This window comes from Patagioenas fasciata, chromosome Z (genome assembly GCF_037038585.1).
Source record: "Patagioenas fasciata isolate bPatFas1 chromosome Z, bPatFas1.hap1, whole genome shotgun sequence".
NCBI classification, from domain to species: Eukaryota; Metazoa; Chordata; class Aves; order Columbiformes; family Columbidae; genus Patagioenas; species Patagioenas fasciata.
In genome coordinates, this window is record NC_092560.1 from 11,027,755 (window position 1) to 11,094,524 (window position 66,770).

General features: G+C 42.5%; 1 protein-coding gene across 1 annotated transcript; it reads right to left on the reverse strand.

The window, feature by feature from the left end:
- Nucleotides 1-13,970: 13,970 nt before the first annotated feature.
- UGCG (UDP-glucose ceramide glucosyltransferase) lies at nt 13,971-55,693 on the reverse strand. Its single transcript, XM_065861425.2, has 9 exons — nt 55,282-55,693; nt 35,572-35,713; nt 22,252-22,354; nt 21,257-21,358; nt 20,765-20,877; nt 18,740-18,918; nt 18,267-18,353; nt 17,659-17,848; nt 13,971-16,635 (listed from the first exon to the last, which is right to left on the reverse strand). Exons 1-9 carry the CDS (start codon nt 55,377-55,379, stop codon nt 16,465-16,467), a joined length of 1,185 nt encoding a protein of 394 aa, XP_065717497.1. The 5' UTR covers nt 55,380-55,693; the 3' UTR covers nt 13,971-16,464.
- Nucleotides 55,694-66,770: the final 11,077 nt, after the last annotated feature.

A 66,770-nucleotide genomic window follows, 5' to 3' on the forward strand; every position in this document is an offset into this window, starting at 1 on the left:
TGGAGAAGAGAAGGCTCCAGAGAGACCTTATTGCAGCCTTTCAGTACTTAAAAGGGACCTATATGAAAGAAGGAGACAGACATTTAGCAGGGGCTGTTGTGATAGGACAAGTGGTGATGGTTTTAAACTGAAGGAGGGGAGATTCAGGCTGGACATGAGGAAGAAATTTTTTACACTGAGGGTGGTGAAACACTGGCCCAGGTTGCCCAGAGAGGTGGTGGATGAACCATCCCTGGGGACATCCCAGGCCAGGCTGGATGGGTCTCTGAGCAACCTGATCTGGGTGAAGATGTCCCTGCTCATGGCAGGGGGTTTGTACTAGATTAGCTTTGAAGGTCCCTTCCAACCCAAACCATTCTATGATTCTTTGATTCTATGAAGTGATCTTGCCTGTGGCAGGCTGTCAAAAGAAAATGAGCCTTCATCACCATTTGCAGCACAAAATAAAGCACCACTTTCCCTGTGGCTGATACAGCAGCTAAAACTGCCAACAGTAGGACTATTAACAGTTCAGGAGAGATGGGAGGAAGAAGCCCCAAGATCCGCCTGCAGTATGCTCTGGTTTTCCCCATAGTAAATGCTTAACAAAAGCATGTCCGCATGTCATCAGAGCTAGCAACAGGGTAGCTAAGGGCACAGAATAAGGAAGAGGGTACACGCTGATACAAGGGTACAGGTGGCTCCCAACGTTTAGTCCCAGGATCCTGCCCCTTGCATGAGTACAAGGCTGCTGCCTCTGTCTGCAGCCCTGACTTAGCAAAATTTTCAGGCAGCAGCTGATCTTGCAATTGTTGCCCACAACTCCAGCAGGCTGCTGCAAACCTCCTGAAGGTGACACGTGTTGCCAACAGAGACAAGTGGGACTCCTGGAGGTATCTCCCATCCCCATTGCCCAGGCTGTGGGGACCTGGTGCTGTGCTGGCAGCTCTTGGGTGGCAAATTGACTCTCAGGGCAGCATCTTCTTGGAGAAATGAAAACCTAATTAAGAAGTCCTGCCCCTGGGGGTCCAGAGGGCGCAAACAGGGGTGGCAGCACCTCCTACACAGGCAGGAGCAGCTGCACAGGGGGACCATGCCAACCCTGTCACTTTCTTCTGTCTCTTTGTACTCTCTCCTCCAGTATGAGAGTTCAGCAGCAAAATCCTCACCATGTGCCACAGCAGAGGCTCCACTTGTGCAGCACTGCGAGGCAAAATGGGCTGTGCTGACTGCTTGCTTTCAGTTGCATCGCTGAGGGACAGGGGCGACGTGGGGAGCCATCCACTTCCATTTCCCTGTGCAGTGAAAACTCAGGCAGGGTTTAGCGAGGACTCATCAGGACACCCCTCAAATTACCTCCTCCCAGCCTCAGGAAGGGGAAGAGGCACATGCGATTTACAGGTGAGAAAATGTCCCTCCCGGCTCCATCCACCTCCCTGGTTTCTGCCTGCAGATGCTCCCTGGCTGTCACAGGAGGACGTTTGCAGCTTGCTGCATGAAGTTGTGCCGTCCATCCTGGCTCACACAGAAGTGGGACAAATAGTTACACCACCTCAAAGTGAAGGCATTATTTCCACAGTTACCTCCAGATCCCAGCGCCCAGCCAAGCCCATTCGTTGGCAGTGGGAGCCGCACTCACGGACAGCAGCCACATTTTCTCCAAAATCAGGCAGGTTGAATAACTTCAAACAGCACAAGGCATCCTCACACCTTTTTTTGCTGGCTCAGTCTAACAGGCACAGTTGACAAGTTTGTACAACCTGTCCCTGTCATTTCTCATTTCCCAGGTTTTTGAGGCTCACATTACAGTGGGGTGTCCAAGCAGCACATCTCGAGGGATGGCTGTTTGCCTTGGGATGCCAAAGCCACGCGCCCTGTCACCAGTGCCCACGTCTCCAGCACCGCACTGACCACGGCACCGTGTGTCCCCACAGACTCCACTCCCCTGGGTCACCTCTCGCCCCCCCAGACTCAGCTCTCAGCAGAACCGCAGGCCCAACGACAGGGCTGTGCTCTCGGCTGAACAGGAAAAGGGCTGTTAATGAGAAAAACAATGGTATGCAGTTGTTTAGTAATACAGCGGGCTTTCAGAAAAGCTTCTCTTATTAAATAGCTGTTCAGCTATCTAAGAAACGGTGTAAGAAACTGGCAACGGAACAGTGCTATCTGCAAAGCTCATTGAAGTCCAAAAGCTAATTCAAAATCCTTTCATGGGGATTACCAGTAAACACCTAGAATAAATACAATACTAAAGACAGCCTAGGAGAAGAAACAACATGGTATGTGGCTCTGGTTGGCAGTGCTCTGTTTCAGTCTGCCTCTGCTCAGGTCACAGCTCGGAGGCTGAGAAGAGCAAGTTACACCACATGGGTCACCATGACGTGCGGCTGTGGCCGCTCATGGCATTTACTTGCACGTCAATGATGCCTTTCGCACGGTGCAGCCACCTCTGTGAACACACAGCAAATGCCACAGCTCGCTTTCCTCACCATCCCATGTACTAGGTGTGAGTGCAGTGCCGTGGTAGATGTGCAAGCATTTGCCATGTGTTTCCAAGAAAAAAAAACAAACCCACACATTCATCTTCCCCTGTGGTAGTGTCCAGGGGTTTTGTCTGACTTCATCAACATACGGCACTTTCTGTGCATCGTTTTCATGGGAGGGCAGCGATAAAACTTTGTACTCCTTTCTGAGCTTGTAACGTGGCCCAAAAGAGCAAGTCCAAGGACTTACATCTGGAGGAGACATTTGCAAACACAGACACGTGAGAAATGCTAGTTTTAATAAAGGCAATGGTTAGAAAATAGCAATTAGAGATAAAAAAGATTAATTTGAAATAACACTGCGGGCAAATACAAGTGTAACCCCTCACATGAGACATAAGAAGGACACGTCCACTGCCTTATGAGTCATTATGTCAATCAAACCAGAATAAAGAGGACGGAGGATACTAGATTTCAAACTGGTAGCATTTCATATTTTTCTCCTTTCTTTTGCATTGGAACAAATGAACACAGGGAGGAATCCAGCCCTGTGGCTGCTAGATAAATACTGAAGCTTCTCAGGAATAGGATGTACCACCTTGTGGAACAATTCAAGGCTAAGTTCTCAGTTTGCTTCTGTTTCTGTAACATCTGTTACCCTGCTGAAAGAGTAATGTGTTTGAACAAAACGTGTTTCTGCTAGGTAAGAATGCAAAACCTCCAGACAGTAGAAAGGCAAGAATGCAAATCAAAAACTTCTTTCACTTACTAATATAGAAATGTTATGTATATATTGGAAAATAAAGGGGAAGAGGTTTATAAACAGCAAGGTTTCTGTTGTGGTTTTTTTAATTTGTTTCCTACTTACATGCCCAAACAAGCATGCCTTATCTTTATCTAAGATTACATGAAATATATCCTCCTAAAGAAATAATTAGGAGTCAATATGAAAGTCAATATACTTAGTTTGACAGTGAAGATACTGCAAATAAATACAATATGCACATGGTTAATGTTGCTTAGCTAGCTTGACGCTAAAGCTAATCCAATGTGAAACTCAAATTCCCACAGCTTAATGCATTTTATGAATAAGCTCCATGCTTTAATGGCCAGTCATAAAACCAAAATCCCTTAGCCCAACATCCAAAAGCCAGCATATGCACTGAAACTTAGGCTAAGCCACAATAAGCATCTCTGTCTGAAGGTGTGAGCCCAGTGCAGTTTGTACCAGTGTTGGTGCGGGCTGTTGTGGTGCCCCTCCTCCTGCCAGCCACCCAGCCCTTCACTGAGCTCTTCCACCCCTAAAGCAACAAACAAACAAAAAAATCCACCCCCAAATCCCGCAAACCCAATCCCGACTACTTTCTCTGCTTTGCAACTGGGTTTAGTTCACTGGAACAGCTTTGCAAAGGGTTTGGCAATCACTGCAGCCAAGCGCCAAAGAGGAGCATTTGGAAACCATACGACTCCCACGGCCTCTGCCCAGCTGTGCTCGTGTGTTGCAGCTGGCAGGTGCCCAAGTTTCTGCTGCTGAGGTTCTGTTTCAAGGAATGCTTACAACTTGTACCATCCTGTCAAGCCCAGGAGCCCATGCCCAGTGCCTCAGCTTGCTGGAGGACCAGTGGCACATTTGTCTAAAACAAGAGAGTTGCATTTCTAAGGAACACACAGCAACTCTTTGCACCAGGTTTCTGAATGCCAGAATAGTCAGACAAAAGCACGAGGCAGTAGACACACAGACAGCACCTGGGCCCTATGTTTTATTCCCTAACTTGCCTTTCTCACTGCTCTGAAGCACCTCCAGAGTATCCAGAATCCTATTCCTGCAGCCCCTAGTCCTGCTTATAGGTTTCAGGTGGTGGGCTCTGGCACAGAGGTTGGACATACCGTGAACCCAGCAGAAAGACATGCTGCACCCATCACACATGGTGCCTGTTCCCAACATGCATGGGACCAGCAGGACCAGCTGGTGGTCAGTGTGATGGTGGCCATCAAGACACCATGGCTGCCTCTCCATTTGTATTCCAGCAAGCAGCAGGCTCTTCCCACATGCAGGTCCTTCAGGAGGGTGCACACCAGCAGCATATGCATTGTTGGCTTCTGCATGAGCTGGTACCTCCTGGAAACCAGAGAGAAGAGCAAATGGAGAGAGCAACGTCAGTCCCTGCGCCAGGCACACAGAAAAGGACATCCACCTCATTCCCACAGATGTGCCCTTGGGCAGGGAGCAGCAGCCTGAATGTGCACTTGGCTTGGAGGGAAGAAATGGGAAGCAAAATGGGAGAAAGCAAACCTAGAGGTAAGATGATGGTGGTGGGAACATTGAGCAGGGGAAGGGGGAAGCCTGGCAGAGGGACAGGGGGCACAGGGCAAAAAGGAATGCTTGAGATGAAGGACAGTTTGTTGATTCCCTCACACAGAAAAGATCATTCTTATTTAAAATGCAATGAATGCACACAGAATCTGTGCCCAGATGCACGCATCAGAGATATTAAAAAAACCACTTATTTTCTTTTTTCACCTAGTTATTTCATGAATGAGTGATGGAGCCAGCAGTCACAGCCAATTATTACAATCAGTAATCCATTTGTATTGTTTCCGTTTCAGACTGCGAAGGAAATAATTTCCTTTTGGTTCAGGTAACAGAATGTTTTTTCTCTATTTATACTGAAGTAAAATAATTTCAGATTCATAATCTGAATGCTTTGAGAGGGACTCAAATTCTGCTCCCTGGCTAAATGCATCTATTTGTTCATCAACACATAATGCAGACATGAAGATTTGGCAGCCGCAACTGCATTACACTTGTGAAATGAACATTTTCTTTACTTGCAGTCTGGCTGTAGGCAGGAGAGCCTCATTAAGGTAGCCAAGTGATGCCCAGAGTACTTTGAGATCCAGTTCACATCAACAGAAGTTCTAAGTCTGAAAAACCCAAGTCCAGTCAGACCCTCAAGCTGTACACAATAGCCAGAAACAAAGCATGTGAAATACAGACTTGGAGTTCTTAAACTCAGAGAAGGGCAACGAAGCTGGTGAGGGGTCTGGAGCACAAGTCTGATGAGGAGCAGCTGAGGGAACTGGGGCTGTTCAGCCTGGAGAAAAGGAGGCTGAGGGGAGACCTTATCACTGTCTGCAACTGCCTGAAAGTAGGCTGGAGCATGGAGGGTGTTGGTCTCCCCTCCCAGTGACAGGTGGTAAGACAAGAGGAAATGGCCTTTGGTTGAACCAGGGGAGGTTTAGATTGGGTATTATCACAGTATCACAGTATCACAGTATGTTTGGGATTGGAAGGGACCTCAAAAGATCATCTAGTCCAATCCCCCTGCTGGAGCAGGAACGCCTAGGTGAGGTCGCACAGGAACGTGTCCAGGCGGGCTTTGAATGTCTCCAGGGAAGGAGACTCCACAACCTCCCTGGGCAGCCTGTTCCAGTGCTCTGTTACCCTCACTGAGAAGAAGTTCTTTCTCAAATTTAAGTGGAACCTCTTGTGTTCCAGCTTGATCCCATTGCCCCTTGTCCTATCATTGTTTGCCACTGAGAAGAGCCTGACTCCATCCTCGTGGCACTCACCCTTTATATATTTATAAACATTAATAAGGTCACCCCTCAGTCTCCTCTTCTCCAAACTAAAGAGCCCCAGCTCCCTCAGCCTTTCTTCATAAGGGAGATGCTCCACTCCCTTAATCATCTTTGTTGCCCTACGCTGGACCCTCTCCAGCAGTTCCTGGCCACAAGGGCACAGTGCTGGCTCATGGTCATCCTGTTGTCCACCAGGACCCCCAGCTCCCTTTCCCCTACACTGCTCTCTAATAGGTCATGCCCCAACCTGTACTGGAACTTGGGATTGTTCCTGCCCAGATGCAGGACTCTACACTTCCCTTGTTAAATTCCATCAGGTTATCCCCCGCCCAACTCTCCAGCCTGTCCAGGTCCCGCTGGATGGCAGCACTGGAAAGGGTTGTCAGGCACAGGAACAGGCTGCCCAGGACCGTGGTGGAGTCACCAACCCTCGAGGTGATAAAAGGCATTTAGATGATGTTCTTAGGGACATGGTTTAGTGTTAAGAGTTAGGTTATGGTTGGACTCAATGATCTTGAGGGTGTCTTCAAACCAAAATGATTCTATGATTCGCTGATGAAGGAATGGGAGAATCTCACATATGAGGAGAAGCTGGGAGAGCTGGGACTGCTCCACCTGAAGAAGAGAAATCTTGAGGGGATCTTATCCATGTGTACGAATACCTGACGAGGGTGCAGAAAAGGAGATGGATTCAAACTTTTCCCAGTGGTGTCCAGCAGCAATGGGCACAAACTGAAACACTAGAGGTTGCCTCTGATCAGGAAACACTTTTGCTATGAGGGTGACTGAACAGATTCCCCACAGAGTTCATGGAGTCTCCATCCTTGGAGATGCAGTCCTGAGCAGCCTGCTCTTGCTGAGCCTGCTTTGAGCAGAGGGGCGGGACTAGGTCTCCAGAGGTCCCTTCCAACCTCGCTGTGCAAGTCTGAGATTCACACTTAACTCTTTGTGGGGAGAACTGCACTGCAGCTCCCTGGCAGCAGCACATACATCTAAAATTGGATGGACATGGGAGGAAGAAGACCCCGCACTACAAGGATACTCATGGTGGCTATTTAGTGCTGTTTGCAGCAGCAATTGTCTATCTTCCAGTGAAGAATCCAATTCCCAGTTTTACCAGGAGGATATCTAAGGCAGCGTGGACCCTCTCTGGTGGGGAGCAGAAATTTCTTCGTCACACAAAGTTTTCTTAGACTGGTGTCTTCTGATTCATTGCCTTGTGGACACATGTAGAGTACTTCTCAAGGACGCAGAGACAGTAACTAAGCAAAGTGAACCTGTCACAGAAAGCTTTCAACAGACCACACATGACAAAAATGTTAAAGGGTCTACCAGTTGGGTGGACAGCAGGAAAAAGACTGCTGGTTTAGTCAATCTGATTGAACTCAAGTGGGCAATGATATACTTTTCTCCCCACCAAAACAACAGGTTTCAGCTAAGTATGAAGGAAAGTTTGGGAAACTGAAACATTGCTAAGGAGCGGGGTGGCAAGGACTGTTGTCTTTCACAGGAATGCTACAGTGAGACTCCCCAGACAACCTGTTTACCTCTGAGTAAATGCTAAGTGAAGGTTTACCTTTTTTTTTCTCTTCCTTTTTTTTCTCTTCCCTTTTTTTTTTTTTTTAATTTAATTTCTCTTCCTATTACCACCTTGTCAGGAACCTGTTCCCAGCAAGTGACTGCGAGGCATCAGCTGTGTCAGACTCACACCACCTGCACACTGTGGTACACGGAGACAACACCCATCGGCCAGGACTCAAGTGTGCCCTTTAGTGCTCTCAGATTTCCATCCCTTCCTAACAGCAGGGAGAGGGTCGTAATTTTCCTTTGCTTAGGTGGAACACATTAATTCTCCAGTTGAGGTGTTGCAGTGGGGGCAAATGGCTGTCACAGGTGCAGCAGACATCAGAAGTAGCTGCAGTGCAAACTCATTGAAGGCAACACAGCAGGGAAATTCTTGTGGACAGCGATGGAACAGCAGAGCTGCAGTCCCTCCAGACACCTTGCCATCTCCGGCAACCTGGAAAAATGTGTCCAGCAAATTTATGATCATAACAACTTCCCGGAGAGTGAGAAGCTCAAAACAATTCACAGCCAAGAGTGGGGGGGAAACAACAATGTGCTGTAATAAATTAGCTGATTCCACAAAGCTTTTTAGAGGGGAAAAGCTACTGGGTTTTGGAGATGGAAGAAAGAGGTTAGTAAAAAGGACCACCTTTAGTTTGTAAAGTACTTCCCTTTAGGACATGATCTGTGTTCAGATTTAGAGCAACATCAGGAAATGCTACTCTTGCAATGTAAAATGGCATGATTTTGTGGCCAGCAAACTGGCCTCTGTGGTCCTGCAGAACACCAGACACCACCATCCCCTGGAGGTGTTTTAAAGACATATAGTTGAGTTTCTTAGAGACATTGTTTAGTGCTAGAGTAAGGTTATGGTTGGAGTCTATGATCTTAAGAGTCTCTTCCAACCAAAATGATTCTATGATTCCAACAGATGTCACCACCCATGCCACTGAAGGGTCATTTCTCCCAGGACAGCTGTAGCAATTTTACTTTGAGCTGCTCTGTGGTACACGGCCTCTGGGCACAACTCTGCTGCTGGGCTCAGGCTGCTTCACTGGCACCGCGAAACCAGCCTGGAGACAGACCCTACGCATAAGTGCAGTCTGTTGTGGTTTTTGGACTTGGTTTTATTGCTTTTGTCCTGGCTTTGTTCAAAACAAGACCAGTCCTCTTTTAGTGAATTTTCCTTTCAGCTAAGTTCTTCTAAGTAACTGCACTTTCCTGAAGTTAGCTGCCTATTTTTTGAGAAGTTGTTTGCTCTGAGACTGATAAGATGACCTGCGCTAATCCAGGACATTAAAGATTGGCTTTGTATATTTTGTATCATTTTCTCTATTTATTAGCAGCATTAGTAAAGCCTTTAAAACCTTTCCAACTTGAAGTCTCTTTTCCTTCCTCGTCACTTAGGTAACAGAGAGCATCTGCCACAGTTTATTGTCACGTTCCAATTAAACCCTGACAGATTTAATTAGTGGCCCGTACAGGGAAAGAGAAACTGTACAGGGAGAGAAGAGAAACCGTGACAACTTTATGCATCAATAAAGAATGGGTCCACTGTTCAACAGCAGCAGCAGACTGACAGGCAGAAATGCACCAGCTTCTCTGTTCATCATAGCGCAGAGGGATGGAAACGCCAAATTTCACTTCCGGTGCTCATTTCAACTACGGCTTTAGGCAAAATGAAATCACCTCTTGAGCCATCACCTGCTGCATACAAAAGCAACCTGCTCGACAGAAAAAACATGAAAATATTATGCAGTTGTATTCTGGCTGCACAAAGAAAGCACCACTGGATGTCAAACATGACTGTTCACTCCTAGCACAGTTTGCATATTGCTGACGCATCATGATGAGATCATTGTTTGTATCAGTCCGCATATAGACAAGATACACTTTATATTCACATGCAGTCATCATTGGCCATGTGCTACACAACTCAGTTTGTCGTCATAATTGTGGGGCATGCCTGAAACACACCGACATGTTAAGTCTGTGCTGCTCTAGTATCTGAAAAAAAGGAGGCTTGTAGTCCACACCACCAGGGATACAGATTGAACTCACAGGACAACACTCCTAACATCTGCTGGCACCCTTCTCCCTCCCTGCTACACCATCTGCTTTAGACAGAGTCCTCAGGTCCCAGGTCATCAGCAGGGACCCTTCACAGTAGGGAAATTCACCAGTAGCAATTTCAAGAGTAACCCATTGGCATCTCAAAAACAGCCTGTGGCTGCAGACACTCCCAGACTTGGAGAATATCCGGGTTTGGCCAACAGTGACAAGCCATCCTTATCCTACAAGTCATTTGCAGGAGCTGGCATGTGACTGAATGCTCCAAGACGTGGGGAGCCAAACCGAGAAGGTCTCAGAGTGATCTGTAAGCAGGAGAAAACAGCTGCAGGTTCTCATGTGTTGCTAACCAGCTGCAGGGTGGGCAGACACCCCTGTTGACCTGCCTTCCTCCTTCGCCAGCCACACAACATAACCCTACAGCAGATCTTGCTGGAAGCCCCATGCAATTCAAGGGAAATAGGTGTCTTCCAGAGAACTGGCCTTGAGGAACACCCCAAAGGTCTGTCTCTCTCTAAGCAAGAACCCTCAAAAACAATTCTAAGGTTTAATCTGTGTGATATTCTTTCCTATTACCAAACTTCTTGCAAAAGCACCCAGATTTCATGGTATTCCTGCACTCTGGAGCACTAGTCACGGGCAAATTTAACTACTGCATTCACTGCAGTTCTCTCCCTCTTTCTGTTCTTTCTTCTTCCCACATGTTTCTGTCCTAGGAGAAATCTACTTCTATGAAGAACTTCAGGGGCAAAACAGTCATCCCCAGAGGAAAGAGCAGAAGCCAGTGAAACTGAACAAGTGACGAAAGTATGCGCCTTGCCTTGCTCAGATTTTTGGGGGGTGCCAGGTAAGGCAGCAGAGTTTCTGAATTCTCCCTTAGTGGGGACTTACTGAGATGACCCAAGAGACTAGACGAATAAAACATTGTTCAGGCTTACGACTACAGAGTCCGGAAAAAAGCCTCTGACGTTCTTTTGAGCCCTCCTCTGTCTGCTTACTGAGAGATGAAATGAAACTGGATACAAGCCCCAGCAGTTCATTATTTATTTGAGCTACTGGCTTTTTATATTCGAAAAAATGTTATTTTACCTGTCTGGTCCACCCACAGAAAAGAATGGGCTTTTCAAATTCAAGTCTTCTTGCAAGGTTTTATTTTGGTATTAGTACAGATACGATTTTATATAAAAGTTCATATAAAAATGTATGTACTTATAAATTTTTATATATAATTTTATGTATGTGCAAATAGAAAAATAAACTTTATTATCTATACTGAAAGAATCCCCCAAAGCCTTAGTAATTTCTCCGTATTTCCTTATTTGTACAGGGCTGGGAGGGGTCACTTTTGAATATGTTACTGCATTTTACATGTGTGCTCTATGAGTCTTCTGTCATCTCATCATCTCCCCCAATATTTTGGTACCAGAGAAAGGAAGGAGCCATTACCACCAAAAATAAGTTACTGTTGAATACATAAAATGCCCCCTTTCCAGGCAACAGACGAGCCTTAGAAGAGGAAAAGCTACACCTCATACAGTAAGGGTGGAGGGGAAGGCTAGCACAGCTTTAGGTTCAGTTGAGCTCACTACAACCCTCTGAGCAGATCTAAGTTTAACACAAGCCCAGAGGATGCAAAGCCCAAGTCAAGAACAATAACCCGCTTCATGTGAAAGCCCAGCGACGAGATTTCTTTCGACAGCTCCCGTTTCCTGCTCCCAGCGAGCTGGCTCACTTCCTGCACGAGCACACGAGCTGACCTCTCCCAGCCACTCACAAGTTGGCTGCCTATAAAACGCCCATTAATTCCAGCTGGCACACGGGTTTGGCTGGGGCCCTTCCTTCCTGTCAGCTACAGGCAAAACGAGCTGGGGGGATGCATGGAGAGATGAGACGGAAACAAACAGCAATCCACAGACTTCCACTGCCAGCTGCCTGGTTTGCACCTCTTAATTGATCATCTACAGTCACACCAACAGGCAAAAATACTTAGAGCTGATTAAGATCAAGAAGAGGAAGCACATGCTCCCCAGAAGCACAATGAAGTAGCAGCCCACTCTTGATCTGATGAGAAATTAAGAAAAAGCACTTAAAAAACTGTGTTGGAAAGTATTAGAAATACTTTTTTTTTTTTAGTCTTGGTTTACAGGAATAAGCTGATCAGTTATTTTAACCTAAGCAAAGTGCGAAGACAAGAACCACAAACATATTCCCCTGAAAAGGCTAGTCAGACACACTTGTTTCCATACACAGACTGCACAGCTTCAGCATATATAACACATACAAGACACTAATATATATGTGTTTTTGAAAAGGAAACACACTGGACATAATGTTGCAAGGTTGTAGCTGAACATCCACAAAGCCTTAGGATCCCAAGACTGACTGGTTTGCTTGTAGATGAACAAGATGGATTTCAAGGGAGAACTGGACACTGATCAGCACGCAGGACTTAAAACTGAAAACGGAGTCAGCTGTCAGTAGAAACTCCCACCAAAATAAAAAAATCCAGCAAAGATTTGCAATATAGTCAACAGCAACCTTCTACACAAAACAGGTAACCAGGCTCTTTAACACAAAATGGCAAGTGACTGAACTGGCATGAAGGGATTCAATAAACTTTGCGTCCACAGTGAAAGATTCATTCTCTAAGGAGCAGACAAATAAGCACTGAAAGCAGAATGTGTGGAATTTAACCATAAGAATTGCAACTTCTTCTCAGTTGTCTGATAGCTGGCAACAGAAGTCCATTTATGCAGTGCAGAAGTAACAACCCTTAAAGCAGTCAGACTTCAAACACTCAGCATCTATAGGATACACAAAGCCAGTGGGGTTTGGTTCTGTGTTTTGTGGTGGTGTTGGTTTGTTTCTGGTTGGGTTTTTTTTTTCCTTTTTTTTTTTTTTTTTTTTTTTTTTGGGGGGGGGGGGTTGGTTGGTTGCTTTTGGGTTTTTTTGGGTGCAGAGTGTGTATTTTTATAACATATACATTTTTGTTAAAAGCACCTCCCAGATCTCTCATTTGAGCCACAGTACAGTTCTACAACAATAAGATAGAAATCATACATGCCTTCCTCAAAGCCAACATGAAGGCAGAGATGACTTTCCCAGGGGAGGTTCTCATCTGCCCAGATATGCAGCACTTACTGTTATGGAGCAGTTTATCTGGAGAGCTAAGGAAACACCTTTAAATAAACTTGTGTATTCACCCTGAATATCCAAGTAGTAGACCAAAGCAGTATGATCTGACAGTTAGAAACTTCAGTTTATGCATTCTCAGACCCAAAAGCTGGACCAAGTTTGACATTATTACCATTCTATACACTGACATCCTTTCTTCCACATATTATTTAGACAAGCCTGGAGAGTACTGAAGCAGAAGTCACTTTGTATAACTGTAAAAAGTTCATCTATTGCCATACAAGGCTTCAGGTTTCCTCAGTCTCAATAGCCAGAATTAGTGTCATAGTTGTTGGGGGACCAGTTCAACCCAAGACCAACTGAAGCTCAAACCTACCCCAGAATTCGATAATCAGAGATCAGGTGTGAGGATTGAAAGAAGCCTTTAAGATGAATGGAACAGATTTCAGAAGTGGAAGTAGGAGGCTGAGAAGAAAGTTTTCCAGCTGACAGGACAGAGGAAATGCAGGTAATTGTCTGTCAGTACCAGGAGACAGAAGTGTGGCAACAAAAGGAATTCAAGTGGGAAAGATTTCATTTGAAAGCACAGAATAAAATCAAAACATCATTTACTATCAGGCAGGAAAATAATAAAAGGACTCAGGAAAGGTGACTTTAGTGTTGTGCTGTGTGGCTACAAATGTACTGAGCACAAAACACACTCAGGAATATTTAAGTTTCTATAAATGTCTATAACTAGTTTTCAAGCGATTCCAGTGGTGTTTGTCTCTGATATGTCTCCCAGATTCCAACAACTATCATACACAGAGTCTCTTATTAAGTTCTGCATGAAAATATTAATAAGTGTTAGGAAAGATATAAGAAAAAGACAAGTCAGATGATAGAGCAAGCAGAGAGTGCTTTCTTCATGGAGCACCTAAAAGCAAAGTATCAACACTACTCCTCAACTTCAACATGTTTTGTCGCAAAGATATCCATCCATCTCTAAAATCCAAAATTAGGCTGACCAGGTACAATACACAGGGAACCATCTGTTCTGTTGTAATGTTTTTATACACTGAAGCTATTCTAGATAATAAGGATAACTCAAAATCAGATTTAGGCACATGTGAGTTAACTACAGCAAAATATAAAATTCAAGCCAGACAGCCCAGGTTTAAAAAAACTCAAAAAAAGCCACATCCATTTATTGCTGTGAAGATTAACTAGAAATAAAATCTATTAACACTCTATAAATACTTAAAGCTGTCATGTTAAAGCACTGAACAAAGGGCAAAAAACCCCTGTATTCCAAACAGATTGTATTCTAAATTTATTTCTAAATACAAGAAAAAACAAGACAATGATTTTAAATAAACATGGTATATTCTACACATCTGTAGATCAACACAACTTTACATTAGCCACTTTTAACTTTTAGAAGTTCTGTTGCAGCATCTTCTACAACATTTGACAGTGTTGGTTTCCATTTCATCATCAACTGAACAACACCCAAATGAAACTATTTGCTTAAGTGAAGCTTTATTTTTCGTGACCAAAGATGGTTCTACTAATACAAAAGCACCTCTTAAACAATTATCCCCATCTATTTTTTTTCAAATGGAGTCTGTTCAGTTTTTTTTCCTTTTTTTTTTTTTTGGTTCTGTTCCATTGCCTGCATAGAAATCAGCATACAGCTAAGTTGCAAGCTAAGCTTCACTTTAGCAGTGCAATGAATAGCAAACTTCATGAAACAAACAAAGATAAAACATCAGCAAAATTCAGTATCAAAACCAGAATGTTTTTGTGGGTCACAACTAGACTAGTTTTCAGTGTGCAACCTTCCTCAGGAAAAGTGCTTCTTCCTGATTCACATGAAAAGAATGAAGCATGCAGCAAAAGCCTTTGTTCATACATAAATGCCCATTAAAACTGTTCCATGGTATCATAAGGCAAAGAGATAAACATGGATGAACCATTTTGGCCCAGAGTATGTTTTATGACACATACATATACGTTACACCCGTGTAGCATATGACATGTAAGGGATTGGCTCAGTAAGGTAAAAATGTCCGTTTTTCGTAAATACATGTCATTATTGCTAATGTGCTACACGTTATCATCCAACTTTTAAAGCTGCTTTGTTGGCATTAGCCTTGTAACTAGCAGCTCACATTCCTAGTGACAATATGCTATTCCATATGAAGTAAAGCAGCATAAATACAATTATGAAAACAAAAGCCTTATGCAACATCCCTCTCGAGCTTTGCTGTGTTTTTTTAACTAAAAACTGTTCAAAGAAAACAAGTCCAGTTCACCACAAATTAGGAAGTCTCACAATGAGGTTGGCAACCAAGCTACAGGGAGCAGAGAGGGGAAAAACACGGCATGCATTATAATCTAGTCCTTTTAGTCACACCAGTGGAATACAAAAGTCCAATTTCAAGGCTCAACTAATGGTAGAGGCAAAAGCCAAGAGTAGACTTATTTTGACATTTAAATTAAGATTACAGTTTTAATAGTAACAGCAAACTCACCTGGCCCTTTAATATAATCACAATATCTACTGCAATTGAATACCTAATTATGACTAGTATAGGTATGTATGTTTACTTTAAAAAGATATTAAATACCTGCACCATGAAATTACATTCTTAAGACATTGTGTAAGAAAATAGCTCATGTGTGAAATGTTCCCAAAATGTGTTTCTGCTCCCTTCTACCCCCTACTATGTCCCCACACAAACACATCCCCCCTCCCCCCATCAAAGCATTCACTCACAGGGGAAAACAAACACCCCTTAAAAAAGGATGGAAATATTGAAGGGGACCAGCTTGGCTAGTTACAGCACAGTGCTTAACAAGGTTCAAGACAGAACCAGATCAGAGTTGGCCAAAAGATGCCCACAACACATGCCTGACCAGTAATTCCTTCCAACTCATTCTATCAAACTCAGTCCAATTTTGGTTCATTGCAATGACTACAGTATTTCATATATACATTAGATAACCGCAAGACTTCAGCTTTACTTTAGTTTGTTTTTGCAAAGCATTTTCACCTTCCCATTCATTTCCTTCTGCAGCAACTACAAGAGGTAGGCATAAAGCATTTAAGAGCTTCTTTCCCAAGGTCCTGTGATTAGCTCAATTTAGTGGGATGAAACAGAGATCAGCTGTACTTCTGTGATTTTACCAGGTACAGCCTTGCACAATCCAGACACAAAATAGCTATATGAACCCCGGATTTGCTAGGCTAGCATACCATGGAGTAAGAAGCTGTTCATATCCAGGAGGATACTTTTTTGTTTTTTTGAAGAGTTTACTGCAGAGTATTCCTACAGAAAGTACATGGTGTTTCAAAAACATGGACTCAATTTGTAATCAATATATTTGAAATTGGGTCCAATCTTTTTTAAACACCCTGTAGATGTCAGGACCAATTCTCTCCATTTCTATTTGTATATAAGAGCAAGGTACCATTTGGCCAAGACTACAGATGTATTTTCACAGATGCAAGTGCCATGCAAAAATAAATTAAAGAACAGATACCAAAACATACAAGTAATAAAACTACTGAAGGTAGATCTTCTTTTAAGTATTTATATAAACAATTTATAGTACTTTTCTTCTCCCCCTTCTCTTTTTGACATTCACAGTTACAAAGCTGGGGCTATACGTCAAGGATTTCTTCTGCAGTGCCTCCACAACGTAATCTGTAGCGTCCTGTCCTCCAGCTAATAGTGGGGTCCCACAAAGCAGATAGGAAAATATAAATTGTCATGGATTCTCTGATGAACCAAGCTACTGCATAATCAAGTTTTGAAAAACACAGAGCACCACCCTAGGAATACAAAAAACAAGTATTTAAAACACCGATTATTCAAAAGCAATTTTAAAGTAAATTAAAACATTTGTATTACAGATAAATCTATGCTAAAGCTTATTATACAGATTTACATATCAACAGCATATTTTTTATAAGCCAGTGACATTTTCCTGGTCAAGACAGGATTACCCATATTAAACATGAGGAGCTAGGCAGAATGATGCAGATTTGAAAAGAGACTTGTATGTAGAGTAAAAGGCAAGGGAAAGTATCACAATTTCACTTTTTTCTTTGTTCAAGCAGACACTGGGTTTTTGCCACAGACCCCCAGAAAAACAGCATCTTGACAGAACACTCCTGCATATTCCCAGAGGAGTGAAATTCAAATAAATAAGCCTTTGGGCTATTGCATAGCAGAATTGGGACCAACAAAAAACACACACACAAAAACACACACACACTTACACACTTATATCCTCTCTAATTTTCTGCTCCTTTGAGAACATCCAGCTATAGGCAAAGCAGGAAATCAAAGAGGTTTCAAAAGAGGAAAAGTAGCCACAAAGCACTTTTACACACTGTACATGGTGAGAGGAGTAATCAGAAAGGTGACAGCTGAAATGACCTTCTGCAGTCCTATAGAATCAACACAAGGCTGACTTTTTTTCTTTAGTATGTGTTAAAACTACCAAAAGAATACTTTTCAGTATGATGAGAACTATTTGATTGAGTATACAAGTAATTATAGATCAGGTTTGGATGGAATATGGTCACAGCAGAATGTTGTCTGAATAGTTCCTACAACATTAGAAAAAGAAATGCTGTTCCGACTTGTGACAGAAACAAACTTAGAACAAAGCACACTTACTCCTTTTCGTGCTACTTTAATTGAAGCTGGAAGACTGAGAAGTAATGGTATCTGAGCAGTTATTTCCTTGATGTCAAGAAAATATTTTTGTTATAATTAGGCTTCACTTTTTACTGAAGTAGGTGGCACTATTAACTTCAATAACCTCCAAAGAAATTGAAGCTACATACCTGAACACCTTTTAGTTGAATGTAGTCAAATATAAACCATGCCAAGCAGTGACACATGAAAAATACCATTATATCCCATCTAAACACATGATGAGCTGCCCATCCAATAACTAGACTGGCAACAAAGCACTCTGAGATTGGCTCACAAATTATGGTGGCAGGCAACATATTAATTCGCAGTTTGGCCCACCTAGAAAAGACAAACAAATCAGTTCTGACTAGGCATTATTCTTTTTGCCCTCCTCCCCCACCTCATCAAATGATGAGCCACCATGGTCTTTTCTGACAATGTTAGTTCAAGTCTCATTTAATTCAGACCTCTGAATAAAATATTGCAAAATATTCCCTTTCAAGGATACTGCACATAGTGTTTAAAAGATATTAAGGAGTTTTTTAAACTTCTTTTTTTAATACTTATCAGTCATGCTTCTGTGGAAAGTCAGTACCCCCCTTCCAACACTAATGAGAATCATGCCTCAAGCTGTGCATTGGAACTTCAGCATTCTGGACATTAGATAAATTAGCTTGGGAAAAGTATTCCCTCATTATCAGGTTATCTGCATCAGAGGCAGGTGACAAGGGTAGGTGGGAGAAGAATAAAATTTTACCTGATCATTCTGGACTGAAACTGAGAAATCGAATATGAACCAGAGTTTTGCATTGCAACTTGTGTGGCCATCGCAAATTTCCAGCCCCTGGAACATGAATTTATTATTATAAAAAAATGCGCAAATAAGAGATGCAAAAAACTAGTTAGAACACCCAAAGATTTTGTTAGGCTTCAAAAGGTTCTCTGGCATATATGCCATATTATTACAACAGGTATAAACAAAAAAAAAAAAAGCAGCTGTATATAATACTTAAACGAAGTTCAAGTTCTCAGAAACCTTTTTCTAAACAAATCAATGATCTGGCTTTTTATTTCTAATAGACTATATTGATAAGACAAAGCACATATCATAGGCATGTTTGCTATACACATGCGAAGCTGACATGAACGCTTCTAGTATGTATCGTGTGATTAAAAAAAATAAACTTAAACTACACTTAAAGCAGTAAGCTTGCTTCAGAGTCAACTTACCGGTCAGCTATAGCTTTGGCCATAAAGTAATCTTCAGCAATATATTGTGCAAAAGCTATCAGTCCTCCAGCTTGGTCCAAGACATCCTTCCTCATCAAGCATGACATTCCTGTTACACACTTAAAGCCAGTTAAGTTGGCTGAAATATATGACCTTGGATGTGAAGTTCCAAAATAAACCTGCCAAAAGAAGATAAGGCATTTAATACTCCATATGTATTTATGCAAGAACTACTCACTGATGAGTTTTCCTCCAAGAATATTTGGAGGGAAAAGAATGCTAGACATGGCCACTTATAATGGTGTATCTGAAAAGATCTTTACCACCAACCTAAGAAATGTAGTCTACCACAAAATCTGACAAATCTAGTACGATATAGGCCATGTCTTTACAAACCTATAAACAAGTTTTAAATCTACACATTAAACTACCACATTATTGAGGTTGTTCTCAGGGAATACATACATTAAAATCCATTAAGTAACTTACTAATCACTAGGATTAATACATTATTTGGTGACAGCTGACAGGGATACTGTCACCCCTTCCTCTTTTAAAGGTAACTGCATTACTGCATGCACGTTCTTGGAAACTTACTACATAGTTGTACAGAAGCAGGGGAATTTTGTTTACTTAATGTACTTGCTAACAGAGATAGTTAAGAAAATATTCAGACTGCGAGCAAGTCTTTTTACAAAATTCAATAACTTAAAACCAGGAGGGTCCTATAAAGGGACAACAGGATGAAATGCTAGTGATTGTCACTATTATTCTTCCTACACATGACCTTCACACTGGTATTACCAATATAGTAACTCATGCAAGAAAAGGTATGCCCATCTTGCAGTATACTTGATTTGGAAGCAAAAAGCTATTGCTGCTTTAGCATGTAGCAGTATTATAGCTTTGTGCTATAGCTGCTTGCTTCTCTTCTGTAAGAGGAAATACAGACTTTGTGTTACAAAACAAAAACAAACAAAAAAATCACTTGAGCTACCCTCTCTATACAATGAACGACTAATGAATTTCACTGCACTTTCATCTCACATTTCTGCCTTTGACAAACATTAGCTAGCCTCGGGGCCAAAATACCTTATACATGTCAGCTTAGAATAAAAGATGGCTGATTAAATTACATGTCTTGAGATACAAGGAACAAACGAGAAAACTCAACCTCTTCATTCTACCAATGAGACCTTACTGAGAAAGAACAGAGGGAAGAATAGGTTAGAATGAGTGGTAGGTGGATAGAAATCAACTCTTCACCTTCTCTTCCAAAACAAATATTAGGAGACATGAAACCGCACTACAGAAGAACAAAGGTCAGAGTGAACAAGGCAGTGGTTCCTGTAACACACAGCAGATCTATGGAACTTCCTGGTACAGGCGGTTACAGATGTTCAAATCTATATGGACTTAAAGAAGGAACGGAAAAGTTCATGTAAGAAATTTGTTCTTACTAAAATACTAATATATTGAGGATTAGTAAATATACAAGTCTACTTCCTGCTCAGGAAGTCTCTCAGCTTAAAACTGCAGAAAGTTGAGGCAGCATTACAGGAAAACAGCATATAAAACTTGCTTGTGTTCTACTCTCTTCAAAGACTCCGCTTATAACCCCTGCTGGAAATAAGATACTGTGTGAGATGGACTTGGCTCTGACTTCTCATGGCCATTTCTGTGTTCCTTTTCATACATCAAAATAAAAATCAGTGGCCCTTCCCGACTATGCACTAGAAAGAGTTTTTCAGTTTTAATAAATTTTTAAATAAAATCCATAATTTTCATCTGTAATCTTTATTATTTGTACTGCAAACTTAAATACGGAATCAATGTTCAGAGCACCACAGTAGAATTTTGGATCAAGTTATCCTAGATGGTTTGAAGTGTAAGTGCAGCTGAAAATAAACATTTCTTCACGCAAAAGGTGCGGGACCCCCTGTACAACTTTAAGTCAGCAAGGTCTTGCAAAAAAAAAAAAAAAAAAAAAAATCAACCAAACGAAACCAGTAACATGTCACTCACCTGTTCGAGGGTAGCAGCAAAACCCTGTCTGTCTGCCACATACGGAAGCCCATGGACCAAGCCTACTTTTTCAGTCATTTGGTTGGCCATATCTGTCAGTGTGTCCGGCGTCACTAAGTGACAAATGAAAAAAAGACAGTCCATTGAGCAATTCTGACATTAGCACACTACTCTATAGACACACATTCTCATTAGATTAGCAATATCAAGAGCACATATACTTTGATGCAGAGTATTTTTGGATCAAAGTTTCAGAAAAATAATAGTGATTAACACCATTATTATGACAACAAATACAACGAAACAGCCTGACAGTATATTTAATGGGATTTTTACCTTCAGAGAGTACACATTTTTATACCAGGAAAATAATTTTTCCAGATTTTTAACTTTTAGTTGTCCTTGTATTTTGGGTAAAAAAAAAAATCTCTAACAACTTCTTGCTTATAGGGAACAACAGCAAGATAACCGCACATTACAACACACACCTACCTCTAATTCCGCTATCACAAATCCATATGAGTTCGTATTTGGCAACTTCATAGCCAGGCATTAAGTTGTTAATCTTGGGGTTGATGCCAACTTTCTTGCCACCTAAAAAACACAAACATCACACTCAAATAATGTATGAGGATTTTTTAGAATTCAGACTCAATACCAAAAATATTTAGATACACTGACTAAAGAACAGTAGATATCTACCCATCAATACTTGAATACAGAAGTGAAGGAATACTTAGTCCGCTTTTATGGGAAAAATTGAAATGTTAAGATCTTACTACAATTACGCAGAGAATTATAAAGGGAAAAAAAATTCAAATGCTTCTTCAAAATGGCAGAATAAAAATATTAATGTAATTAAAAAGGCAGCAGAACTACAAAGTTTACCACATTCTGTAAGGTAAATATTCTCTACCTTTTATTTTTTAAGACTACTGATTATGACCATTATACTCTACAGTAATTTCAGCAGAAAAAAATAAAAGGAGCAGAATAAAGTGAGACACACTCTTTCGCTTCCAACTGACAGACATGGTGCAGTGTGTTTCATGTCAGAAAAAAAATTACATTCTACCATCTAGTTTCAATATCCCTTCCCTCCTCTAATTCAAACAAAGTGAAGAAAGACCCCTACAGCCTAAGGTGATGAAAAGGGATTGTTGCAGCACCTCGAGGTCAAATACAGTCACAACTCAAGTCTATTTCTGCACATTTAGTTCAGTGCAAAGACAGGATCTAAACTGCAGTTTCAGATTTAGAAAGAAAAAGTTGCAGAGGCTGCATAAATCATTCTTCCAAGAGTTATTTTGGAGTGACATCACAGATTGTGACTATAAAGTCACTTCTTTACACCAAACTGATGATTAAGGTACAGAGTCAACATGGGCTGAAGATGACAACTATTTATTTTAGAATACTGTATATAGTGTTGAAGGCCTAAAAACTTATTACAAGTAAGAGTCCCGCCTTTCCGTTGCGCTGCTTACCTATGAATAGTCTAGCATCAACATTTGGGTATTTGCCTAGGAGCTTTTTGCACACATCAATAGCTGGATCATCATGATCTTGTACGCAGAGTAGTACTTCATACTAGTGAAAACAAATGTATACACACACAAATTTATTTACAGATACACACTTAGTGTCAACATGATCTAGGGAATAAAGTGTACCAAACAAAAAAAAAGCAGTACTGAATATATAAATTTACATACAATTTTATATATAATTATAGAATTTAAAATAAAAACAAAAGGAGTTGGTTTTGCAGCTAAATAAGACTATTTTTAATGCAGAACCAAGTATTTGAGAAAAAATAATCAAGCCTGTATCTCAGGAATCTTTTGTATTGAGGAACATTAGTTTTCCTATTATTAGAAGAGTTTCAATTACGCATGAATCAAAACATCCTGTTATGCATGGTAAATTTTTTCTTTAAGCTTTCATTTTTGTTCACATATGAATCTTAACTCTAATCCTATATTCAATGAAATTACAGCACACAAGATGTTAAAGGAATGATGTTATGAAACCCTTGACTGCACATTCTGGAACTACATCTTCCTTCCTTTACTTTGTAAATGCATATGCAGAACAGAGTTGGAAGACAACCCACAGAGACCAGTACATGCACACTGAATTGTATAACAAAATTACTTTCAGGAACTGGTATATGTATGTGTAATGCATATGTATTTTCCCCATTAATAGAATAATGGTTAAAAAAACTCAAGAAGAGGTAGGGAAAACTGTAGTTGTTTCAGCAATCAAACTACTTGCTTGTTACACATTAGCTGCAGACAGTAGATGAGGGAACAGCATTTTAGAAATTCCTCAGAATTTTGAGAGAGTTTTGCAAACTTTGATGGAGGTATTTCTGTTTCTGCATTACCAGCAAATTCCTTGAATACTCCTTGCTTGATATAACCTTCCTCTCTCCCAGTTAAAATTACTGAACTATTACAAGTTAGAAATCCAGTCCAACCCATAAAATTCAGAAAAAGCTGATTTCTCATCCAGATAAATAGAAGCCATTTTTATAGTCCAAGATTTAAAAATTCAGTGTCAATAAAAACAATTTTATTGGATTTCATTTGATATAGCACCTGTAAATAAGAGACCCAACTAGTGACCAAAACAGTTCTTATTCTCCCTTACACTATTTTGTCATCTCGCTGAACTTTACTTTTTGCTTAAGTAGTTTACTGAAAGTGATCTGAACTTCAAAAGCTGCCTATGGGCTCAGTGATGACAATCCCTGATGTTCCCATTCAGTTAGAAGTATTTCATACAAGACATTAAGTTAATAGATTCTTTCAAGAAAAAAACGATACTGTCAGACACAAAAAATAACAATTACTCTAGCTGCATTCAGAATACTGTGGAAACTTAAAATCATTACCACTAAATGGGAGTCAGTAAGACTTGATCCAGCACTACAAACTATCAGACAAATACATCTATACCTCTGAGAATGCAAACTCAAAGCCAATTTGCCTAAAGAGCAAGCAGTATTTGCTTTCTGTCATTTTACCAGAATGGAAAATGGAATTTGAAGGGTAAAAGACATGTCTCATTATGCAGACAAGTCCTTCCACCACAACAGAACAATCCTGAGAGCATGAACGCCACAGAAATTACCAACTGAAGAAATCAGTTATTTATTGCTCATCCAACTAAATATGTAAAAGAACAACTAATTTTGCTACTAATTTATTAACTAATCTTCAAACCACAGTTGCTGTGACACTTCTATAGCCATATTCTCCAAGAAATTCAAGCAGAAATAATAGAAAACTTTGGGACTCCAATATTCAAAACCAGAAAAATTCACAATATATGGCCTTCATATGCAGTAAGAAAGTAAAAAACTACAAAATATATGACTGAAGGAGAATAAATACAAAGACACTGTCCTGGTTTTGTTAAAAACAAGTTTCTCTTTTAGTGAATTTGCCTGTCAGCTGGGGCCTTCATGTTGGCTGCATTTTCCTGGAGAACCCAACACATGTTTTGGTTAAACCTAGCAATGGAATACAAACTTATTGATAAGCACGGATGGACATCTCGCGAGAGGGGCAACGAGAAAACTGATGACCGAGAGACTGACCAACGGTGTATAACATGCCATTCACGTGAATACTTCATATAAAAGTGGGAGATCACGAGGATCTCGTCCCTTTGCCCTTTTTCCTCATGGCTGACATTAGGAAAGGACCTTGCTGGTCGTCCCTGCGAACTGAGGCCTGGTGACAGACTGAATCCAGCTCCGGTTGGCTACAGAGTCTAATCCAGGACTTTGGGTGCTGGCTCTGCAGTTGCTGAGACTTACAAGATTGGTTTTGTATATTTTGTATTATTTTCTCTATTCTTATTAGTAGCATTAGTAAAACATCTTTAACTTTTCCAACTCTCTTCTCTCTGTCCTTCTTTCCCTCCCGATCGCCTGTCCTGAGTGGGAAGGGGGGAGAGGGAGGGGCAAAAGGGGGAAGTTGGGGGGAGAGGAGGTTAACAACACATCTGCCAGGGTTTGATTGTCACCCTGCAATCTTAACCCTCGACAGATAATTGGTGCCCAACGTGGGGCAAGAGAAAGGGGTAAATTTGAAGATTTTTGGCTTTTCTACTGCTCTGACATACCTTTCAATTTTCTTGGCACGGTGCCAACTCATAGAGTTGTGATACTCGTGCGTCTGTTTGCTTCGGATATTATTTAGTGGTATTAAGGCAAAGTGAATTACATTGATTTAAAGATGTTATGGCAAAAGTTGTATCAGTTATTTTCTACATTGTGCTCACTGATCCCATATCTGTGTTGGTGTTTCTTTCTGAATCGAAGTATTCATTATATAACAACAAGAAACTGGACAGCGGTCATAATGATTCTGTGTGGTATGGCACTGGTTTATTTCATTATACTGCAGCCGTTAATGAATTTCTACTCGCTTCTGCTTTCCCTTGAAAAACCTCCAGGAGAGATTAAAGAGCAGAATGGCTCTATATTTGCTAATTGGTCAAGCGAATCTTTAGAAAGGCTGACTAACAATACTTTTGTGCTTTCGCTAGGACAGTTTGCAAATGTTTTAGAGAACTTTGAATACCCTTGGAGCTTTGATAGAACTGTGATGGTGTTATCTGGTTTGCTGAATGTGTGTCAGTTTGTGTTACTGTTAAGAGAAATGAGGTTCAATAGGAGGTTTGCGTCTCTTCTTAGTCCCGAGATTTGCAATGCGTCTTCGGAAGCTTTAGCAAAAAGCACTCCTAGCCGCTTGAGAAAAGGCAAAACAGCCAAAGCTGCTGCTGCAGCCACTGCCCCCCCAACCGCGGCTTCACAGGCTGAAGCTACAGCTCCTCCGCAGAGCTCCTCTGCCAAGGTCGCTGCAGATAACGTTACTTCTCCAGCCTCAAAGGCTAACAAGGCAGCCCCCCGTCTTCACACACTGGGCACTGTTGCTGCTGTAACCACAGCAATCACTGTGACAGTCACTCAGACTCTGAAAATGAATCAAATGATGGTGAACCCATATCAGCATCAGTTGCTGGTTGTAAGCAAGTCACTAGAAAGACTACCCGTGCAGCAGGTGATGGCACAGGCCCAACATCAACCCAAGAGGCATCATCAGGACAGGGTGGAGATGAAGTGACCACCACTCGGTCCTTTTCTCCAGGTGAGCTGAGAGATCTGCGAAAAGACTTTAGTCGTCGTGAAGGCGAGAATATTTTAACCTGGCTGCTGCGATGCTGGGACAATGGGGCAGAAACAATTGAATTAGAAGGTGGTGAAGCCAGGCAGCTGGAATCTCTGTCAAAAGATTCCACCATTGATAGGGCAATTTCAAGAGAGTCTAATGCCACTACTCTCTGGACCTGACTCCTGGCAGCTATGGAAGTCAGATTTCCCTACAAGGAAGATTGTATATCCAAGTTAGGGAAATGGAATACTATGGAGAGAGGTATCCAGTTCCTGAGAGAATTAGCTGTGCGAGAGATCATCTATCTAGGACCAAACAGCCAAGAGGGGACAGACCCAGATAGAATCAATTGTACAAAATCTATGTGGCGCAGATTTGTACAAAGTGCACCACCTGCATATGCTAAGTCATTGGCAGGAATGGTCTGGTCAGCTAGAGGTGTACAAGAAATTAATGAAGTGATTGAGCAGCTCCGGTACTTTGAGGACAGCCTTGCTGGTTCTCTACGGGCTTGTGTCTCCGCTGTGGAGAAACTGTGCGAAAAATCTGATGACCGGTTTGAAAAGCTGTTGCAAGAAATCAAAGAGCTCAGAGAAGACTCGTACCGTTCACGACCTGCACAAACCTATGTTTCAGCTGTTAGGAGAAGGCGTTTCCAATCTCGAGAGAGAGGGCAGAGACAGCCCACAAAAAGAGGTTCACTGTGGTTCTTCCTACATGAGCAGGGAGAAAACATGAGTAAGTGGCATGGAAGGCCTACCTCAGAACTTCAAGAACGAGTACGTGAGATAAAAGGAAAAACTCCTAGGAAGGTGGCTGCTCCAGTTTACAAAAGGAGCAGAAGAGATTCTGATGCTCTTGAAGGAACCTCTAATTCACACCCAGAGACTGTGCAAAACAGGAATTAGAGGTGCCCTGCCTCCAACCAGGTGGAGGAAAGGGATAACAGAGTTTATTGGACTGTACAAATACTATGGCCTGGTACAACACAACCCCAGGAGTACAAAGCTTTAGTGGACACTGGTGCTCAGTGCACAATAATTCCTTCTAATTATAAAGGAACACAATCCATCAATATTGTTGGAGTGACTGGGGGATCCCACGAACTGACTGTTGTAGAGGCTGAAATGAGCCTAACTGGAAAAAACTGGCAAAAGCATCCCATTGTGACTGGTCCAGATGCTCCGTGCATCCTTGGTATAGACTACCTCAGGAGAGGGTATTTTAAGGACCCAAAAGGGTATAGGTGGGCATTTGGTATAGCAGCTGTGGACACTGAGAAAATTGAACAGCTGTCTGATTTGCCTGGTCTTTCAGATGACCCTTCTGTTGTAGGACTGCTGAGGGTTGACGATCAGCAGGTGCCAACTGCTACCACGACAGTGCATCGCCGGCAATATCGCACCAATCGAGACTCTTTGATTCCTATCCAGAAGCTGATCCGTCAATTGGAAAGCCAGGGTGTGATCAGTAAGACTCGCTCACCTTTTAACAGCCCAATCTGGCCAGTGCGTAAGTCTGGTGACGAGTGGAGACTAACTGTAGACTATCGTGGCCTGAATGAAGTTACACCACCACTGAGTGCTGCTGTGCCTGACATGCTAGAACTGCAATTCGAACTGGAGTCAAAGGCAGCCAAGTGGTATGCTACAATTGACATTGCTAATGCATTTTTCTCTATTCCTGTAGCAGCAGAGGGCAGGCCGCAGTTTGCTTTCACCTGGAGGGGCATCCAGTATACATGGAATTGCTTGCCCCAGGGGTGGAAACACAGTCCTACCATCTGCCATGGACTGATCCAGACCACGCTGGAGCAAGGTGAAGCTCCAGAACACTTGCAATATATTGATGACATCATCGTATGGGGCGACACAGCGAAAGAAGTCTGCGAGAAAGGTGAGAGAATAATTCATATTCTTGTGGATGCTGGTTTTGCCATAAAACAAAGCAAGGTCAAGGGACCTGCACGAGAGATTCAGTTTTTAGGAGTAAAATGGCAAGATGGCCGTCGTCAGATCCCAATGGAGGTGATCAACAAAATTGCAGCAATGTCTCCACCTACTAATAAAAAGGAGACACAGACTTTCTTGGGCGTTGTAGGTTTTTGGAGAATGCATATTCCCGACTACAGCCACATTGTGAGCCCTCTCTATTGAGTGACTCGTAAGAAGAACCAATTTGAGTGGGGCCCTGAACAACGACAAGCCTTTGAACAAATTAAGCGTGAGATAACTCATGCGGTGGCCCTTGGACCAGTCCGAACTGGACTAGATGTTAAAAATGTGCTCTACACCACAGCCGGAGATAATGGACTTACCTGGAGCCTCTGGCAGAAAGCACCAGGAGAAACCCGAGGTCGACCCTTAGGTTTTTGGAGTCGAGGATACAAAGGATCTGAGGCCAACTATACTCCAACTGAAAAGGAGATACTAGCAGCATATGAAGGAGTTCGAGCTGCTTCAGAAGTGATCGGCACTGAAGCACAGCTCCTCCTGGCACCTCAACTGCCAGTGCTGAGCTGGGTGTTCAAAGGGACGGTTCCCTCTCCACATCATGCAACCGAAGTTACACGGAGTAAATGGATTGCACTGATCACACAACGAGCTCAAGTTGGAAGTCCCAACCGTCCAGGGATATTAGAAGTGATTACAGACTGGCCAGAAAGCAAAGATTTTGGGATGTCTCCAGATGAGGAGGAAGTAAAACGTGCTGAAGAAGCACCACCATATAATACGCTTTCAGAGACTGATAAGCAGTATGCACTGTTCACAGATGGATCCTGTCGTCTTGTAGGAAAACATCGAAGGTGGAAAGCTGCTGCGTGGAGTCCCACACGACAAGTTACAGAAGCCACTGAAGGACAAGGTGAATCCAGTCAGTTTGCAGAAGTGAAAGCCATCCAGCTGGCCTTGGACATTGCTGAACGAGAGAAGTGGCCAATACTTTACCTCTATACTGACTCATGGATGGTAGCAAATGCCTTGTGGGGGTGGCTACAGCAATGGAAGAAAAGCAACTGGCAGCGCAGAGGTAAACCCATTTGGGCTGCCACACTGTGGCAAGACATTGCTGCTCGGCTAGAGAGCCTGCCTGTGAAAGTTCGTCATGTAGATGCTCATGTGCCTAAAAGTCGAGCCACCGAGGAACATCTGAACAACCAACAAGCAGATCAAGCTGCTAAGATTAAAATAGCTGAGGTGGACTTGGACTGGCAACATAAAGGTGAACTTTTCCTAGCTCGGTGGGCCCATGATGCTTCAGGGCATCAAGGTAGAGATGCAACATACAAATGGGCTCGTGATCGAGGGGTGGATTTAACTATGGACACTATTTCACAGGTTATTCATGAATGCGAAACTTGCGCCGAAATCAAACAAGCAAAACGGTTAAAACCTGTATGGTATGGGGGGCGATGGTTAAAGTATAAGTATGGAGAAGCTTGGCAGATCGATTATATTACACTTCCACAAACACGTCAAGGTAAGCGTTATGTACTTACAATGGTGGAAGCAACCACTGGATGGCTGGAAACATATGCCGTACTTCATGCTACAGCCCGAAATACTATCTTGGGCCTTGAGAAGCAAGTCCTTTGGCGGCACGGTACGCCAGAAAGAATTGAATCAGACAATGGTACTCATTTCAAAAACAGTATTATAGACAATTGGGCCAAAGAACATGGTATTGAGTGGGTATATCATATTCCATATCATGCACCAGCCTCTGGGAAAATTGAAAAGGTACAATGGTTTGTTAAAAACTACACTAAAGGCACTTGGTGGTGGAACCTTTAAAAACTGGGATTCACATTTGGCAAAAGCCACTTGGTTGGTCAACACTAGGGGATCAACCAATCGAGCCGGGCCTGCCCAATCAGAAATTCTACGGACTGTAGAAGGAGATAAAGTCCCTGTAGTACACATGAAAAATATCTTAGGAAAGGCAGTCTGGGTTACTCCTGCCTCAGGCAAAGGCAAACCTATTTGTGGGATTGTTTTTGCCCAGGGACCTGGCAGCACCTGGTGGGTGATGCTTAAGGATGGAGAAGTTCGGTGTGTACCTCAAGGGGATTTGATTTTAGGTGAAAATATGCAATGCTGAACTGTATGATGTGAATTGCCGCACTAACAATGTTTAATAAGTGTCTTTCAGATCAAGACAATGGTGATGAAGCTAGAGCTAGCTTCTTCGAGTGGCGCCCGACACCTTCTTCGAAGTTGGTGTCCTTAACCCACAAACACTGGTCATGAGATGCACTTGGACCATTTTTCCTGCCCTGGGAGACTGTTGTGACAAAATGAACTTAATGAACTCTTCAAAGGATGGTCCACTGATTAATTACTCCTGTGTATATATGTACATATGTGTATATATATATATAGTAGTGATTAATTAGATTGTATCGATAGATTGTATTGATAAGGTTTAAGTATTCAGTGAATGTCATATTATAAGGGATGGAATGTCCTGGTTGTGTTAAAAACAAGTTTCTCTTTTAGTGAATTTGCCTGTCAGCTGGGGCCTTCATGTTGGCTGCATTTTCCTGGAGAACCCAACACATGTTTTGGTTAAACCTAGCAATGGAATACAAACTTATTGATAAGCACGGATGGACATCTCGCGAGAGGGGCAACGAGAAAACTGATGACCGAGAGACTGACCAACGGTGTATAACATTCCATTCACGTGAATACTTCATATAAAAGTGGGAGATCACGAGGATCTCGTCCCTTTGCCCTTTTTCCTCATGGCTGACATTAGGAAAGGACCTTGCTGGTCGTCCCTGCGAACTGAGGCCTGGTGAGAGACTGAATCCAGCTCCGGTTGGCTACAGAGTCTAATCCAGGACGTTGGGTGCTGCCTCTGCAGTTGCTGAGACTTACAAGATTGGTTTTGTATATTTTGTATTATTTTCTCTATTCTTATTAGCAGCATTAGTAAAACATCTTTAACTTTTCCAACTCTCTTCTCTCTGTCCTCCTTTCCCTCCCAATCGCCTGTCCTGAGTGGGAAGGGGGGAGAGGGAGGGGCAAAAGGGGGAAGTTGGGGGGAGAGGAGGTTAACAACACATCTGCCAGGGTTTGATTGTCACCCCGCAATCTTAACCCTTGACAGACACTTATCTATATAAACATTACAATCAGGTTCATTTGGACATAGCATGAATAGAAAGGTTTCTGCCAAATGACCGATATGCACAGTATGCAAAAAGTGGAATGTGGTCATGGATGGCTACGCCCTTTTCAGGAAAGACAGGCCAGCCAGGCGTGGTGGTGGAGTTGCTCTCTATGTGAGAGAGCAACTGCAATGTACTAAATTCTGCCCAGGAGCGGATGAGGAACAAGTTGAGAGCGTATGGGTCAGGATCAAGGGACAGGCTGGCAGGGCTGATACTGTTGTAGGTGTCTACTACAGGCCACCAGATCAGACTGAGGAAGTTGATGAGGCCTTCTATGCGCAGCTGAGAGTGGCCTCACAGTCACAGGCCCTGGTTGTTGTGGGTGATTTTAACTTCCCTGATGTTTGCTGGAAGGACCATTTAGCCAGCCACCCACAGTCCAGGAGGTTCCTCCAGTGCATTGATGATAACTTCCTCATGCAGATGGTGGAGGAGCCCACCAGGAGAGGTACACTGCTGGATCTCATCCTCACTAACAAAGAGGGTCTGGTCGAAGCAGTGAAGGTCGAGGGCTGCCTGGGTTGCAGTGACCACGAGATGGTGGAGTTCAGCATCTCGTGTGGCAGGAACAGAATAGCAAGTAGAATTGCAACCCTGGACTTTGGCAGGGCTAATTTCGGCCTTTTCAAGCAATTGCTGAGGGAAATCCCATGGGCAAGACTGCTTGAAGGAAAAGGGGCCCAAGAGAGCTGGATTGCATTCAGAGATTGCTTCTTCCATGCTCAGGATCAGAGCATCCCCACACGTAGGAAGTCGAGGAAGGGAGCCAGAAGGCCTGCGTGGTTGAATAAGGATCTGTTGGGTATGCTCAAGCAAAAGAGGCGAGTTTACAGGTCATGGAAGCAGGGACTGGCCACTTGGGAGGAATATAAGGCTGCTGTTAGAGGATGCAGGAAGGCAGCTAGGGTAGCCAAGGCCTCCTTAGAATTACAGCTGGCGAGAGGGGTCAAGGACAGCAAGAAGAACTTTTTCAAATACATAGCAGATAAAACTAATACCAGAGGCAATGTAGGCCCACTGATGAATGAGGTGGGTGCCCTGGTGGCAGAAGACACAGAGAAGGCAGAATTGCTGAATGCCGCCTTTGTCTCTGTCTACTCCGCTGGAGGCTGTCCTGGGGAACCCTGTACCCCTGAGACCCCGGATGAAGCCAGGTTAATGGAGGAGTTTGCTTTAGTCGATGAGGACTGGGTTAGGGAACAATTAAATAGTCTGGACGTCCATAAATCCATGGGTCCAGATGGGATGCATCCGCGGGTGCTGAGGGAGCTGGCTGAAGTCATTGCTAGACCGCTATCCATCATTTTTGCCAAGTCTTGGGAAACGGGAGAGGTGCCCGAGGATTGGAGGAAAGCAAATGTCACTCCACTCTTCAAAAAGGGCAAGAAGGAGGACCCGGGTAATTATAGACCGGTCAGCCTCACCTCTGTCCCTGGGAAAGTAATGGAACAGCTTATCCTTGGTGCCATCTCAAGGCACATCAGGGATAAGAGGGTCATTAGGGGCAGTCAGCATGGCTTTACCAAGGGTGAGTCATGCTTGACCAACCTCATAGCCTTTTATGAGAATGTAACAAGGTGGATGGATGATGGCAGAGCGGTGGATGTGGTCTACCTTGACTTCAATAAAGCCTTTGACACAGTCCCTCACAGCATCCTCACAGCTAAATTGACGAGGTGTGGTCTAGACAATAGAGTAGTGAGGTGGGTTGCAAACTGGCTTAAAGAGAGAAGCCAGAGAGTGGTGGTCAATGGTGCGGAGTCCAGTTGGAGGCCAGTATCTAGTGGAGTGCCTCAGGGGTCAGTACTGGGGCCAATATTATTCAATATATTCATTAATGATTTAGACGAGGGAATTGAGTGTACTATCGGCAAGTTTGCTGATGACACTAAGCTGGGAGGAGTGGCTGACACGCCAGAAGGCTGTGCTGCCATCCAGCGGGACCTGGACAGGCTGGAGAGTTGGGCGGGGGATAACCTGATGGAATTTAACAAGGGAAAGTGTAGAGTCCTGCATCTGGGCAGGAACAATCCCAAGTTCCAGTACAGGTTGGGGCATGACCTATTAGAGAGCAGTGTAGGGGAAAGGGACCTGGGGGTCCTGGTGGACAACAGGATGACCATGACCCAGCACTGTGCCCTTGTGACCAGGAAGGCCAATGGCATCCTTGGGTGTATTACAAGGGGGGTGGTCAGTAGATCGAGAGAGGTCCTCCTTCCCCTCTACTCCGCCCTGGTGAGACCCCATCTGGAATATTGTGTCCAGTTCTGGGCCCCTCAGTTCAAGAAGGACAGGGAACTGCTGGAGAGGGTCCAGCGTAGGGCAACAAAGATGATTAAGGGAGTGGAGCATCTCCCTTATGAAGAAAGGCTGAGGGAGCTGGGGCTCTTTAGTTTGGAGGAGACTGAGGGGTGACCTTATTAATGTTTATAAATATATAAAGGGTGAGTGCCACGAGGATGGAGTCAGGCTCTTCTCAGTGGCAAACAATGATAGGACAAGGGGCAATGGGATCAAGCTGGAACACAAGAGGTTCCACTTAAATTTGAGAAAGAACTTCTTCTCAGTGAGGGTGACAGAGCACTGGAACAGGCTGCCCAGGGAGGTTGTGGAGTCTCCTTCCCTGGAGACATTCAAAGCCCGCCTGGACACATTCCTGTGCGACCTCACCTAGGCGTTCCTGCTCCAGCAGGGGGATTGGACTAGATGATCTTTTGAGGTCCCTTCCAATCCCAAACATACTGTGATACTGTGATACTGTGATAAAAGTATTATGTGTAAGTCCTGCAGTTTAGAAGCTGTATAACTGCATTCCATGCAAGATCAGATTATTTCACACATGAGGTATTGCAGAAGAGTATCAGAGAATCAGTATCGCTGCAGGTTGAACTCAGCCTCGCTGGAACAAGTTTAAGATTATTCCTTCTCAATAATTTTTCCTCGGGCAGCTGAACTTTGAATACGAGGTAACACTGTTGTTCTAATTTTTGTTGTATAATGACAATCAATTAGGTATTTTTGTAGTTATTGTACAGAAGTGTTTTCAAACAGCTTGAGGATCTTGCTTGCACTGTATAATTTGTGCCCCAGCAAACCAAAGCATTAATAACTCCATTCTTACTCTCCTTGAGAAAAATATTATTGTCACTATTATTTTCTGAAGTTCAGATTTGTGTTGAGTAGCAATCTCTTGATTGTCACCCATATGTATAAGTTCTCATAAGTAAGAGTCAAAACTATCTCTCAATGCAAGACCCAGAATTAACTTCTTCTGCATTCTCAAATTGTATTTGCAGTCAAATATTCCAGCTGCATAACGTTGATGCTCACTATAGTAATAAAACAGCATAAGATATTGTTGCAGCTTCTTTGCACTGTTTGCAATATTGGCATACACAGCATGCCTCAAGTATGCTTTAAAATTATCTTGGCCACACAATCCTTACTGCACTTTCATTGAGTTAAAAGGATTCAAATGTTCATGGCAGAAGCTTTTCAAAAGGTCCCAAGCTTCATCACAGAAAAACTATCCAACTTTCAATAAGTTCCAAATGCTGGGGGTTTTGTTTGTTTTACCCTGCCTACTTAGGAGTAAGTTTAAAGTCTTTGGTCAGAATACACAAAGGAAACTCACTGTAGAGCTTACACATACCTTTGACCTCTTACAACCAAAGTGGCACTGTCAGCAGCAGTTTCAAGAAGAATTAAGAAAATTTTTACTAAAGGTAAATTAAAAGTTTCAGAATTCAGGCGGTATGCAGTAGAAAAATGTCCTTTTCCTATCCACAGGAGCATATACCAAGTAGTAAATGATGTAGCAAGCATTTGCAGGCTTCTCCTTTAAGCTGTAAGCTCCTTAGAGCAAGGACAGCATCTAACACACTTATTACTTACATTACTTATCACTTGTATTACAAAGTCAAACAGTGTTCAAGAGCAAATGCAAGTTTTTATTAACTATTTGTTTCCCAACACCAACAAGTGTCTTGGAGACTATCCTACCTACCACAACTGGTGAAGTACACCACCTCATCACTGAGCAATTCTTCATGAGATAATCCAACAGTAAGAAGCAGCAGAAAGTCTCAGGCTACCAGTCAACGGTTCTCTAGTAGTAGCTAATTAGGGAAGGTATCTGGCCTCTCAAGTGATCTTTCATACACCGAAGGGTTTCATATAGCTATAAACACCACAATATGGGAATAATAATTAAACAAATCTTAGTGAAGTGTAGATTATATTTTGCCTCTAAGCCTTGCTCATGCCTTTATAAGACAGCTTTTTAAAAAGGACTAAGTTTCATTTGCAACATGTAAAATGCTGTCGAAGGAAGAACAATCCAAGACATAATCAAGTTGCATAGTTCTAGCTCAAGCTCCTGATATGACTTTTGGAGGGCATGAGAAGGAAAGACAGACATTAAATAGCATACATACTTTGGGATAATCCAGTTCAAAGAAGGTTTCTAAGTTGTTGATCAGGTTAGGATCCACACCTTTTAATGGCTTTAGAAGTGAAACACCAGGAAGCTTGCTATATGGCTGCTTGTCTGTGACTTTCTTATTGAGGTGGAGCCGTCTGTAGGGAGAAATAACATATACAACCACATAAATAAAATATGTGAGAGAACTCAATTCAAAACACAGTCAGAAATAAGCAAGTTTGGGAGTTAAAATTACTGAGAAAAAAAAACAAAACAACACACTAGTTTTGGTTGAAGAAACAGTTACGTTTATATCTGACAGCTGATGTGTCAGAGACAACGTCTAGTAAACCTTTAGCATCATATGTAGGTTAAATTCAACTTAGACATTTCAGATTGATGTATTTTGCACCAATCATTTGAAGAATAAGAGTATGCCTTTTTTCAAACTACAAAGACAAGATTGTTTTTCTGCCTTCCTCCATAGTGTTAAGACTCATAGCATTTTAACAAAATGACTAGATAAACCAATTTACTGTAAACGAGGCAAAAAAATTAATGCAGGAAAACCCACCTGACCTGTTTAAGTTATGTAAAACTTAGAGCAAGCTGAAAGCACAGGGGAAACAGCTGATTTTACTAATCAATTTGTTAACAAACACCTCCAAGAAAAAGATACAGGTCAATCAACTACAGTATAAAAATCCCAGAAACTGGACATCAGGCTGGGTCAGAAATATAGATAAACTGACAACACAATTTCAAACAGTCATTGGTATTTCAGTAATGAATAAATGAAGTAAATTGATGATTATGTCACAATTCAATAGCATGAATGTTTAATCCTATACTACTGCATGAAGTAAATTTAAAACTTTCACACTTCAAAATTCACAAGATGCTGCCTCAAAACAAACAAAAATGGGAATAAGGTTGCTTTATGGAGTACTTCATCCTGGTTAAATGGTAAAAGAGTAGTTAAGTTCTTAAGACACATTCTCCTGAATAATCTGCTTGACCAAGTGAAGTTACTGAACTATGAAGGAGTTCCACTAGGAGAAGAGATTCCAGTAGTTCCATAGAGCTATTTTTTCCTGAAACGGGATAGTGACATCCTCACATGTGTTACCCCATCAGCCCCACGTCCAGCATGCTCCTTTCAGGCAAGTTTGCAGCTGGATACCAGGGGCATAATGCTGTTACAGAGAATGAACACTGGGCTCACCACAAAGACATCAAGGAAAAGCAGATTATATCCTTGTATTGTTATTGAGTACAAACTTGGGCACTGCAGAGGTAAACTGAAATAGTCTTGCTGAGCAATTAACAGCCAAGGGACAGTTAGACCAAAGTAAGAGAAGCAATAGTCAGATAGCTACCACAGAGAGAGACTGCCTTACCAATTTTCACAAACATAACAGCAAACAAAAGCTTTAGTGCCAACCTGAAGTGAGAGTCTCAAGGATGCAACTTGGACAAGGAGGGACAAAAGGTAGATAATGCAAGGGAAAAAAAAAAATCTATTTAAAAACAGACTGCAGTGATGCACACAGCTTTGTACAAAGGCAAAAGCCTTGATGAAGAAGAAATAAGTGGTAGAGTTAGTGGAAAAAAGGATGAAGACAGACTTGAGGCAGGACTGTGATAAAAAGTAAGCACCAAGTGATAACACTGCAGAATATTGCAAGGCATTGTATTACAAATCATGTTGACACATCAGAGTATGCAGATGACTGAATTACATAAAGAAAAGCCTACACATGGTGCAAGAAGGAAACCCTGGAAAACATAAATGGGGGATGAAGGATCTACTCAGCTATGAAACACCATACACTGAGAGTATGGTTTGACTGTCTCTAATATGCTGTCCTAAAAAATAAGACTCCAGCTCATGTTCTATTCATAACACTGCACAGAAGTGGCAGCCAGCCATCCTGAAGGTACTGTGGTATTGTGACACTAAGGTAAAGCAATTTCTACACCCATAATTGCAATGTTTTGTTAGACTCTACAGAGTAAAAGGCAAATAAACAGTAAACATTTTCATGCTTAACATTCTTAATTTACACTGAGGACGACTGGTGAAGTCGCATATTCTGAAGAATTAAAAATTGCAACTGAAAAATCTACCATCACCCAAGCAGCAGACCAACCATTCTAGAATCATACCAGATTTTATGCATCTGAGACACAGCAACCCTAAGATGTATATATAGACTGGGAAACGAGGGGCTGGAGAACAGCCCCATGGAGAAGGATCTAGGGGTTCTGGGTAAAAGCAAGTTGAACATGAGTCAACAATGCCCCTGGCAGCCAAGAGGGACCTGTGTCCTGGTGCATCCAGCGCAGCATCGCCAGCCGGGCAAGGAGGGGATTGTCCCGCTCTGTTCTGCACTGGTGCGGCCTCACCTGGAGCAGAGTGTCCAGAGGAGGCTACGAAGATGGTGAAGGGTTTGGAGAGGAAGCCATATGAGGAACGGCTAAAGTCACTTGGTTTGTTCAGCCTGGAGGAGACTGAGAGGAGACATCATTGCAGTCTACAGCTTCCTCACAAGGAGAGGAGGAGGAGCAGGCATAGAACTCTTCTGTTTAGTGACCAGTGACAGAACCTGAGGGAACAGCAGGAAGATGTGCCAGGGGAGGTTCAGGTTGGACATTAGGAAAAGGTTCTTCACCCAGAGGGTGCTGGACACTGGAACAGGCTCCCCAAGGAGGTTTCACGGCCCCGGGCCTGACTGTTCAAGAAGAGACTGGACAACACCCTCAGACACGTGGTGTGAACTGTGGGGTTGTCTTGTGCAGGGACAGGAGTTGGACTCAATGGTCCTTGTGGGTCCCTTCCAATTCAGGACATTCTGTGATTCTACAGAACAAGTTACAATATTCAACTAAGGCTGAAAGTCAAAATAGACTAAATTTAAACAACATGAATATTGTTGATGGAGCTGTGTGTTACAAAATATGCACCAAAGTTGCCAAAGTACAGGTAAGATGAAGCAGCAAGTTGGTACTTTGAGCACAAACTTGTGATTGTGGTTCAGCTCTCTCAGGCAGATGTGATCATAGTGATCTTCACTACCACAGAGCACATGACATGTGCAGTTCAAAATGATAAAGGAAAGCAAACCTGCCACAAAGTTCGTATTACATACAGAATATATTATTTTGCATTGAAATTAGCCCAAAGCAGTCATAAACATCAACTATACTGTACATGCTTAATGCATTTTTTCTACTCTTGCCTAATGAAGCAAGGTGCAGAAAAACACTACACCAAGGAATGTGTAACGACTTTGAGCTCTGAAACAGAGGCCAGCAGAGCACTATGTAAAGGCAGTTTCAGATCCTATGTATGAAAGATGAGTAGCCAGATTACCCATAGGCACTTCTGCGTCAACACATATTAAATGGATCAGCCGTCAACCCTCAGGTAGTGAAACTGTGAAATTCCCTCTAAGCAGTCTGGTGATGATATAGGTACACGAGAAAAGAAAAAAAGCAGCAGAATACAAAATGGTGTCAGGAGCTATATTTCAACTATCCTATATCATGTAAGATGCATCTGCAAAGTTTTCTCAAACTTAAGTTCCTCACCATGATAATAACTAACCAATAGAAGCAACTACAATCTAGATTTCTTCTCTCAGACAAAAAGAACTGTTTCCAAAGACAAAAACTAAGCTACCACTGCCCAGTAGACTACATGATGAATTTTTGCTAACCTGTATTAAATTAAGCAACAAAACTTACTTTAAAGGCCAAGACTACACTTCCTCTGCCTACCTCATTGAGGGCAGGAGAGTATTCCAAGAAAAACAAAAAGCTTGCTACAGCAGACTGCTGTGTCTCTCAGCTGAGATAGTAACATACGCTTTCTCAAAGCAGCTGAAAAAAACCTAAACACTCTTTATTCAGTCATTTCAGCCTTCCCTCAGCAGTGACTTCACTTAAAGAACTACCCTATTAGAGGGATGAAAGTAATTCTTGGTCATAAATTTGTACCAGATCCTTAAATATTGCAAGACAGCACTGAACATGACTTGAAGGCTATGGTTCCACAAACCACCAACATACACTAGCAGATCCTTCTGAAAGGGGCTGTTTTCCTGCCTCTGCTTCTGAATTTACATGCCTCTTCTTTCCCCAGTTTGTTTCCACATCAGTGAGCTGAACCATCTCACACAGGTACTTGTATCAGTCTGCTATGGAGTAAGAGATAGGAGATCTCAGCTCACACAAGAGAAATAAAATGTAATATTATCTTGCTTCTTCTGGCAACAGAAAGGTAAAAAGGATGAGCTCCCCATATCTTCCTTTTTATACATATCTTGTCTTAAAACATTTCCAAATATAGATACAGAAGAAAAAAAATAAATACAGAAGAAAAAGTAAAATTTGCTGTGGGTACACCACACTGGTCAGAGCATTACATACACCTGAAAGACTGGAGGAGCCCAATAAGTGTTACAGACAACCCCTAAATCGCAACCCTAAGTTGCAATCACAGAAACATGGTGGGATGACTCGCACAACTGGAGTGCTGCATTAGATGGCTATAAACTCTTCAGAAGGGATAGGCAAAGAAGGAGAGGAGGTGGGGTAGCCATGTATGTTATGGAGTGGTTTGACTGTCTAAGGCAGGGGTGTCAAACTCATTTTCACCAGCAGCCACATCAGCCTCACAGTTGCCTTCAAAGGGCCAAAAGTAATTTTAGGACTGTATAAATGTTGAAGGCAACCACGACACTTGATGTGGCCCCCAGTGAAAATGAGTTTGACACCTCTGCTGTAGAGCTTAATGATGGTGATGATATGGTCAAGTGCTTATGGGTAAGACTCGGGAGGGAAGGCTAATGAGGCAGATATCCTGGTGGGAGTCTGCTAGAGACCACCAGCATGAAGAGGCAGATGAAATATTCTGTAAGTAGCTGAGAGACATCCCACAACCACTAGCCCTTTTTCTCATGGGGGACTTCCAACCTACCAAATGTCTGCTAGAAATACAACATAGCAGAAACAGTCTAGGAGGGTCCTGGAGCATATGGAAGACGACATCCTGAAACAGCTGGTCAGTGAGCCTACTAGGGAAGGTAGGCTGCTGGACTTGTTTGCAAACTCACAGGTGATATGACGGTTAGAAGCTGCCTGGGGCACAGCAATCATGAAATGGTAGAAGTTTGATTCTCAGAGAAGAAGGGTGGTCAGCAGAACTGCCACCTTGGACTTCCAGCGAGTAGACTTTAGGAGGCTGGTTGAAAGAGTCCATGGGAGACAGTCCTGAAGGGCAAAGGGGTCCAGGAGGCTGGTTGTTCTTAAAAAAGGAAATCTTGAAGTCACAGGAATGGGGGCTGTTGCCATGTAATGACAGACAAGCTGATGGGAAAGAAGAACAGCTTGGCTGAACAGAGAGCTTTGGCTGGAACTCGGGAAAAAAGGACCACCGCACCAGGACGCAAAACAAGACACTCGGGTGTGGAGGCAGACAAGCACAAGAGGAGACTCTGCAATGACACAACTAAGTCTGAATAATACACTATTATCAACTACTTATTTATTATACCCAGATTTATGGACACCAGCATACCACCGTGCATTAAGAGGCCTATTACACTATTACCCCTGGACTTCACATAAATTTTAAAATTGCAAAAGAAATAAAACAAACAAAAAAATCACCTGTGGCCAGAGGCCTCCTAGTAAATCAACAGAACTATTCTTAAATCAAGAATTAAACACCTTTATCTTCTTTTCAACCTTTTTTCCCCCACTAGAGTGATGCTTTGTAACATAGTTGAACCGGTTTAACTACAGACTACTGCTGAGAGGCACTCCCTCTTTCCTCCTTTCCCCTCTTTTTTCTGGGATGTGCCGTGCTTCTCAGTGGTGCTGACATTTGTCTGATGCCACAGTCACCCAGTTAAGATACTAATATCAACACATAACTATTACCATTTTGTAATGTTACCATTTTGTCAGTTTAACTTGGCAAGTACACAGTTTGAAAGTCTGTGGCAAGGTGATCATGAAGCTTCACTAGCAAAGATTTCCCAGCGTTCTTTCTCTATGTTGCCATCAACACAGTCAAACTAGACATCACGTCAGTCTCAATGCCCATAAAATCCTGCATCAACTCACTGACTTTACAGAAGATTAAATGTGACTTTTTTTCTCCTGTTTCAGGTTGTCTTATGCCAAATTAGAGTTAGGGCACCTTAGGGAAGGCTGCAAGAAGATGCAGAGCATGCTCAAGAAGGAGGCTGTGAATGTAGTATCAAGATCACAGGAGAAGAGGAGGAAGAGGGTCTCCTTCCTTCTCAGACTCCAGTGAACTTCCAGAAGAGCCAAGCTGCCAGTGGATGAGAAGCATAAACCCACTCACCATGGAATCAGAGCAGGACCAGTGCCAGCACAACTGAAGTACCAGAGGTACAATACCTTCCCCTAGAAACATACACAAGGAGTAGGGTCAGGCTCCTGAAAATTCTTCCACAACCAGCTCTGCATCAGTTTTCCTTTATAGCATTCATATCCTTAGAGCTTGCTCCCTGCCCTTATCTGCCTGGGTCAACCCTTCCCACCATTCAACCAGTGTTTTCGGGTCAGGAGCCTTCCCCATCTGCCACTCTTGCAACTCACCTACATCTGATTCAAAGGCCATAAGGACACATGACAAGTCGATCCACCTACCCACCAACCTAAGAGTTACACAAGGGTCAGATCCAACAACACAGAGCAGCAGAAATGCACAGCTCAGGACAAGTAGAAAGGACTTATGAGGAAATCTTAATGTCACTTTTAAAATGACAGCAATTGTAATCAAAAACAACTACTGTGACACTTGGCCTTGATAAAATGCTCAGAAATAGAAGGAAGTAGACAAGTCTGAAAGAAGGAAATGGTGGGTAAGATTCAGGAGCCCACTCTGTAGTACAGACTTCTTGTGTCTCACTGCCAGCAGAGAAATAGTCATGGGTTTGTGCATGCCTGCAAAAAAACTGAAAACAATGTAATCCTACTGTTTGCACACTAGAAGTTTATGTTGAAAAGCATGCTGCCACTAGTTACAGCTTCATCACATGCCAGCTGAGGGCAGAAGGCAGACCAAACATTTCATTCATTTTCAATGCATATTTTCTTCTGTACTACACATACCCCACAGGCAGGGGGAAAGAAGAAGAAAGGAAAAAAAAAAAGGAAAGGACCGTAGAAAGCTTCACCACCAAAAATAAAAAGTTGAATTAAAGGTCTTGAGAAGACACAACTGAGAAAGAACCTAGATTGTGATAATTTTAATTTTTCAGAAGGTAAATGTTCTCAAAATCCAAACATTGATTTGTTCTTAAAGTTTTGGGAAGTAGTAGTTCAATCAGTGGCTAGTAAAGACAAATAAAATCATACAATATACAACAATAGAAATCCTATCTAGTGCTTTTCAACATTATGAATTTGACTTATTCATACAGAGCTGAAATTCTTTACGAAGCACCTTCCAAATGTTATCACAAAAATCATGTTCAGTAGATGCAACCTATAACTTGACAGAGTTTTTTTTTCTTTCTTTTTAGAGGTAGGGTGCAGGGGGAAGTAAAATTTTTTTTCCAAGTGTGTTTAGGAGTTTTAAGTAAAAAAATACCATTATTCAGGAAGAAGAAAGACCCAACACTACAGGTCTCATCCTAAAACCAGAAAACACTGCATTTTTTTAATCTAGAAATTCCTCCCCTCTCCCTGTCCTCACACACCTACATGATAAGAGAAAAAATCAGGATCCCATACAAAAGATTGTAGTTAAATCTGAAGTAATGGGAACCCTTTTACTGTCCGAATCCTAGACAGTTTACAATTCAGCAAGCTGAAATTAAACATGCTTAACAAAAACACAGGAAGTTGCCAATAACACGGATGACACCAAGAATTAAAATGAACACAGTTATTCCTTGCAGTCTATTTGCAGGCTGCCATTGAAATAGCAATTCATTCTCTGTTCCTGCTTTCCCACACCCTCAGCCTACCGGTGGCTTAAAGCAGTCAGCACCACAAGATAAATCGGATCAGGCTGCTGATCAAACTGAGAACTATCCCACAGAAAAAGCTAGCTTGCTGATCTGAGTCACCATGTAGCCACAAGCTCACTAAAGGCAGATTATAATGGCAGAAGTGTTCAGAAAGGTGTAGGGGCAGGAAGTTATTTGGATTATCCCTTTAAGCATCAAACTGAAAGCCAGAGACATAGATATAACAAATGCTTTTTGATACAGACTCCTTGCAAATAACATTATGCAACTTCAGGGAACTGCATCCAGCATGATTTGTGTTTTATTTATGAAATTGCCTCCTGAGAATGGCAGTAACTGTGGGCCAGACAAACCAACCACAGCAGATAGCTTTAATACATGATCAACCCTTCACATTTTAAGTATGGGATCTTTTAAAATAGAAAGCCTTAGAACATTTGTACTGTGAAACTAATAAATTCGTTTTTCTGACCTTTATTTTGCAAATCTTTAGGATTAAAATACCTCAGCCCTATTCATTTTGTAAGGCATAAGTTTAAATGACATAATTTGCTAAATATTAATGTGCTTCCTACAAGCCCCAGGTTGCTTCTTACCATTCCCTTTGTACCAAAGATCACTGTGACCCATCAGCATTTTCCAGTTTCTTTTCCCTAAAAGCTTCCAAAACAGTTAACTGCCAGCAACAGAATTGTGTTAATGACTAAACAGAAACTACATTAACAAATCTTAAAGCAGATACTATGCCAATATTATTTTTTCTTTTCAGTGGATGGCAGGCTGTTTTCTATGTAACTCAGCTGCAAGTGTTTCCAGAGCACAGAACAGCATAGCACTGAAGCAAAAACCTTACTCAAGCACCAACTCACAGAAGTTTGAACACACAGTCCCAGGCCCTATTACCCCAACTGAGGATAATAAAGCTGTAAACCTTGCCTGGACTACACAATTCTCAGAAAGACATTCTTGCTGCCCTTGTGCTGGAAATGCCTTGAAGAGCTTGAATAAGTCTCCTCTAAGAAACATCAGAAACTGAAGAAATCAATTAGAAAAAGCCTTCCAAAGAAAACATTAAAGTAACAATTCTACACTCAACACCATGTTTGACAGCATTTCAGAAGAGCAATTTTTTTGCTTGGTTTCCAACAGATCAGAAAAACTAACTTGGTAAATGTCACCCTCCTTCTCTATTAAAAACAAAAACAAAACAAGCCACACAGCACTGGGTAAATGGATCCTCAAGAAAAACATTTACCTTCTTCACCATTACACAATCTACATAAAACAATCCACTTGGAAATGCTGTTACAAAACTTCCGTATCATACCTCTTAAAACTGCTTAAAAGGAACTGTGGCGTATCTTAATTTTGAAGCACCTCATTAGTATTTCAAAGGGTTAACAGGTACAACCCTTGACACAGTGTCTTTCAGCCAACCACTGGACTACCTCATACTGTATATAACAGGCAGGGGAAAAAAGCAGTCAAAAAATCCCACAAAATCCTGCAGCCTGAAGATCCTGTCTGCTCCCCACTTTGCCCTAGCACATCACAGCTATTTGTGAGAATAAAACCAGGAAGAACTTCTTACTTTCTAGTTGCTACTCCTATCATTATTTTCAACAGTTCACGCTACATGTACTCTTGAAGATGAATCTGAAAGTTTTGCACCTCTTTTTAATCCAGAATCTTAATTTAGCAAGGTTTGCAAGAAAAATATATGTTGATTTAAGCTAAAAAAGTAATTCATTGGAAATTGCTTAGGATATCTCCTCAATAAGAGCTCACTGCATTGACCAAAACCTAAATTTCAGCTGCTTGGTTGTTCTGTGTCTAATAAGGTGAACATATGACTAGAGAAACGTTTTTTCAGCTTCATAATGAAATGTAGCACACGATCCATCATTAAACCAAATCAACAGTCACCTGGGAAGTCATTACTATACATGCACATTGAACAAAGACCTCAAGAAAAACAGGACATTTGCAAACAACAAAAATGCATGTTTAACTCCATTTACAGATTCCTCCTCATGGACTGTACCACTCAAAGTTAAGATGAGCTCCAGGGGGAGGAATAAAGCCCAGTCTTTGGTTTACAGAAAAGTGTTTCTGAAGAGGGGGACAATAATACGAGTGTGCTAAACCAGATCAAACCAACTACCAGAAACAAAGATACATTATTCATTATCCCATTCAAAGGTACATTATTAGTTAGCCCACTGTTTTAATGAAAAAAGATTAGTCCACTTGAAGTACCTATCAAGTGTTCAAAGATTACTTTAAGAAACACAATTCCAAAGCAAAAAGTTACAAGTAGCACTGCTAAGATGGTCCTGACCTTTCAGTTACTACAATGCCTCATTTTGGCTTCCTATCTTTGTCTGTGCTTGTAAACATGTTTTTACCTTACTTGTCCAAAGGACAGCATGTAAGACTTTCTCTATGCATGCTGCAACTTCAATAATTTGACTCAACATATGAATTCAACCCAGGCCAATTATGAGAAGCTATGCTACAGTCTAGCCTAGGTCCTCAACTATTATTAAAAGCAACATATTTAAGAAAATGCAAAACTATTCAACTTGCAATTAGCAAAATGAAAAGCTTTTTCTGATCTATAGCAAAACACTTCTCACAATTAATAATGTATTTTAAATCATAGTTTTCAGTAAAATGCAAAACCACTATTAAGTGTGTCAAAACCACAGAACCTCATTTCAGTTAAAATAAAATATAAAAAGCCCAGTAAACTCTGAAACCATTACTTGGCATTAAGCATTTCCCAGGGAGTGATGGACACAAATACTGAAGGGTGCTCTAGTAAACCAGTAAAACTACTTACATACTTAGCATGCCACAGAGCCGTTCTCACAGAAATTTCATAAATTAATTTTTAAGGTCACTTATCATGTACCACTCTTCTTGCCCATCTTAATCAAAAGTTATGCCTTTATAGAAACATAGTTGATGTAAAGCATCAGCTTCATTAAAATTCTTTGAAATATTCATATCCCAATGAAAGGAGACAAATAGTTATATTCTTCCTTATCCCACTGTTCAGCTTCTTCCACTCAGCTGACATACAAACCTGGATGCCCTTTTTCCCCTCCAAAAGCTTCATGGGTGGCACTAACCTAACCCATTTCATTTCCACTTTACCTACTCTGATAGTGTTCTCTCTTTGCTTTCCCCAAAAAAAAATTTTTTGAGGGTTTTAAAAACCAATTGTCACAACTATTGCACCATCTTCCCTCCTCTCAACATAAGCATACTATCCAGTCTGCCACAATTCCTTTCCTTTAAATCTATGCTAGACAGTCTAATCTAGGCCTTGATTCCTTGCACTGTTGAAATCATTCATGTTCAGAGATGCTACTACCATATTGTCACCCCAAAGTTTCTAGTCCTTCTTATCCTCACAACTCAAACCATTAAAAAACTGGCCTTCCCCTAACTGCCTCCAACATTATGGGGTTTCTCCCACGTTATTATCACTCTCAGATTTCTGGCTCTGCACTGTTTTGCTTTCCCTAATTATTAATCTTGTAGTACAAGATTAATAATTCAACCACAATCTTAGCATAAATAACAAAAAATTAACTCCTGCTTTCTCCAGATCTGTCTTCTCCTAAGGATTAGCTAAATTTAAACCTTCTGACCATATAGCATCACGTAAATTTCAACTTGTTGAAAACAAGCAACATACACAGCTTACACCCTCCACACAACCTCCTTCTGAGTCAATTGCTTCATAATAGTCCAGGCAGCAGCCTGGTTGTCATCTTTCACAAAATCACAGCACAACAGGAGTTGGAAGGCACCTCTGGAGATCAGCTACTCCAACTCCATGGCTCAAAGTGGGGTTAACTAGAGTAGGTTGCTCAGGACCATCCAGTCAGCCTTTCCTGTCTCCAAGGATGGAGCATCCAAAGTCTCTGCAGAAAACCTGTTCCAGTATTCAACCATGAAAGCCTTCCTTTGTTTAAAACAAGAGTCTTTCACTAGAACGAGGCTTGTTGACTCTCATCCTGTCACTGGGCACCACTAAAGAGAGTCTTGCCCTGTCTTCCTCACATCTCTCTACCCCCTCAAAAATCAGGTATTTACTCACACTGATGGGATTGCCCCCCCCAAGCCTTCTCCAGGCTGAACAGCCTCAGCTCTCAGTTCCTCCTTTTATGTCAGATGCTGCAGTTCCACCACCTCTGTAGCCCTAAGCCAAATCCATGTTCCTCACACCAAGAAGCCTAAAACTGTGCACGCACCCCAGACATAGCCTTACTGTGTTGCATAGAGGGGAAGGATCACCTCCCTCAGCCTGCCAGCAATGCAACTCAGGATGCTGACGGCTTTCTTTGCCATGACAGGCACACTGCTTTTCATAGTTAAATTGGCATCCACCAGGACTTCCAGGTTCTTTTCTGCCAAGCTGCTTCCCAGCCACTCAGCTGCCAGCCTGTGCTGATGCATAGAGCTACTCCCACCAGATGCAGGACTCAGCATTTTCCTTGGTTAAGTTTCATGAAGCTCTCATCACACCATTTCTCCAGCCTGTCCAGGTCCCTCTGAATGGCAACACACTCATGTGGTACATCAGCCACTCTTTCCCGTTCTGTATTGTGAGCAAACTTGCTGCTATGTCCCATCTTCCAAGCCATTAATGAGGATGTCAAACACTACTGGTCCTAACACTGACCTCAATGATTTTGGGCATCTCAAGCTTAGCACCTCTTCAGTGGTCTCCTTCTTCTATCACAAGCTATCATTATTCTATCTATGTACCACACATACAGCAAACTGCTGAGGTTTGGTCCAGCTTTGAGCAGGTGGTTGGAGCTGAACCTCCAAGAGGCATTTCCAGCCTGAAGCACTCTGATTCCCTTCACAATGCTGGAAAACCGACTCTCACCCCTACCTCTAACTGATTACTAATACAGACCATGAGGTTCCACTGTTCCCTGTTCCATGCATGCAAGATCACAGACAACAATCTATTGTTAAAGCTACCAACAATTTACCATCAAGCTTATCAGCTATGTAACTGGAATAACTATTTACCCTGAAGTAAACAACCCGCCTGGAAGACTTCAATGTAAGTGGTTCAAGCTCAAAACACATTCAGCTAAGGAATGAAGACAAACTCAAACACAGGCATAGCATTCTGCACATGCTAGACGTCTTCCAGCCACTGCATGGAGAAGCTCCAGTACAACCACACTTCTCAGTTTTCTGTTTGATCATCAAGAAGAGGGAAGGGTACCTCTAATCTCAGAAACAAGTATTTGCATTATCTCCAAAGTTAACCAAAATATTAGTTCACTTGTGCCTGGTAACACTTGACAGTAACAGGCAAGTTCTCTAAAGATCACCTTCTAAACCAGATCTACACAACATGGCCTCCTGCCTCCTGTCTGTGACAAGACTGCCTCTGAAGCACTTCCACAAGTCAAAGAAAATGCAACCCTATGATGGCAAAGTGAATGACTACTATGGCTCTTAACAGCTGCTTTAGCCAATCTATTGCCAGACACTGACAGTGGAAAATATAAGACAGCTCAAAGAAAGAGACAGCCTCACCAACAAGCAAAATGTCAAAAGCAGATGACAGAAGACAGACAGGCCAGAGAACTTAGCAGGGTAAACCTGGTCACAAATCATGGGCTGAGCAGCAAGGGAGGAAAAAAGAGAAAAACAAGGTGATACGACAATCAAATACACCGTCAAGAGAAATACAATTATTTTCTTAAGAATAAAAGGTCACAATTATTATACAGTAATAGATTATTAACCAAAAGATCTAAATGACTTCAAATAACAAAAAAGAAGTCAAACATTGGCTATACCGGGTTTTTTATCCAGGTTTCAAAGCCACATTTAGAAAGCTCTTCAGTCCTGCAGAAGTACTTCAGGAAACTTGAGTTTTATGCCTCTGTACAAACTGAATTTCTTCCATGTGTGATATGCATTACGTTAAGTCTATTAATTGCTTCTAGTTAGATTCAGGTGTTTTATTACATTTATATGTATCTGAAAGTCTCGGGTTTCACGCACAGACAAGGCACAATGGGCCCAATTGTCCAAACGCCAACATGAATGCAGAATTCATTATTTCTTCATTGACTAGTGTAAGTCACAGACAAAATTATTTTAAAAAGGTAAATACAACAGTGTTTATCAATTAAATGACATGCACTACCATTCCCGCTTCTACCTGGAAACTGAGTACTTATACCCCAGTGTCAACTGACTGTAGATGCTTTCAAGAAAGTAAGTTATTTACAGCAAGTGTTATATTTAAACTGCCATCAACAACTGTTACAAGAACAATGGAGACTCAAAACCTAAACACAACTCCATGAGTCTGGTTTTGGGGACCAGACAAATGAAGCAACAAGATGTAAACATATTAAGAGATTTACCAAACATTTCTTAGGAACTCTGTTGCTATGTTGAGTACAAGTCAAAGATTGAATTTTACTTCCTTAGCTTATAAGCCGTTCTATTGCCTCTCCTTAGTCCCAGAATAAATTTACAATACACACCTCTACTTCATGTTCAAACTGAAATAAATCATCAGCAACTAGAAGTGACTTATTCAGAGAAAAATAAAATATAAACTCAATAATTCATTTTTAGACTAAAGCCTGAAGACATAGTAAGGAAACTGAGATCAGATTGATTATGCTTTAAGGTATTTTCTAGGTTCTGTAGGCTTCACTTGCCAGCTTTATTTTAGAAAGAGGCACATGTTCAGAAAGCTTCTATCATTATTAAACTAGAACCACCCATTTTGAAATACAGCTAAGTCAGCAAATCCACTGTCACAGCTCTTACTAGCTAGTGATTCAGAACTAAGAGATCTGTTAGAGTGCCATAAAGCCCAAGAAAAGAGTTGTGGGGTGGGGAAAATTTTTTTTGCTTTTTGGTGTTTTTTGTTTGTTTGGGGTTTTGTGAGGGTTTTTGTGGGTTTTTGTTTGGTTTTACTTTTTCTGTGATTTCTTAAGAGCTCTATTCTGCTCTTTGTACACCCTTAGAATGGAAGTTAGTAAGAATCATCACATTTTAGTAGACTGCTACAATATCAATATATACTCCTCAGTTCCCTGGACAACACTTTAGCCAATACTTATAAATCCATTTCTGTTATCATACCCACGGTCTTCCATTTCAGATACAGCTATACATCTGTGTTTAGTTCTCAAAGTTCATTTTAGTTATCCACACAACTACACACCTTCAGATGGTTTCAGAGTCAGTATATCAAGTAATTTCCAACACTGAACTCTTCCTACTGGATCAGCTGGTGGCTGAACATCCTATATACAAGCAAGAAAGGGTCTTAGTCAAGGTCCCAAGCTGGGTATAAAGGACAACAGCTCCAACAGATCAAATACAACAGCCTTGCTATGTATAGCAACACATGTAAACTGCACTAACTATAAAAACCTGCTATTTGCTCCATGTTTATTGCCTTTAGTTCACTGACTGTGTATTACTTACAGAACACCAAACCAAGACCCATTTCATAATCACATACATTAGACAACTTATAAAGATTTGCCTTTTGACTTAACAGTGTGGCTATTTGCCATTCATTGCTTCAGCCCACCTGTTTATTTTAAAGGAATATTAAATCAACCCATCCTACTATACTTATTTATAAACCAAAACCACTGAAAGTGGGGAAGGCAGTAGGGAAAGAGGTGGCAAGAACCAGATTCTGCAAATGGAGTCTGAAAGAAGAGATATTCTTCCTCAACCAAGACCTTGCATGGTACCTTAGATATCCCAAACTTACATCTTTTAAAGCAATTACAGCTCAAACCAACACAGCTGAAATGCTGTCATGACCTGAACCCTGACAACTGCTGACAGCACTTCAAGACTAAAAAAGCTTACTTTCTTGAACAATCCTATTTATCTACTTAATTCACACATGTTCCAAGTATTTTGCCAAATCAAACATCTAAAATACTAGTGGGGAACCACAGGAGGAGGACTGCCTCAGCCACAACAGCTTTCCTGACACGTTTCAACATTATCTTAGTTCTTCAGTGGCACAGATCAGCCCTTCCAACTCACCAGTTCAGCACTGCTAGAAGCAGTGCAGATGAAGGACAAACAGCCCCTACCCCAATGACTTTAAAAAATTAGTAAACCAACACCACTGTCCACAAAAAAAAAAAACAACACACAGACACCAGGAAGACTAATTAGTTTCATCTTCTTCCCTTCCTGTAACAGGTGCAGTGTCTAATACTACATCCTCCCACTGACATCAAAAGGAGTTTCCATCTATAAGTGAAGACCCCTTCATACCTCAGTGGTCTAGGAAAGGGTGCAGTATGATGTGCCTGCTGCTCAGGGCAAAAAACTCTCAATGAGATGAGAGACACTAACGACAATGTCCAGCCACCAGAATTTTCAGGCCATGGAATTAACAATCATCTATCTGTGGTCCCTTCCCCATAAATGGACTCCAGCAGTTGACACAAACACAGTTGGTTACCTTCCTCTGCTAATTCCCTTCATAGGGGTGTCTTGTTTGCAGGACAAGGCCCTCCCTCCACATACCATTCCACTAGACAAGCCCACAGCTCTCCTCCCTTGTGCAGGGCAGTGCTCACAAGAGGCACAGGCTCCAAACTCATCAGAGCAATGCTTTCTTCAGCCATCAGCTATATCCCACCAGCTTCAGTTTCCCAGCACCACCACAGCCACTGCAAGGCCATCTCCCTGGGATGGCTGCTGTAGGTGTCCAGCATCTCTTGAATTTCACTGAAAGCAAACGGCAGCTACGTGGTCAGGCTATGGGGAGCAGTGGTCCCGTTTCCACAGATCTGCCAAATCACTGTAACTGGGGCAGCTCCAACACAACAGCCTGCAAACCAGCACAGCTGCAATTTGGTGACTTCAGTGCTACCAGCTGCTCAGCTCCAACCAAGGGCCACCTTTTTGCAGTGAACACTACATTGACCTGTTACCACCAGCCCATTACTCTGACAAAGACAGTCGGTCCTGGCTCTGAACCTGCTGAGACAGTAACTTGAGAGCCCTACTGGAAGCACACTTTTCTCCTGGGTCTCACAGGCTAGGACAAGATCACCCCAATTCTTATCTATCTCCTTGAGAGCTGGCAAGTCTTCCGCCTGTTAACATATTGCTTGGATTAACTCACCAAATACAATATATACATCTGTAACACAAATTCCCAATTTAAAAAAAAAAAAAAAAAAATCACACCATGGCAAGTACTTCAGCCCCATTCCACATCAGGTCCAGCTGCTGCCCACATTCCCAACTGTTCGCTGTCACTGGTAGAAACAGTCTCAACTCAAGGAACTCTACTTAAATTATTGCCAATTAACAGCCAATTAGTTACCAATTTGGGTACTGGAAAAAAAATACAACCAATCAACCTATTAGGGAAGCAGCATTTGTCCTCATTCCCCAGGATCAGCTTCAGTCAGAGACCTTTCCTCCCCACCTTTCTGTCTGAACTGCTGTTGTTTCCACTGCTCCTTACACTCAGTTCTTCCCAAGTCCTTCAGCAAGGCAATGCAGGAGGCGAGGGTCAGTGCGTAATGGTTTTTCTGACACATTTCTTACTCATTTTCTCCACTGCCAGTTGCTCCTTAACTGTTCCTCTGCTCTAGCAGGTGTACGTGCTCCAGAGTGACTTACCTACAGGCTGCAACACCTTTGGCAGTCTCTGCCCCAGTATGGGTCTGCTATGGGCTGTGGTCTTCCCACAGGTGGGTCACCCACCAGCTACAGTCCCTTGGGGTGTCTCTACCTCAGCATGGGTTGCCTACGGGTCAGTCCCTTCAGGGGATGATGCTCTAGCAGGTGTACGTGCTCCAGAGTGACTTACCTACAGGCTGCAACACCTTTGGCAGTCTCTGCCCCAGTATGGGTCTGCTATGGGCTGTGGTCTTCTCACAGGTGGGTCACCCACCAGCTACAGTCCCTTGGGGTGTCTCTACCTCAGCATGGGTTGCCTACGGGTCAGTCCCTTCAGGGGATGATGCTCTGGCATGCATGGCCCTTCAGGCCATGCGCTGGCATGACCTACCTGCAGCCCACAGACCACCCAGGAGTGTCCCTGCTCCCATGTGCAGCCTCCACAAGAGGTACTCCCTTTGAGTCACAGCTCCTGCAGTGTGCACTGCCCAACAATGTCCCCTTCCTCTGGTTCTCCTCTCATGTCTCTTAGTGTATTTCATTCTTTTTTCTCCTGTTTATCCTCTCACACATATCTCCTGCACCTCACAGCTGCCACTCTTCCTTAAAGATTTATGAGCAGCAACATCATACACGCTCATTTGATAAGATAGAGGTTTCAGCATGAAATGGGCAGTTTCCATCAGCTTCAAAGCAGCCCAGCATCAGCTGTGCCCATGGTAGTCCATGTTCTCTTCCCCTACTAGGCAGCTCACCAGTTCTGAAATCCTGCCATTTGTGCCCAAAACAACCCATACAGCTAATTTTTAAGAAAGAAGTTAGTTACTTCAATAAATATATGATCTAAAGACAACTGAACTACAGTACAGAAAGATGATCAGAGCTTATAAGTGATTTCACATAAAGAACAAGGCAACCATGACCAAGAGTAGCAAAAGCAATTCTCTTGTATTCACAAATTCAAGAGGAGCTTTGCCTTCAACAAGGGCTGAGGTTTATCACAGATACCTATCAGATGCATGTGTAACAGCAAGAAAGGAGAACAGATAAGCACAAGTAAAGCAAACAGACATTCAGATTTTTTTTAAGCCCTTCAGTGATGCAACAGTGGCCTTTTATTTAAGAGGGTAAAAACATGGTCTTCACAGAAAGAGGGGTGTGTTCTTAATCCTTTCCCCACATATCCACAGACAATTCCTCTGCCAAGCTCAACCAGGAATCTGCTTTCTTTGTCGGCCACGAAAGTGCAAACACTCCTCACAAAACCCTAAAGCATTCTTTCCTTGGAGTTATCGAAGGGTATGGACACACAATATATATTTTTACTAGTCCTATCATTATTTCTAAAAAAAAAAAAAGAAAAAAAAAAAGGCGTACTTATAGCTAAAATTCTGCCTGGTCAGCACAAGGTACTGCGCTGCTTTGATTCTACTGTACACTCAGCACACAGTGAAAAAGCACACACTTTGTAACTGCTGCTTACATTTGTCCCTCACCACCCGCAGAAAAGCCTGGCTGCACAGGTGTACCAGCACACAACAAAACCCGAGCCTTCCCTACCAGCGCTGAGGCAAAGGAACAAAGATCACGGTGCAAAGGCAGGCGGCAGAAACCTGCGGAGAGCGGGTTTTACCCGAAGGCGGATATCAGCTGTGCCCTCGCAACCGCCGGCCCGACCGACCCCCGGGGTTCCTCCGGGCCTGACGCCGACGGCCGCCGGACACCGGCGGCGGACGCCCCCAGCACGCCGGCCCTCAGCCGAGACCCGCCGGCCCCGGGGCAGGGGAAGGGAGACGGGAGGCCCCCCGTACCTGACACCCGCGGGGAGAGGAGAAGAGGTGCCGCCGGCCCGCCGGGGAGGCGGCGCGGTGGAAGGAGACGAGGCCGCTGCTCGTCTCCTCAGCAGCGGGGCCGCTCTCGGTGCGATGGCGGGCGGGTGGGTGGGTGGGGTGGAGGGGGGTGAGGGAACAACGCCGGCGCCATGTGCCCCCTTCCCCCGGCCCGCCGCGGCCCTCGCTTACGTGTAAATGATGGACATGAAGTGCATGAGCCACAGCACGACGAAGAGGATGAACCCGAAGATGGCGAGTCCCGCCAGGGCCAGAGCCAGCACCGCCATCGCCGGGGCGCGGCGGCCCGAGCAGAAGCCGGCGGTGGAGCGGGAGCGAAGCGAGGGAAGGCGGCTTGGCGGCCTGTCGGTGTGTGGAGCGGCGGCTGTCGCGGGCGGGCTCCCGAGCTGTCGCTTCTCTGCTGCCTCAACTGCTCCGCCGGCCTCCGCGCCGCCAACCGTTCGCACACTGAGGAGCCAGCGGCCCGGCCTGCCCGCTGACTGCCGGCGCCCGCCCCCTGCTCGCGGCTGCGCCTGGAAAGGCGGGTGGGGAATCACGGGGCTGGCACTGCTGGCGGGCGGGCGGTTAAATGTTTTACCGCGCCTCCACTCCCCCGGGGCAGGGCAGGGCAGGGCCGGGTCCGGCCCGGCCCGGCCCGGCGCGGCCTCGCTCCCCTCGGCGCCGCCGGCTGCGTGACCTTGCGGCGTCCCCCTCGGGCCGGCGGCACCGGGCGGCTGCAGAGGGCAGGAGCGGAGCCGGGGCCGCGGTGGCGGGCGGGGTGCGGCCCGGAGGTCACCCCGGAGAGGGCTGAGGGAGCGGAGCAGGCGCGCGCTCCGTGTCCTCCAGCTTTGCTGGTGGCTTTTGAAAACGCTCCTTACCCCGGCAAGTCCTTGTCGCCACCGCTGACGAGACCACAGCACTTTACTTGCAGAAGCAGGTGGGCTGACAGGGCTGCACAGCCTTTCTTATTCAGGCCCGACATGAAGAAATTTTTTACACTGAGGGTTGTGAAACACTGGCCCAGGTTGCCCAGAGAGGTGGTGGATGAACCATCCCTGGAGACATCCCAGGCCAGGCTGGACAGGGCTCTGAGCAACCTGATCTGGGTGAAGATGTCCCTGTTCATGGCAGGGGTTGGACTAGTTGAGTTTTGAAGGTCTCTTCCAAACCAAACCATTCTATGATTTTGTTATTTACTGTTTCTGATTCATAAAGCTGTCTTGGTGACAGCCGCAGAACAGGATTGCTTTTTCCAGCATAGGTGTGCACCTGAAGGGCACTGAGGGTGCTGATCCTCCCAGAGCCCTGGGCTGGTGCCAGCAGTCACGCTGCAGCCAGCATCAGCCAGGCCCAGGCACCGATAAAGCAACCTGGTGATTACCAGCCTTGGCTAGCTTTGGGCTAGTGCACAGTTAGTGAGTGTCGTGTGTTACTGATCATCTAAGCCATCTAGTCTTGCCTTTATTTCATTGCAGTATTTGTAGCAATTTCTGTTACTGCAATGTTGCCCCTCTTTTTGATGGGTTTCGTACAAAGTGCTTGTACAATCAAGTGCTTCCCAGTGCTTCTGTTCAGCTTTTACAGTTTACACTAGCATTTTTGGTCTGGGGTCAGAAATGTTAATTTATCTATCCTGCTAATTGTGTAATAGGCAAACACGTATTGCATTAACTGTTTTAGATTTAACTCTATTAATCTGGGCTATGCTGTGGAAAGAACATTACCTAAGTGCCTGTACCTGTGTACTGGGCTTGCAAGATGCAGGTTCTTTCTAGTCTGGAAGAAGCACCACCACACACAAGAGATCATGGTTACCTGTACATGTGAAGGTACACTCTTTCCTCAGGAGTCTTGACCAGCAGCACAAGCTGAGCACTACAGTGTATGCATGCTCTCTAATAGGTTTTTTTCTTTTGCAGCCTTCAATTATTAATACAGATGAAGGAGTGTTCATGAATTCTGTTTAAGAACTGAGTCATGCATTTTTAAAAAACATTCCAGTCACCACAATGCTTTGAAACTAGAAGAATTAGGTTTCAGAGTAGCTCTAGTTGTGTATAAGAAGTTAGGATGTAGAGATTTACAGGCAACTTATTCTCAGAAAAGCTAGGATCTCACATGGTGTTGCAAGAAATCGGCTAAACTTGAATTAAAAGCAAGATTGAAAGTGAAAAGTTACTGATAACTCTGGTAAGAACAGGTAAAGTATCAGTCCATACTAGAGCCAACACCGCCTGTGTAGTCTGTTAGTTCCTTCTTAACATGGGTTCCCACGTTTACACTGGCTTCAGTGTTTTCTTAGTAAAGCTTCCTTAAATTTTCAAGTAAAACAAATCACCTTGATTTTCAAATTCCCCTGTCACAGAGTGTCTCTATATCTCATTTGTAACTGAAAGGAGCAGGCAGTTTTTCATTTTTCTATTTGTTCCTGCAGTTAGAGACTAACAATCACATTTATATTGACTTAAGATTGCCTCAGTGAGCTTTATATAAATATTTTAGCCATTATTTGAGTTGTCATGCTCAGTTTTGGCACTGTCACAAGACTAGTCTAGCTGGAGAATTATGAGCTGATCTGTATGTATTGTTAGAATATAGCTGGTATAACCCTTGTCTGCTTGGATGCCACCTCTCTTACAAGGCAGAAACAGCCTATGGAAAACAGTAGCTTGCACTAAGATATGAAGTACAGTGAATTTAGGAAGATTGAGGGCCTGTCTTCAATAGTCAGTTGAGCAAATGATCACAGTTATTAAACTTTTTCCTGGTTTTGAATTGCTATTGAGCTGAATAAATATTCTTTGTCCTAGAAGGTGTTCGCCTGGCAGATTATGTTGACAGGCTGCTTATTTTGCAATAGCTAGGATCAATGGCTCCATGCAAACAAACTTAGCTGTGGCTTCTTCATAAATAAAATGCACAGAGGTTGTTTAACCTGCTGCTGACTCTGATACTTCAGCAAACCACACCAGTGTATGAGCAGTCTTCAAACAATATTACGCAGGAAACTGCCAAGCTGGCCTAAATAACTTTGGTTTAGCAAAGGACGCATCTTTCTGCCATCCTCAAAATGGGACAGCATTTTGTCCTGCTGGCTTTATTGTACAGGGAGAAAGAAATCTTTCATGAAGGGTTTAAGGTTAAAAGCTGCAGCACCCAACACTCAGATCAATGTCTGGTTTCAAATGGAAAGCACCAATACACTTTCAGGAGATTCTTTAGGAGCATGGTGGAGGAAAATCAGGTGGGATAAGGCATTGGATCTGAGTAACCTCTCTAGTCAAACCCTGCCACATGGATTCTTTAATCAGGTATATTAAGCTTAGTGGGGGAGCAAGGAGTAAAGGTTCCCTGGAGCAAGGGGCCATCTGGAGCTGTGACAGTTCAGTGGTAGAGGACGTGCTCCTGCTCTCACCTCTGTTAGTTGAAATGCAACAATTCACAGTGTTCTTGAGATGGTACAAATCTGCCTCCTCCTCAAAGATGCCTCATCGTGCCTCGGAGGCATGATACACCCTGGTGTTTTAATAAAATGCTTTGGACTTATGCTGATGTGTGCTGTGTTTAAATTAAAAACAAACAAAAAACCAACCCTTCCATGTGCTATAGGGCTGCTGTTCTTGGTTCATTCATCATTTTGCTGAAAGATTGATGAATTTAGTTAACAGTGTTTGAGTGTAGCTTTGTTGCAGACTGAAAAATATTATTTTAATAGAAATCTCCTTCCTAAGGGTCCTAAATGGCCTAGATATAAGACTTGTTGCTCCAACAGCAAAATTATGTGATATAAACACTTATGTAATTTTGCACAGGTTATATATTATATATATATATTAGATCATTGGCAAAAGAAACTCAGTGTGTTAACCTGTAGTGAAACTGGTATTATTTCTAAAACTGTGGAAACCAAATCCACAAAGTGTCTCATACTAGTGTATCTGTAGAACCTTTTAACCCCTACACAGACTTTTCAGTTTCCTTCTGAACCATCAGAGTTTGTATTGAAAACCATCACTTACATAAGCTCTGGAGAGAGAAAATTTCATTATACTTCTCTGTCTTCAGATGGCAAAAGAGTTTGTCACCTGAATTCCAGTTAAAAATGTATTTAAAATCTGCTGAAATGGTATCTCACAGCCTGTGTGTGCCTTTGTTAGTGTTTCCAAGTATACACTCCCCAGTTCACTCTTCTATTACTCTTATGTCACTGAGATTCTGGGCAAATAGAAGGCAAGAACAAATTAGCTTTATCTTGCCTACATGCATTTTTCTTTATGACGATATGGAAATAAGGAGGCAGACAGCGAAAGTTTTCCCTGTGCATAATGATTAGATCCATTCATGCATCTGCACTCTGAAACTGCTTTGTAAAATACCTTATTATAGAGGAAATATGCATTGGTATGAATTGTGTGTCTTTGAAATGAAGTTTTAAGTTTTAATAATTTAACCTCTGAAAAGTCTGCCTCCAAGGCCAAGCAGAGTGTTGGATATCTATGAGTAACTTTTTATTAAAACAGCTTTTTGTTCCTTTTCTTTGAACAAAATGTGTATGTTACTGCTCAGCATGTTTTTTATTATACAAATGTTCTATGTTGCAGGTTCTTCTTGTTTGGATCCCTTTGTATGTGATCATTAGTTGGATTTGATATAAAAATGTATGCAATTGCTCTCTGCCTGCTAATCTCCTTGCCTAAGTGAGTTCAGAATTTTATTCAAGTCTTAGAGCAAATATTGAGAAAACATCTGCCTAGTAGAATGGCGAGAGAGAGACTAAACTTATCAGACAACTCTGCCTGTATCCTCTTTATTTGGCAATAACAAGCTCTCTAATCAGCACATGGAATGTGGCCCGTGAGGTTTAACAAATGCAGTTCTAGGCTATCTGTAGTGTAGACTGTCTCTTGTCTGATAGTGTCTCAACAAAACAAACACCAGAGCTCTTACAAATGCCCAAGAATGGAAAAAGTTAAACATACAGCTTACAAAGAAGCCTCGAAGTACAAATCTGTGAGGAAGGAGACTTCACTACTTTTGATCTTCAAAACTCTTCTTGTAAGAGAAAGTGAAAATACTTTTAAAAATAGTTCTCGAACAATATTGTAAGATCCATGCAAATGTTTCATTTACGTGTTATTTTTCTTGAGAAACTGACCCAGGTCTACACTAACATATAAACCCTCTCCCAGGTATTGCTGTTGAAAACAGTTTTGTAGTGAGCATTAACCTATGGAATACTTGGAGAATAATTAAATTTATAAAACCAAAACAAATAGTTTCACAAGGTCACAGAATAGTTGAGTTTGGAAGAGATCTCTGGATATCACCTATTGCAACCCACTGCTTGATCAGGGTCAACCAGAGCAGTTTGCTCAGTTTGGAGTCTGCCTCCAGAGATCTCTGGATATCACCTATTCCAACCCACTGCTTGATCAGGGTCAACCAGAGCAGTTTGCTCAGTTTGGAGTCTGCCTCCATCTTCTTTACTTCCCTCGCTTAGGTATTTGTGCACATTGGCAACATTCCCTGGAGCCTTATTTTCTCCAGGCTGAACCATCCCAGCTCTCTCAACCTGTGAGATGCTCCAGTCTCTCCATCGTCTTCGTGGCTCTAAGCTGGACTCACTACACTATGTCCATGCCTCTGCTGTTGTGGCAATGCACACACCAGTGCAAACCAGAATGCTGTTTGCCTTTCTCTTCACAATGGCACATTGCAGCTTGTGGTCAACTTTGTGTCCCCCAGCACCCCCTAGTCTTTCTCTGCAAAAGTTGCCTTCCAGACAGTGGGCCCTCTGTGTGCTGGTGCCTGGGATTGCTCCTCCCCAGATGCAGGACTTGCCATTTCCCTTTCTTTAACTTCCTGTGGTTCCTGTCGGCACTTTTCTCCGGCCTCTCAAAGTTCCTCTGAATGGCAGTCCACCCATGTGTGGTATCAGCCACTCCTCCCAGTTTTGTATCATCTGCAAGCTTTCTGAGGTTGCACCCTGTCATTAATGAAGATGTTGAACTGCGATGGCCCCACTATTGACCCCTGATGTACTCCAGCAGTGACTGTCCTCCAGCTGGACTTCTTGCCACTGATCACAAGGCTTGGAGCCTGGCTGTTCAGCTGACTTTCTATCACCGTACCCTTATCCAGTTCTTTCCTTGTCAGTTTATCTATGGGGATATTATGGGGGAGACAGTGATGAAAGCCTTGCTAAAGTTCAGATTCACAACATCTAGATATCACCCCCTTGTTCACCAAACTAGTCATTTGGTTATAGAAGCCTATCAGGTTGGTTAAGGATGATTCACTCTGCATAAATCTGTGCTGACTACTCCCAAACGCTTTTTTGTTCTTCACACGTTTAGGAATTGTTTCCAGGATTAGTTCATCTATCATGTTCCCAGGGACTGACATGAGGCTAAACAACCTGTAGTTCACTGAAGTTCTTTCTGTTCTGTAAAACAAGAGGGATATTTTCTTTGTCCCAGTCTTAAGGAACCTCCTTTGTTCTGCCGGACCTTTCAAAGACAATCATGGCGATGTCAGCGCTTGTGTGCATCCCATCAAATCCAGTGCTCTCATGTGTGTCCAGTTTGTGTGTCCAGTTCTGTTCAATGTTCCCTAAATTGATCCTTCTCCACTGCAGGTAGCCACTGAGTACTTCAGTCTTCTCCATGTCCTTTGTTACCAGGTAACCTCCCCCCTTCAGCAGTGGTCCCACATTTTCTGTAGTATTCCTTCTGCTACAGGGTACTTGTAAAAGCTTTCAGTGTCCTTCACATTTCCCATCAGATTCAACTCCAGATGGACTGTGGCTTCACCTACATGCTCAGAGAGTGTGTCTGTATTCCTTCTGAGTTGCCTGTCCTGCTCTCACCTCTTGTAAGGTTCCTTTTTATGTTTGATTTTGGTCAGGAGCCCTTGCAGGCCTTTACAATATTTTTCCTTCATACGCTCTGAATATCTACCCCTTCTTTACTACTTTTCCTGGACTCTTTTGATGTTCTTGTTCTTTACTCTGGAGGCCCAGTAGAGCTCAATCTTCCTTGTATTTTAATGGCTCTTTCTCCTACCTTGCCCAGTGTTCTTATCCTCTTGTTTTCTGAGTCTCTCCTTTATCCAAACTCATTGCATCCTTGCTTGCTCCCTAGATTAAGTTTTGACACTTTTCACAGGGGTTTGTTCTCCAAGGCCTACCCTCAAATGCGTTTGCTCGTTCTGGTCCTTAGTTGCGTACTCCAGAGTTTCTCCTGTTAACTTCCAGTTATCAATGAGCAAAACCAGCATGGATTTGTTGTAAGTAAGTTTTAACAGCTCCTCTTTTCCATTTTCATCTGCCTTTTTAAAAAAATATTCCTTTACCTTCCCTTGTCTGCATTCATTTTTATTTGTGACATTTTCAGGACAGGGATAATGTCTCTAAGATGAAAATGTATTATTTTCCAACATACAGACTGCCAGAAAATGGTCATATCTACACACCAGTGTTTTCTTTTGCTTTTTAAAAAATGTAATGTCCCATAAACAAATTACGTGTTCTTTCTGGGTAATATGATGCCACCTCCTGGAAAACAAAACCATCTGGCCACAGTATTTCAATTATTGCTGAGCTACAGGCTAAGGAGAATGGCCAAGATTCTCCCTGTGTGGTGATCTGAGAAAAAGAGTTGGTGATCAGGGGTAAGAGCATCTGGTTGAAACAGCTTGATATCGGTGATATTTTTCACATCTGAAGTTTTTCCCATGGAATTAATGCAAATCCTTCATGGACAACGATGTCTGAGGTACAAAAAGGAATGGTATATATATTTGTAGGCTCCGGTTGTGGGCTTTTTTGTTTGAGCTTGGTTTGAGTTTTTTGTAAGACTAAATCCTCTCACTTTTGGAGCTAGCTTTGTTTCAAAAATAATCTCTGTGTTCTGGTGTTTAGAAAGTCACCTCTCTAATGAATATTAAAGCTGTTTGCAGGTATGTCAATTGCATTTTACATGCCAAGGAGTATATATGTAGGTATATATATGTATATATATAAAAACAAAACAAAAAAAAAGCACAGTAGAGAAATACTGAATATGTACATCAAGAGGGAAAGGTCGTGAGGTGTTACAACATTTTGCTCTGTTTAGATACTGGTTTAAATTTATGTTCTTCATTAATAGTTATGAGATTCAACTTTGATTTTTTCACAAGTATCTTAAAAAAAATGTGTATTGGTCATTGTCCAGTGAGATACACACTATGCATGGACTTTTCCCTCTGACTGATTTATTTTTTCATTCATGGTGCTCAATTGGCCATTGACATCACCTCATAATAGTTACTGTCCTGCATGGACAATTCAGTTTTATAAATATAGGGAGAAGAATCAAACAAAATTGCAAATTGATTAGACAGGAAAATCTTGCACAACTTTTCCAAGAGCAAGCATTCACTCAATGGGACAGTTTCTGAGAGTTTCCATCAATACAAACATTAGCATAAATAAAAATCTCTCATAAATAAATGCTGAGTGCAAGTTAAAATGCATACTACCAATAGCAATACATAGGTTGCTTTTTTTTGAAACGTTGGACCCACACAGACACTACCAGTTCTTGGCATCTAGCAACCCTTTTGGCTGTGAAACTGTTGCATCCTTGTTAACCCTGGCAAGGGCACTCAAGCCGAATTTCAAAGCCTTAGTACATTCAATAAAGGGAACGTTGTTCAGGGAGCTAGGAACCAAAGGTAACCAGCAAGGGCTAGAATTGAGGGAAAGAATTTAGTCTGAGAGCAACAGAATAGAAATTGGAGTTGGAGGGCCCTCTTGGGCTAGAGGACCAAAAAGGTAAGTGCTTTTTTAGCCTAAAAGCAAGAGTCAGAAAGGATGAAATAAAGGGAAAACATGATAGTGGGAGCAGATTCCAGCCACAGAAGTGAATAGTGATGCTTCATGACTGAGTATAACACTACATTTTAAATTAATGTTTGATGCTTTCATCAACAAACACTTGATGGTCCAAAAATATGAATAAATACAAATAGTGTTGCTAGATAGAAACTAGAACATAGAAACTAAGACAGAAATTAGTCCTTTAGAAAGCAACTGGTGTGCTCCTGGGCCCAAACACTAGACACATATGGTACAAAAATGGTGGCGAGGGTGGGATGTGGTTCCTGAGTTCAGTGAAAGCAGATCCAGGAACAGCCCTCAGTCCTCTCTCACTACTGCAGCCAGGAGAGACTGGAAGCAAAACTGCCTTGGCCAGGTAGGTGAGCAAAATCTTAAAGATGTTTTTGTCCTTACTTATCAAACCACCCCAATATTTGGGGAGTGGAGGAAATATGTGCTTTGGAAAGATATGTGGCTTAGAAATCAAGTTCAGCCCCACCTTGAGGTGGAGTGCCTGGCAATTTCTCAAGTCCGCAATTAACACCTTGATTACAAGATATCTCCTATGATTGAATATAGTCATCAAGACACTTCACAGGGTTTCCTACTAATGTCTCAAGGGTCAGAATTGCAGCATGCTCCACTAGCTTTGTCAGAGGCATCCCTAAGGAATGTCTCTTTCACAAGCACCTGCAAAGATATGAGCTGTATTTGTGCCTTCCCCAACCGCTGCACAGCTGCCAAGCATTCAGGAATACTCCCTCATGGAGTGCTGAGATCTTCTTGATATCTGCTAGTGTTTGCATGCAATCTCCCGGAGTTTGAATGGAGGTGCAGGCTGAAGACAGAATGAACAGTTGTGTACGAGTAGCCAGAGCTCTCTGAGACATTGGTTCTGCCCCTGTGTCGGTTCTCATTGCAGAGTCACAGGTTCCTAGCAGTGATTGAAAGGGACAGCTTGACTTGTCCAGTTTCTACATGGGTGCTGCTGAAGGAAGCTGAGGACAGTGTAGCCTGAGGATAAAAATACACAGCTGAAATTGCTAGACGAAAACTCAGCTGGCTTTTTCAGACTGCTTTTTTAAAAAGAAACAAACAAACAAACAAACACACACATGTTAGTGGCTATTACCTAAGTGTTTTAGAAACAATTGTTTTCTAAATAGTTGTTAACATGATATTTCAATCAATCAAATACGAATGATCCCAGAGTTGCCCACTTAGCTTTTACTGCTCCTTCTAGCTCTTACCACTTTGCTTTCTGACATCCTGGTTTCCTTATTTTGTGAAACCAAGCTCAAAAAGTATAGCTCTCCTCGCAGGAATGTGATGAAAACTCCTGTGCAAATAATATTTCACCACAACCCTGAGAAAGTTTTCCCAACTCTTTATCAGAATTACATCGTATTAACCATGTCAAATACAGGTACATGTCCTGCAAAAGCATTCCCTGCGTTTCAAGTAACGGGCCCTGTACCTAAGAAGCTCTGCTTCCCCAAAATGTGTTTATAGCGTAGTCCAGACCTGCTGTTTAAAACAGATAAATGCTTTTTCCAGAAGGGTACAACCACTCTTTTGTTGCAGGCTTCCAGTTGCATGGCCCTTTTCACAATTACATGCTGAACTGGGCAACGCTAATAGGTCGTGATGACCTGGATGGCCACTCCTGCACAGAGTGTGATGAGCTGAGACTGGCTGAAACAGTGGGGCATCCGTCACACAGAGTTTCAGAACAGTGTCTCAGATGTTCTTACCACGCTATGCCCGTTTTCCACGCTAGTTACAGGCTCTGGCTTTGCACAGGGATGACCATGCACTTAGACACAATGACAACTGGGAACTAACACAGTGACCTGACATGTCTGAGCTGCCGAGTTTCCTGTGATGTCTTTGTGGTGTTTTGTATTTCTGCTGTGGTTATTTAATTACAACTCTCATAGTGAAGCAGCTGTTAAGTGGCTCAGAAGACTAATATACATTGAGTCTAGACAGGCACAGTTTGAAACCAGAGCTTTCAGTTTCTCTCCAGATAACTGATGCTATCTGAGTTTCTGTTTCTAAAAATATTCAATAGCATTTTTAGCTTCTCCGCAAATGAAATATCACCCTTAATTGTGTTACATCTTGCTTGACATGAGTTACTTGTTAAGAAACCAGGGAAAGCTGATGGGGAAATTAACAAGTTTTAGTTACCATTTAAGCCCATTACAAAAGCCCCACAGTTTAATGCTCTTCTAAATTTCTTCGCAATTGAATATTCTTATAATTAAGCACACAGCAGGTGAGAGAGAAGGCTGAGCTTTGATGCATTACAGAGTAGGTAGCTCTGAGAAAAGTCTAAGAACACCTGCATTTTGAATGGTGATTTTCTAAAATCCGGCATACATTTTCCTTTCTTTAAGCAGAACATTTTTGTTTCTTCATTGTAGTTATTAAGTTCTTAGGTGTTGTGTGAACTGCATGCACACTGGGGACTACTAGTTAGAAGAGACGTGGGATTACTAGAACTCTTAACATCATGGTCTTTTCATGTAGTGACTTCTGCTTTTACTCACGATTTTTTTCCCCAGCTCAGTTCTTGACATTGACCCAGAAAGCTAATGTTATAGATAGGTATACAGACAGGAATGAATTTGATTTGGTATGGACAAAAGGCAGAATGTGTCCAAAATTATGCCCCTGAAGTGGAATATATACTTTCCTGCTTCTGGAGTCAACAGCCCTTATCAGCCACCCCTGTCTGTCATCAAGCATGCTGATGTTTGTTAGAGCAGAGATTTGCCAGGAACAGAAGCAGAAGCAGCTGCTTGCTCTTGTG

Bases quoted from the DNA above. Each gene is read 5' to 3' on its own strand.
- UGCG (XM_065861425.2), bottom strand. From the start codon at position 55,379: ATGGCGGTGCTGGCTCTGGCCCTGGCGGGACTCGCCATCTTCGGGTTC. The intron at 20,878-21,256 runs GTAGGTGTGTGT...TTTGTCACTTAG, and splicing joins TTGTGATAGCGGAATTAGAG to TGACGCCGGACACACTGACA. The intron at 18,919-20,764 runs GTGAGTGACATG...TTCTTTTGGCAG, and splicing joins TTGCTGCTACCCTCGAACAG to GTTTATTTTGGAACTTCACA.